The 72,089-nt window shown below is 41.1% G+C and overlaps 2 protein-coding genes across 3 annotated transcripts in view; both read right to left on the minus strand.

Annotated features, from left to right (window-relative positions):
* Window positions 1–609: 609 nt before the first annotated feature.
* LOC117830534 (formin-like protein 1) lies at window positions 610–48,905 on the minus strand. The gene is made up of 25 exons (XM_034708684.1): window positions 48,054–48,905; window positions 27,528–27,611; window positions 26,046–26,129; window positions 25,819–25,892; window positions 25,506–25,589; window positions 25,213–25,356; window positions 23,609–23,717; window positions 22,057–22,133; window positions 21,876–21,969; window positions 14,164–14,238; window positions 12,959–13,126; window positions 12,775–12,876; window positions 12,259–12,502; window positions 10,814–11,011; window positions 10,613–10,737; window positions 10,141–10,343; window positions 9,834–10,068; window positions 7,212–7,280; window positions 7,046–7,126; window positions 6,841–6,970; window positions 6,434–6,597; window positions 6,248–6,349; window positions 6,018–6,113; window positions 3,369–3,483; window positions 610–1,244 (listed from the first exon to the last, which is right to left on the minus strand). The coding sequence occupies exons 1-25, from the start codon at window positions 48,210–48,212 to the stop codon at window positions 1,144–1,146; spliced, it is 3,117 nt and encodes a 1,038-aa protein (XP_034564575.1). The 5' UTR covers window positions 48,213–48,905; the 3' UTR covers window positions 610–1,143.
* An 11,046-nt stretch (window positions 48,906–59,951) lies between these two features.
* Window positions 59,952–72,089, minus strand: part of ccr10 (chemokine (C-C motif) receptor 10) — a 48,381-nt gene continuing 36,243 nt past the window's right edge. For both annotated transcript variants that reach the window (XM_034707536.1, XM_034707537.1), the window contains one exon: window positions 59,952–61,407. In XM_034707536.1, coding sequence (XP_034563427.1) covers window positions 60,272–61,407 — 1,136 coding nt within the window. In that variant the 3' untranslated portion in view covers window positions 59,952–60,271. The remainder of the gene's footprint in view (window positions 61,408–72,089) is intronic.

Here is a 72,089-nt window from a genome sequence, read left to right on the forward strand (position 1 = left end):
TTGGTACGTACGATACGACAGCCTTCTCTTTTTAACTTCCCTTTTTTCTTCTTCTGTTGAGATTGCCTTCACGACTCTGCTTCCTTCTCTTCAACTTCTGGGTCAAAGCCTGGTACACAAACTGTGGAGCATGCTCTGAGGGCCTAGTCCAGGTAAAATCTGAATGAGGTGTGGACATGCACGAGGAAATAAATCCACAACAGCATTATCTAGGTGAATTAGAAGACTTTGAGAATTTCTTCTTCTTCTTTGTCGTGTTTTATGGCGGTTGGCTTCCAGCTTAATGGTTTATTACTGCCACCTTTGGGAAGTTCAATTTCAGTCATACTAATATATTTAAAAGTATTTTTGAAGCCCAGTTGTCATCAGACTAACATCATGTAAACATATCTACTAATAAGAACTGCTTCATGTGGTTAATATGGACTCAAAACTGATTTAACATGCAAAGAGAATTATTTGAAACATGAGTAACTATTTAAATCTAGTGATTAATCCCTCGTTTCAGATTCTAAAACTATCTAACGTACTCTTTCCCTTTCAGGAAACTGTACCGGACACCTTAAAGTGAATATCTGGAGGTTGTTGCAGCAGAAAGACGCTCAGTCGTGACGGTATAAAATGGTTTATTAGTTGAAATGCAGAAGCACAGTAGAGTTCCTCTTTCTCACAGCTCAGTATTAAAAATAATTTAAATATATTACAAATCTCTCCGAGCTGAATTTGAGATCTACTTCAGGAGGACAGGAAGATGGACAGTTTGATTAATATTCTACTTCAAATAAAACCAATTAAAAAATCATGTCTGGAGCTTTTTTTAAGAAAACTATCAAAATGATTCATGAGCGCTCCGTCCGTCAAAGTTTCCTCAGAGTCACTTTGAGACGAGCCGCTCGAACGAAGGCTCGGCTTCCTTCAAGTGTCTTAATGAGCTCGTGTGACATCCAGCGTCAGTCACATGAAGATAAACTCTCTTATATTTGATTCTTTCAATCACAGAAAATCTCTACAATCATCAGGACGATCCTCTCTGAGTGTTTGACGTCGTCTCTCGGGAGCATGCATCGTCTCGTCTGCAGTAACATGCACGCGAGGGTGAGCCGGGCGCCACAGTGAGTGTGATGTGGAGGTTTTGTGTTTTCTTCACAGGGAGATGTCTGAGGACACGTGCAGCTGCTGTCCTGGTTTCCACTTGGTGCTGTGGCGGCTGCCGTCCGTCCGTCTGTACGGCTGGTTTCTTAAATCTGAGGAAGAACACGAGACAAGATGCGTGATTTTAAAATCCAAAATGTTCTCCTCTTTGTCTTCCCTGAATCGCCTTTCCTTCACCTTGATGGGAAACGTCACAGGATGAAGGAAAGGTGTGAGGAAGAGGACAAAGTGTTTCAAAAATCAGGCAGCACTTACGCTAGGTGAGTGTCCTGTGAAAACTACAATCTAGCAAGCTGGACTACAAATTTAAAAAATTTTAAACCAACAATAATCTGGATTTGGAGGTTATAAAAACAGCTTAAATTAGAGGTTATATCTGGTCTGTCCAGAGCAGAGGGGGATTTATTTCCTGCAACATCACCTCCTAACTTGAAGTTTCTAAGACGTAAACATTGTAAAGCTGTAAGAAGTTCACACAGAGAAGAACAGCTGATTAAAGTGTCGTCAGCAGAGTGTGTTAGTGTTCGAGCAGAGAGGGATTTAAAGGCGTCACCTCCTCGCTGAAGACCGAGTCACAGAAGAGGCGAGAGGAGCGTTTGGCAGAGCGAGCCGTGAAGGGCACGGACTTTAGAGCTGAAGAGACGGAAAGAGAGGAGGGACAAACAAGAGAAAGAGAGGAAACAGAAGATCAGCTTTCAAAAAGAGAGACAGATTAACAGGATGGAGTGATGAGAAAAACAGACAGGAGATTAACTGAGGGATGAAAAGAAGGAAGGAGTAAACAGGACATGAAAATATGACGTCATCTGAAAGGAGCACAAAGCTGAAGAGTTAGTGTTTAAGTTACTTCAAGATCAACTTTGATTCCCTGCAGAGGAAAAGTTTCAACATGAAGATTGGATCAGGATGAATTTAGACATCATAGAAGTATTTTTTTTAATCTGAAAGGCTCACTGTTGCCCCTTGTGGCCACACGTGGTAAAACACAGTCTCTACGACAGGCTCTGGTGGGTGTTTTTCACAGAGTGGCCACAGGGGGCAGTAATGAGGCGTGAAAAGGGTTTCATATTACCAAACTATATACTGTTCATTAGTTTTCTTCACATTTTGAGTGGCAATAAGTCAAACAAATTATTTTATTAATTATTAAACATGTTTTACTCGACTTTAAAAATAATTTTCTGTCTCTTAAAATATAATTTTAATTAATTTTAATTAATTTATTTTTTATTTTTCTGCCTTTAAGAAGACCTTTGTAGCTTTTAATTTTGAAAAGTTCTCCAAAAACAAATATTACTTTTGTATTACGTGATAAAGATATAATTCAAATCTCTTTATTAAAAGTATTAATATATTTTTAAATAATTGTATTCCTTTATTTCTTTTAGGGGAATTTCATGTCTTTTAAAATATGTTTTATTTCTTTATCTTGACTTTTGTGATTTTATGAACTGCCTGTTTTATTTTGCTGCCCATGTGAAGCAATTTGCAACTTGCTTTTTTCCTACAAATAAAATAATAATAATAATAATTATAATTAAGTGCATTAATTGTATCTGAAACGCATTTTTGTTGACCTTACAGGTGACTCAGATGTGGCCGAGCAGCCTCATTTACATGTGAGCATTAACATGTTTAAAAGCCAGGAGTATCAGCTGTGTGCACTTTTAGATATGTGCTTTTAAAAATTGTAATTAACCTTTAAATATTCAGATTAAGAAGGAATAAAACTACGACGGTGACCGTTTCAAATAGAAGTGTATGACGATGATAAGTGAGCTAACTATTAGAGTCTATCTCATCTTCCTCAAGTGCCTATGCTAAGCTAAGCTAACCCTTATCTTCTTGTTCTTTAGGTTCTTTATTTCTGCAAAATCAAGATTAAATTAAAAGGAACCTTTGAGAAGTTTGCACAATCATACAGTTCTTAAACTCTGTGTATTTTCCACATTTGGTCTGATTATTTGTCTCCTTTTTAATCAAAGTTCCTCAACAGTAGAAGCACTGCTTTTCACAAGCTTCTTACTTGAAGGTCATAATTTTTTGCACGAAAAAACTTCAGATAGACTTCCTGTGAAATTAAATCTTCCTGCAAAGTCTCATCTCAAATTCACAAACTGATCTTCCCTCTCTCTTAAGAACAGGCGTTTCTCTGAATACTCTGTCCTTTAGTTTGTAACAGGAGCTCAAACGGAGGATCTGTGTCCTAGGTGTACCTGTGATGATGTCCTCGATGGCTCCGTCCTTCCCCTCCCTCACCAGAGGAGTCACCTGCCTCTTCTTCAGCTCTGCGATCAGATCCATGGGAGGCGGTTTGGACGTCACACACACCTGAAACATCGAACACATCTTAATCTCCATAATAATCTGACCCCAAACTTCAACAGAACACCTCGTTCCTCCCCGCCTCGTTCCTGATCCCCCCGTTTGTGTTTCATGTGATTAACGGTCCGGTCACTTTTATTTATTCGCCCCGGAGTTACGGCTCGCTGATTTGCCTCAAAGTGTTTTACAACCTGCCCGGCAAACGACAAACTACCCGTCGCTCCTCGGGGTAATAATAGCTCTGAGCGGGGTTAGAAATACGAGCAGTCAGAGTATCAGACGAGCTGTAAACAAACCTGCAGCTCAGGCAGTGTGATTTGTTACACCCTCACTCAGTCTGCGTGTGGATTGATCCTCCTGGAAGTCTGGGTTTTGAGCTTCCCGTGTTTGTGATGCGTTCAAACATGTTTTTCATGGCGTGTACGCAGGAGAGTAGCGACTCTTGGCTCTCCCACGTACACACGTTTCATTCCTGTGTTTGTGTGACACAGCTCCCTGCCCTCGTCTGATGAATGTTTCTCATGATATGAACGGGTTCATGGTTGGTAATGAGCGTACATAGGATCATACCTCCAGCTCAACGCAGGAAAGACCAGAGAGCTGTCGGTGGATTTCAGAAGACGCAAGCTCCCTCCTCCCACACCAGTGAACATCCAGGGAACAGACAGTGAGATTGTGAAATCTTACAAGTACCTGGGTGTTCACCTGAACAATAAACTGGACTGGTCAGACAACTCTACCACACTCTACAAGAAGGGACAAAGCAGACTCTTTCTGCTCAGGAGACTCAGGTCTGTTAGTGTGGAGGGGGGCTCTTCTGAAGTCCTTCTTTGACTCTGTGGTGGCATCAGCCGTCTTCTCTGGAGTGGTCTGCTGGGGAAGCAGCATCTCTGCTGCTGACAGGAAGAAGCTGAACAGACTGGTGAAGAAGACCAGCTCTGTCCTGGGCTGCCCACTGGACCCTGTGGAGGTGGTGGCTGACAGGAGGATGATAGCACACCCCCCCCTCCAGGAGACCATAACAACACTAAGGAGCTCGTTCAGTGACAGACTTCTTCACCCGCCGTGTCTCAAGGAGAGATACTGCAGGTCTTTTCTTCCTGCAGTGGTCAGACTCTATAACCAATAATATATATATATATATACATGTGTGTGTGATTTTAAGATATGCTTATTTTTTAACCTCTTCAATTTTAATTTTAATTGCTAATAACTTTTTAATAATTGTTACTTTATAGGCTCTTGTTTGCTTTATATATTTCTTTTGCACTGTCTGCTCTGTTACTGTGACACTTGAATTTCCCCGTTGTGGGACGAGTAAATGACTCTCTTATCTCTTACATGTTCAGTATGAATGTTTTCTTTTTGAAGCTCTGCCAGGAGGGGAAATAAAGACTTCTACTCTTGTCACATGACGCACACAGGAGCATCTTTCATCCTTCAGAGACGGCTGTAATTTGTTTATAAAAAAAGTATTTTGTGCTTTTAAATGCACGACTTATACGTTATCTTGACGTTTAATGCAGTGAATCTTTCAGTTAGTCTTTAAAGGTGACATATTCTGCTCTTTTTCATCAACATATATTGGTCTAAGAGGTCCCATTATCCATCCTTCAAACATGTCTTTAAAGTTTATTGCTCATAAAAACACTTTGAAATCAGATTCTGGTCTGCCTGTAAACCCCTCTTCTTCAGCCCTGCTCAGAACAGGCTGTTTTCTGTGTCTGTGCCTTTAAATGAGAATGAGCTCTCTGACCACGCCCCCTCAGGAAGTGGGTGTCCCCTCGGCTGTCCAGCACGTTGATCTAATGTTTACATGTTGGCTGAATATACACGGCTGCTCACAGACCCGCGTTACTTCAACCCTCTGAATCTGATCCAGAATCTGATCCTGATGGAGAGGCGCCTGCAGCAGGACCTTTCTGAACCATTTGTCACAGATTTAGTGTTTCTTGTTGTTTTATTTGTCAGTATGTCGACGTGTGTCTTGGTACACAGCTACTAACATGTAGCTATGTAGCTATGCTAACTAGCGCTAGCACTTTTCCATGATAAATAAAAATCATCCACTAGATCTTCAAATCTGCAGACGTGGGGAGTCAAACCGACCTTTGTGTTTATTAAGACAGCCTACAACTAGCATCCCTCCTAAGCACACGTGTGCAGGGAATGAAAAACGGAGGAGGGGTTGAGTTGTATTTTATACAGTCTATGGGCTGAACAAGCTCCGAGCTCTGACTTCCTGTTACAGACCGGATGGCGTTGTGACGTATGAAAAACACTGAAAACTGAAACGGCTGGTTTCAGCACACATTTACAGAAAGGTGGAGAAATCAGAACAGGGGCAGAATGGATTCTTTTACTTTTCAGGGGGTTTGTAGACAGGGACACAGATTTCAGGGAGAGAACCATTAAAAAGTTGATTTTGCATGATATGTCACCTTTAAAAACACAACTTTTACATTATCTTGACGTTTGATGCAGTGAATCTTTCATTAAGTCTTTATAAACCTGCAGGAACTTGACTCTTATGTTGTTACCTTGCTCCCCATGACGTCATGTTTCTGTGGCGTCGACGGAGCTTCGATGTTCACGCTGCTGTGTTTCCTCCTCTGCTCGTTCTCCTGCTCCGCTTGCTGTCAAACAAAGAACAGTTTCAACATCTGAAGGTCAGGAGCTTCCTGAGTGGGCTGTAAGTTTACTGTAAAAGGTTCTTTATCAGAATAAGTGAATTAGTCATCAGGAGTCAATAAAGAGAGTTTTATCTGACCTTGTACGCTTTGATGAAGCGGACGAACACGGGGAAGAACACAGAGGGAGGAGTGGTTTTGGAGTTCTCTCCACAGTACTCCACCGCAGAGTCGTACACGTCCTGAAGACAGAGAGAGACGTTCAGTAAAGTCAGGGTTTGAATAAATGAATCCATCAGGTGATGAAAGTTTGATTCACGTCCAACCTGAGCTGTTTTCCCGTCAGCTATGAGCGAGCGGAGCAGCTCCGTCTTGCTGCTGAGGAACGTCTGCAGAACCGGATTCTCCTTCTCTACGGAGAACTCTCTGCTGGTCCCCTCCAGACCTCGCTCCAGAGAGCGCACGTCCTGCAGGATGCTGTCCAGAGAGACTGCAGACCATGACAAGAGAGAGAGGGAGAACTTCAGGATTCATCAGCTCTTAAATCCTGACTGAAGACTCTCCTGATCACAGCGGCCTTTTATTAAACTGTTGATCTGAGAGTTTCACTAAATCACTCCGTGACAGAGTTTCTCAGGATGTTTGTGAATGTTGGCACAGATAGAATCAGTTCCTCTTTAGGAGTAAATACAACATGTTTTAGAGAGTCCAGAGGAAACAGAGTCATGCTCACCCAGAGCCGCCTTGTCCAGGAAGTGCAGCTCGGTGTAGAAGGTCCGGAGCTCGGGGTATTTCTCCTGAATGATGCTAACGATGTAATGAAGCAGCGTCTGTCTGCGGTCTGTTGATTTGGTGTCCAGAAGCTGAGGAGAGGACAAGTTTTTAATGACTTCTTCTTCTGCTGTTTGTGTTTGATGTAACGTCTCTCTCTTACTCACCAGATCTAAACTCTGCAGACGGAAACCGTACACCGCTCCTCGTTTGCTGCTGTTCATGTAGTTTCCAAACGCTAAGATGATCTTCAGAGTCACAAACATCACAGTTAGAATCCAGAAGTGAACACTGATCTGTATCCGTATCAAAGTGAGCAGCTTTAGGACCTACCTCAAGGATTTTCTTCAGCTTGCTGGAGGATTTGATCGACATTGAAGCGGCGATGAGAGCGTCGAGTTGCTGCAGGAGAGAGGAGGACATGTTGATGAAGATGAACTCTCCATTCAGCCTCGTGTGTTTAAATACAGAGAGCAATATTCAGATAATTACAGCGTGCACACACTTTTTATTCCTGCCACAGGTGTGTTTTAACTTTTGCAGACTAAATTCTCAAAGTTTATCCCTCTGGAAAAAAAAAGTTGTTAAATTGTCCAAAAATCTAAAAAGAACTCTGCTTAAAATTCAGAGGAACATGTTATAAATGTCTGCAAGGTACCCGAACAATCACATAGTGAAGTTTGCAGATGACACGGCTGTGGTTGGACTGATCTCCAACAACAACGAGTCTTTGTTCAGGCAGGAAGTGAAAGATCTTGAGGACTGGTGCAACTTTTACAATCTCAGCATCAATGTGGGAAACACTAAGCAGGGTTCCCACTCTTTTCCAGAGATCATTTTCCAGGACATTTCAAGGACATTTTCAGTGATGATCAAGCTGGTATGACAGTCTAAATTGAGTTCCTTAATTTAGTTCCTAAATAGTCTAATATGTTCCTCTCAGTGGAAGTCTACATTGAAGACATGCAGTCTATGGCTATCCATGAAATCATCTCTTACATGCTTAAAAATTATGGCAAATTGATTACAGAATAATGCAACCACAGATGTACAGCACTTCACTTTATTAGTGCAACCAAGTAACAATGATGGGCAACTCTCATCTCAGCTTTCTCTTTTCTCAAAAAATATTAAATGAGCTAAATAAAAAACAAAAGAGCCAGCAAAGGACTCTGGAAGCTGCCTTACTGAAATAAATCAATACTAATAATAATCAGAGGATCAGTGCTTAAATTGACCTAAATAGAACTGAACGACAAAAATGGCCACAAATGTTGAATGGGGATGTGTTTTTTTAACCTTGTTAGATCACACACAGTCATGTTGGAATAATTTTCCAGGACATTTTACTTTTTCTCCCATTTTCCAGGACTGGAAAACTGGTCAACTGTTCTCCAGGTTTTCCAGTTTTTCGAGGACACATGGGAACCCTGACTAAGGAGATGGTGGTGGATTTTAGGAAGAGAGGCCGCACCCCTCATCACCCCCTCTACATCGGAGGTGCAGCTGTGGAGATGGTGTCCACCTTCAAATACCTGGGCCTGCACATCTCCAATGACCTCACGTGGTCCACCAACACAGCCAGCACCAGAAAGAAGGCCCACCAACGCCTGTACTTTCTGAGGAGGCTGAAGCAGCCTGGGCTCAGGTCCTGCTGTCCTGACATCTTTTCACCAGTGTGTGGTGGAGAGCACGCTGACAGCATCCATCACTGCCTGGTATGGGAACTGCTCTGTGGCTGACAGGAAGGCGCTGCAGCGAGTGGTCAAATCTGCTCCAAAACTACAAACAGCAGCCTCCCTTCCCTGGAGGACATATATATGTCAGCAGGTGCAGAGGCAAGGCGTCGCACATCATGGAGGACCCTACCAATCCAGCACACGGACTGTGCACCCTCATCCCCTCAGGCAGAAGGCTGCACAGCCTCAAAGCCAGAACAACAAGACTAAGGTGTAGCTTCTTTCCAGAAGCTGAGAGACTTGTGAACTCTCTTTAATAATAATAATAGTAATAATAATAATACATTTTATTTTGGGCGCCTTTCAGATCACCCAAGGTCACCTTACAGATCATAAAAGCATACATCATAAAAACAAACAAACAAACAAACAAAAAGTAATAAATAATAACTAAAAACTAGTGAGGTGCAGAGAGTCCAGTTTAGAGTGAATAGGCCAGTTTGAACAGGTGAGTTTTGAGTTGGGATTTGAATGATGTGATGGAGTCCGACTGTCTTATGTGTGGGGGGATGGAGTTCCAGAGTCTGGGTGCTGAGCAGCTGAAGGCTCGGGCACCCATAGTAATGAGGCGTGATGGTGGAATTGTTAATAGTCCAGCAGAGGTTGAGCGGAGGGAGCGGGAGGGAGTGTATTCATGAAGGAGGTCGCGGAGGTAAGTGGGGGCCAGGTTATGAAGAGCTTTGTAGGTGAGGAGAAGGTTTTTGTAATGGATGCGGTATGGGAATGGGTATCTTTAGGTCTGTTCTCTGCACTTTACCTCTGTGACTGCATGCACACATTACTGCACTTTCTGCTGGTTTTAAACTACGTTTGTATATTTACTTCCTGTAGGCTTGAGGTGATGTATTTATTTCTTTATTTGTAGAGTCTACTTTTAGCTTGTTATCTATTCTGTATGCTGCTGGATCTGAGTAATGTGTTTCATTCATTCATGTTTTTAAATGTGACTGAATGACAGTAAAGTGAACCTTGAACTTTGAACCTTGTGATGAAGCAAAAATAATAGAACATGTACTGAAGCGTGTTGCGTTCACATGAGAAAACTAAATCTGCTGTTTATCTGAATCCTCCCAGCCTTCTGATGATTCTCTGTCAGGACTCAGAGCCCTGAAGTCTCTCCTGTGGTCTCTGAGTGACCGTGTTCCCTCTCTCGTCTCCTCTCTATAATCAAAGCTCTAATTAAAACCCCTCCGCCCCCCCTCGGGTGTGAACTCACCGGCTGTATCGTCTGCACGCTCTCGGGGAAGTTGCCCATGAATGTGAGCGTGCTGATTCGCTGCGTGAGGCGAGGGATCTTGCTGAAGCGCACCATGAAGCGGTCCTCCTCGCTGAGCTCGTCCAGGGGCCTGCCCTCACACTCGTAGTTGTGGATGAGCTTCATCTCGTACTCCGTGGGGATGAATCGCTCCAGGAGCTCCAGGAAGTCCAGACTCAGAGCTCTCTGGTTGTACCTGTGAGGACGACAGAAGACGTCACTCTTCTTCTTCTTCTTCTTCTTCATTTAGAGGAAGTTTGATACGTACGTCTCTATCGCGCAGCAGATGTCAGACGCAGCCATCCCCTCCTTGCGCAGAGTGATAGCCAGGTTCTTGGCTCTGTTGGGTTCCATTAGAGACACTCTGCTGGGGGACTTGTGGGTCCGTTTCATCTTCAGGGTCCCCAGCTCTACAGGAGAGGACTGAGCTTTGGTCTTGAACTGCTCCTCGAACGCCACCATGTTCAGCTCCTGGGACGAGTCAGAGAGGCAGGGAATAAAGACTGTGACATGTGATGGAATAATAACATCAGTGGTCTTATTACAATATGTCCATGAAAAAGTTGATTGTAAGAGTTTATTTTTAGTCTTGTCTCACCCTGTCAGGATTCTATTCCCCATGACTTCCTGCTAACATCATCCCTAACTTATTTTCCTTCCTCGGCTTTTAACTCCATGTGAGCGTCCTCTTTCTCATCAAACAGCAGAAACACGGGGACGGGAATAAGCAGAAGTCAAACCTCTAAGACGTGTTCGTCGTCCAGCTCGTTGAAGATGGTTCCTGCCACCTGGTTGGATTTCAGCGCCTGCCAGTTCAGCAGCGGCATGCGGTATTTGGTCTGAATCGGCTTCTTCTTTTTACAACCTGGAGAACAAAACAAGTTCCTGAATCAAACTCTCTGAAACTGCCTCAATATTTCCTGTTTAAGTGTTGGACTCACCTGAACTCCCCTCAGTCAGCAGAGGGGGCGGAGCCGCAGGAGGAGGGGGAGGAGCTCGAGGTGAGGCTGGAGGAGGTGGAGGCGGAGGAGGAGGTGGAGGAGGAGCTTGAACGGCCTCTGGCTGCAGGGGAGCATCAGTGAGGTCGGGCTGAGGGGGTGAGGAGGCCGTCTGCTGGTCTTTACCTGAGTCTGTTTCTTCTGCAGGTGAGGAGACAAAGACAAAGAGGAAACACAGACGTCATGATGGTCACATCTTTACCTCTAAATCCTGCTGCCTCGGAGAGAACTCAGAACACTCTCTCTGTCTGATCTGAGGAGTTCTCTCTCTTTGTTTCTGACCTGAGATCAGTTTTTAAAAAGCTTCACTAGAGAAAGAACTGTTTCCTTTCTCCCTCATTATTTTTGTCGCTGTCGTCGATCAGAACAATATCTTCTGTGCTGTGAAGCGATCCTCACAGTCTCTCCTCTGGGGTCTCCTCCTCCTCTCTGAAGGGACACTTTGGGAGTTTCAGAGGAACAGCTGAATGGAGGCTTTTTATTTCACATTTAGCTCAGAACATCAGTGCATTTAAAACCAAAACGACTCGTTCTTAACTTTAAATAAAGCTGCAAAGAAGAGAGAACAGATAATTACTGCTTCCAGGAGTTAAATGAGACTGAGTCTTTCTCAATGTGGATGAAGAATCTTCTAATTAAGGTCTCTGCTCAGCTTAGAGTGGATTCTTTTGAGTGTTATTGGTCAAATTCAGGACGCTGGCTCTCCTTTGGGACGGGTTTATCTGGAAATCGTCTGTAAAGCGGCGTTGTCTCATCAATCAAAGTCAGACAATCTCTGCCTGCAGGATCGATCCTCAGCTGAGATGATAACATCAACATCAGGATCTGTAACGTTACTTTGAATAGTCCAGAGAGAGAAAAGCCGTGCAGCTTGAGTAACACATGCAGCATCTTGTGTTTCCCTGAATGCTTCAGGTCATCCGTGTAGTATAAGGACAGTAAGTAACATTTTAATACATGGTAAAATCCTGAGATGTCTGATTTAATCTTCTGTTTTTGCAGCAAAATCTTGAGGTGAACAAACACTAGATTTATAAATATTTTGCATGAAGTAGAAGTATCCAACCTGACTGCAGTTGCTGCCTTTCCTTCTAAAATCCTGTGTTTAGGGTTAGGGTTAATGTTTCAGAGTCGTACTGAGTGTTTCTGCCTCATTAGAAACAAACAGGAGGTGCTGAGGGAGTATCTTCTGGTAAAATCAGCAAATTAGTTTAAGAGTTAACACAATTAATCCTGCAGTGTTCCTCTCTTGTGTTATCAGCTGCAGCAGTTTTAGCTCCTTTAAAAAAAAATTGATTTGCAAGACACAAGACAAACACAAAAACATAGAAAGGCAACTACAAAAGTGACAAGCACAGTTTTATGAACAGTCAGTTCATGATTCTGACCTTTCTGTGTCTGGCTCTGGTTCACAGGGACCACCTGAATCTCCAGGTGTCCAGAGGTGGAGCGCTCCATACGGACCAGCCCCTGATCCACCAGAGCCTGGACTTTGACCTCCAGCTCCTTCAGGGCCTGGACGGACCGGTCCTGGTCCCTCTCCTTCTCTCTCTCCCTCTCTCTCTCCAGCTCTTTCTCTCGTTCTCTCTGCTGCAGCTGAGTCACCTGAGAGCACGATTCACGTAGACCCTCCTGCAACAGACCAAGGACAATTCAGAAGTGTGTGTGTGTGTGTGTGTGTGTGTGTGTGTGTGTGTGTGTACGAGCAAGGATATCATGCTTAGTGCATTATAGATACAGATGATGATTGATTGATTGATTGATTGATTGATTGATTGATTGGTTGGTTGATTGATTGATTGATTGGTTGGTTGATTGATTGATTGATTGATTGATTGATTGGTTGATTGATTGATTGATTGATTGATTGATTGATTGATTGATTGATTGATTGGTTCTGATACCTTCAGCAGCTCCACCTCTTTGGTCGTCTGAATCAGCTTCTTCTCCAGGTCGCAGCTTTTCTCCATCGCCTCCCTCTCACTCTCCTGCAGCCTGCTGGTCAGCTGTCACACACACACACTGCTCAGTGAGGACATCATATCTGCACACTGCATGCCTCTGAATGTGTGTGTGCAGTGTGTGTACCTGTGTGTTGTGCTCTTGCAGCTCCTCCATGTGCTCCAGCAGAGCGTTCTTGGTCTCTGCGTCCTCCAGCAGAGCGCCCACGTCGAACACGTTGTCCAGGTACGCCTGAATCTCCACCAGCAGCCTGTCGCTCTTCAGCTTCTGTTCTTTTGCTTTAAACATTACACTCTGTGTGTCAGATGAATTGGTAACCTGTGTGTTTGCTGTGTTCACAGCAGCTTTCAGTGCTTAAAGAATATTATATTTGACCCAGTATGAGACTCATCATGGCGAAAAATACAACATCTGTTTGTGTAGGAAAAAAGTTCATTAAATGTGAACATTTTCAGAATGTACTTTTTTTGCACTAAAACAAAGGGAAAAATGTTGAGTTTTTGTTATTTATAGGTTATTATATTATGATTGTACTGGTCCGGCCCACTTAAGATCAAATTGGGCTGAATGTGGCCCCTGAACTGAAAGAGTTTGACACCCCTGGTCTAATATGTTCCTCTCAGTGGAAGTCTACATTGAAAGACGTGCAGTCTATGGCTATCCATGAAATCATCTCTTACATGCTTAAAAATGATGGCAAATTAATTATAGAACAATGCAACCACAGATGTACAGCACTTCACTTTATTAGTGCAACCAAGTAACAATGATGGGCAACTCTCATCTCAGCTTTCTCTTCTCTCAAAAAATATTAAATGAGCTAAGAAAAAAACTAAAGAGCCAGCAAAGGACTCTGGAAGCTGACTCACTGAAATAAATAAATAATAATCATAATCAGAGGATCAGTGCATTAATGACCTAAATAGAACTGAGTGACAAAAATGGCCACAAATGTTGAATGGGGATGTGTTTTTTTAACCTTGTTAGATCGCAGACAGTCATGTTGGAATAATTTCCCAGGACATTTTAGTTTTTCTCCCATTTTCCAGGCGTTTTCCAGTCCTGGAAAACTGGTCAACTGTTTTCCATGTTTTCCATGTTTTCCAGGACGCGTGGGAACCCTGACGAAAATACTCGTCATATTCGTTTTCTAGGTTTCATAAAGGAAACTATAATTCGAGTGGACAGTCTGCAGCTCACACAGAGAGTTAGGTTTGTTATTTAAGCAGCTGCAAAGCAGGATGCAGGATCAGTAGACTTCTTCCTAACTTCCCACCCTCAGATTATCCTTCATCCTGAACAGTAAGAGTTTCACAGAGTCAGAGCGGTACCATGAAGTCGATGTTGTTGTCCTCGTTGCAGAAATACTCCATGAGCTTCTCAAAGCGGGTTTTCTCTGCACACACCTGAAAGACAACAAACAGGATGAAGAGTTATCGTCAGAGAGAGGACACGCGTGATGTCATCTGTTCTCCTCTTGATTGAGCTCTGTGATGGACTGATGATGCGTTTAATCTGTGTGTGTGTGATGATAGACCTGCTCTGTATTTACACACAGGGGGGCAGTGTGCACACACACAGATAAACATCATATCCATCTATCTATCTATACACACACACATCTTTCTTTAGTAGCACTAATTAAACAGCTGATTGTTGGAGGGTTTGTTTGCTTGGTGTTTGGGAAGCTGTGTTTGTGAGTTCAGCTTCAAACAGAAGCATTATTAATAATAATAAGGCCGGAGCTTTCTGTGCATTGTGCAGGATAATTGCTGCGTGACGCACGCCGCTTTGTTCTCTTCATTCTGCAGCTTTAACGCCACAGAAACAAAGCTGCAGCATGTGCTTTGTTTGTTATTAGTTAAAAACGTGGGTCAGTAACACCCCTGTTCTCCCTTTTTTTTTAACCCTCTATTAGAGGGAGTCTGTCCACATCTGCCTCCCCCCTCTTTGCCCACTCATGTCCTCTAAATAATGCAGAACGCCAACCTGACAGCCCGCACAACCCAAAACAAAGCCCACGTTCTGCTCCTGAGCGACACACGAGCAGCTCCTGGCTCTGCGCCCGCCTGCCTCTACGATACGAGGAATCTATCGCTCCCTCCATCTCTCCCTTCCTCCCTCTCTCTGTTTCTCGCCCACACACACACACACACACACACACAGCAATGACGTTGCTGCAGGGCCAAAACAAATGCCACTCACGGTGAAACCTGAGTCACTGCTGTGGAAACTGATGCCACGCTAATCAGCAGACGAGATGATGCTGCCAGAGGACTTAGTACCTGCAAAGTGACAGGTTTTTAATTCATCACCTGGTTTTCTTTCTTTTCTACTAAAAGAGGAGTCTGACAATAATCTGACGTTTCTATTAGAGTCAAAAAATACACAAATAGACCAAAACAAGCAGCCGACTTCAGAATAACTGGGCCTTTCTTAATAAGAGACTTCATGTTTCTGGCCTTGGGGGCAGATAGAGACGCATTTAAAGTCCGTTAGCAGGAACACAAACTGTGATATATCCTCAGAAGTCAGTTTCCACAAAGAAGAACATTCATGCTGGCTGATAATAAAGGTCTGATACTAGCCTTATGACATGAAGCTCTACTACCTGGATGTAAACAAGCACAGGTGGTAGACGTGGTTTGTCAGTATGTTGATCTAGTAAATGGAGATAAAGTTGTATGTAGGCTGTGTCTGGTTAAACTGACATATAACCACTCCACCAGAGACATGAGGAACCAGCACAGGCATGAGGACGCTAACCTGCAAGGAGGTGCTAGCTCTGCTAATGGTAGCAGACTCTGTGATCCTACGTTTAGCTGTGTTACATAAATTGTGCTCATGTTGACTGTCCTCTGAGTGTTTCTTTACCTTTAGACTAGTCAGATAGTTTGAATTTGTTGGGCAGCTGAAGAGAGACAGCGAGTGAGGGAGACATGCAGCAAATGGTCAAGGCCGGGAGTTGAACCCACGACCTGTGCAATGAGGACACCACTTAGACCGCTAGGCCACCGGCGCTCCTACATTTCAGTTCAAACTGGGAAATAAGCGTCTTTCAAACATCCCTCGTCATTTTGTAGTTTGTCCAGCAGAGGGAGCTCTGACTCTATCATTTGCTGTACTCCCAGCACTGTCTGCAGCTTGAAATAACAAGAGATAAATAAGATAAATAAGATAAACATAAATATTCAAAAGTAAAGTTAACATTTTTAACAAAGCAGCTTCTACCTTGTACCTTTGCAGAATCAAATCAGAGATAAATCAGAAGGTTTGTTTTTATTTCAGCTCAAAAATTCACAACGTAGACGAATAAATCTGTATTATGTGATTTTTTTTCTCCCTGCAAAATCAAGATAAAAAAATCTGTTTGTTTATTTTCTATATTTCATTTTTATTTATTTAATTTAGTCTAATTATTTTTATTTTATTTAAATTGATTCATTCATTTATTTGTCTTTTACTCATTTATGTTTTTATTTTAGCACTTACTTATCTTTCTATTGTTCTGTTCTGTTGATATAATATAATATAATGTTCATGCTTTTATAAGTAATTGATTCTTATTGGTTTTGATGTAAAATTACACTTTTAAAATCAAAGAATAATTGAACCTAAGTTATAAATGAGACCTGAATATCCACTACCAGTCAAAAGTTTGGAAACACCTTCTCCTTCAAGGGTTTGTATTTATTTTAATTATTGTAAACACTGTAGATTAATACTGAAGACATCTAAACTATGAAAGAACATATATGGAATTATTTAATTTTTTAAAAAGTGTTAAACAAAGCAGAATCTGTTTTATATTTTAGATTCTGTAAAGTAGCCCCCTTTTTCCTTCATGACAGCTTTGCACACTCTAGGTATTCTCTCAGTCTGCTTCATGAAGTGGTCTCCTGGAATGGTTTCTCTCAGTCTGCTTCATGAAGTGGTCTCCTGGAATGGTTTCTCTCAGTCTGCTTCATGAAGTGGTCTCCTGGAATGGTTTCTCTCAGTCTGCTTCATGAAGTGGTCTCCTGGAAGGGTATTCTCTCAGTCTGCTTCATGAAGTGGTCTCCTGGAATGGTTTCTCTCAGTCTGCTTCATGAAGTGGTCTCCTGGAATGGTTTCTCTCAGTCTGCTTCATGAAGTGGTCTCCTGGAATGGTTTCTCTCAGTCTGCTTCATGAAGTGGTCTCCTGGAATGGTTTCTCTCAGTCTGCTTCATGAAGTGGTCTCCTGGAATGGTTTCTCTCAGTCTGCTTCATGAAGTGGTCTCCTGGAATGGTATTCTCTCAGTCTGCTTCATGAAGTGGTCTCCTGGAATGGTTTCTCTCAGTCTGCTTCATGAAGTGGTCTCCTGGAATGGTTTCTCTCAGTCTGCTTCATGAAGTGGTCTCCTGGAATGGTTTCTCTCAGTCTGCTTCATGAAGTGGTCTCCTGGAATGGTTTCTCTCAGTCTGCTTCATGAAGTGGTCTCCTGGAATGGTTTCTCTCAGTCTGCTTCATGAAGTGGTCTCCTGGAATGGTTTTTAATGAACATGAGCCTTGTCAAGAGTTCATTTGTAGAATGACTTTCCTTCTTAATGTGTTTGAGACCATCAGTTGTGTTGTTCAGAGGTAGGGTTAGTACACAATGGATAGCTCTATTTGACTCCTGTTGTAATCCAGATTATGGCAAAACCAGATTATTTCATAGTTTTGATGTCTTCAGTATTAATCTACAATGTTGGAAATAATTAAAATACATAAAAATGAATGAGAAGGTGTGTCCAAACTTTTGACTGGTAGTGTAAATCTGGAATGTATGAAACATAAAAGACACTTTAGAAAATAAATAAATAAATAAATCTGGATCAAATATAGCAGATTTATTTAGCCTGGTCTTCTTTATTTCCCCACATTTTATTTTTATTTTAACAAGGATGTAATAAGCATCCTGAGAATAAAAGTGTAAAAGTTACAGAAGTAAAAACTAAAATAAATTAACTTTAACACAATAAAACTAAATGAACTCCCTCCCTGATCTAAAAGCAGACGCTGCAGAGTTCATCAGTAAAACTAAACAATCCACACATTTTAAAGCCCTCTGATTAAACTCACACCCTACAATTCAAACAGCCAATAACAAATGAAGTTATCCAACGTGAGAGACTCTTAAAGCCGCCGTTCGATCTGGTTACACGCTCGTTTTAAGTGTTTCTGAAATTGGGTTGTAAATTTAAGCGGCTGATAATGATCGGACGTCACGAGGTGTTGAATCCAAAAAACAAGGCTTATAAAAACGCTGCTGCTGCAGAGCTTGTTGCAGGGCAGGTTTCCAACATCCCTGACTTCACCTAAAAATAGACCCCTCCTGGTTCAGGTTCACGCTGCTCCTCGTGTGCAGCGCTGCATCCACTCCAGGAGATCTGTTAGCAACAGTTGCTGCTTTCTGAGTTGAAGATGAGAGACGGGCCAAGGAGAGGTCAGAGGCGACCCGACAAGTGTTTGACATTCTTAACGCCTCTGCAGTCAGGTTCGTCTGGCAGAGGGACAACTGGACCCAGCAGCTGGCACTGGGGGGGCAGGAGGGTCTGGGGTTCCCCCTAACCTGGTTTTCAGCACATTAAAGGGCCTCTGGTATGAGGGTGCTGTTACTAATGCTGTGTCTATGTTGAGCAGATGACGGGTTTAAAATAATGCCTGCATGGGAGCTGAGTCATCCCTGCTGATGCTCGTTGAACACCAAAGGTATCCTCAGAAGTTCACAGCAACATAAAGTGGAGAAGATGAACTTCAGGAAGAGGTTTCCTCTGTTGGATCTTAAAGGTGACATATCATGCAAAATTGACTTTTTAATGGTTCTTTACCTGAAATATGTTTCCCTGGCATGTCTACAAACCCCCCGAGAATGAAAAAAATCCATTCTGCCCCTGTTTTGATTTCTACACCTTTCTGTAAATGTGTGTGAAACGAGCCGTTTCAGACTTCCGTGTTTTTGTTACGTAACAACAATATCCGGTCTGTCACGGAGTCAGAGCTTGGAGCTTGTTCAGCCCATAGACTGTATAAAATAATACTGAATCCCCCCTCCGTTTTTCATTCCCTGCACACATGTGCGCTAACAAGGAGCTTAGGAGGGAGGCATGCTAGTTGTAGGCTGTCTTAATAAACACAGAGGTCGGTTTGACTCCCCACGTCTGCAGATTTGAAGATCTAGTGGATGATTTTTATTTATCATAGATAAGTGCTAGCGCTAGTTAGCATAGCTACATGTCGTAGCTGTAGCTGTGTACCAAGACACACGTCGACATACTGACAAATAAAACAACAAGAAACAGAATCTGGAAGGTCCCGCTGCCTTTCTGGCAGATGTCGGTTTTACTCCCCACGTCTGCAGATTTGAAGATCTAGTGGATGATTTTTATTTATCATGGATAAGTGCTAGCGCTAGTTAGCATAGCCACATAGCTACATGTTCGTAGCTGTGTACCAAGACACACGTCTACATACTGATAAATAAAACAACAAGAAACACTAAATCTGTGACCAATCCTTCAGAAAGGTCCTGCTACAGGCGCCCCTCCGTCAGGATCAGATTCAGAGGGTTGAAGTGACGTGATCTCTGAGCAGCCGTGTATATTCAGCCAACATGTAAACATTAGATCAACGTGCTGGAGAGCCGAGGCACATCCACTTCCTGAGGGGGCGTGGTCAGAGGGAAAACAGACTGTTCTGAGGAGGGCTGAAGAAGAGGACTTTTCAGGCAGACCAAAATCTGATTTCAAAGTGTTTTTTTGAACATAAACTTTAAAGACATGTTTTGGGGACCTCTTAGACCAATATATATTGATGAAAAAAGCGTGATATGTCCCCTTTAAGGTTTAAATGATGTAAACATCTGAAGCAGGGAGATTTAAAGACCAGATCAGATCAAGGTTTTAACCCGTATATTATGTTAAGGGTCAATTTGACCCTTTTCAGTTTTTGTGTTGACCAAAGTACTGCTTATCCTTTCTTTGTCTTCATGAAATGTTGTGACTGCTCCTCATCTATGGTCATGAACTGGTGTGTAAAATCTGGACACTTTGATGTGTAGTGAAATGTCTGAGCCATAGACTGTATAAAATATGGACGTAGTATCCGTGATGTCACCCATCTGTTCCTGAGAGCTGTTTTGAAGCAAATCGACGGCAGCAGCCATATTGGTAATGCGGAACTCAACTAGGCAGAGTGTGACGTAGTGTGAGTCTCTTAGCCAATGGCTGTGTGTTCCCGACCAGGAGTCACGTCAGTCATGTCCTTATTTGGGCAAAACTCATAATCTTAATATCTTCTTAACCGTCATGTTAGAAAAAAATTCACCCCCCGTACAGTGTGTGTCATTAGAGAGATTAGCTTTGTAGGGCCAAGCCGTTTTTTGAACCAGGCTGTAAACATGTTTATTAATGCTGCAAAGATCGTCTTTTTCCCATTCATGTCTATGTGTGTTTCTGCAGCCAGCCTCAAGAGGATTTTCGATGTATTGCAGTTTATATCACTTCTGCATTGGCTTCATCGTTTGAGACCGGAGTTTGCCGCTTGGTCTGAGCAGAGTTTGTATACAAAGATGATGTTAAGGGTCATTTTGACCCTGATGCTTTAATGTGGGTCATTAGCTGTTCAGATCAAATATACATGTCGGTTTGATGTACTTTTTTTGAGTGCCTTTGAGTAGCCATTCAGACCCAGAGACCCAGGTGTGTGTAGAGGAGGAACTTTCTCTCCCTTGTCCTTTTCACTGTTCTCGTGTCATCTCTTTGACAAACACACCAAACATGAGCTCCAGAAGGATTACAGCTGAAGAAGCTTCATCACAGATTTTGAACTGGGATAGTGATACAGAGGAAGAGATTTCAGAGACAGAGGATCTTTCAGAGACTGAGGACAATGTTATTGTAAAGCTTATAGTTAAGCTGGATCAGGCTTGGACCAGCTTTTGTCATGCTGCTATAGGCCTAGACTGCCGGGGGAACTGGCACACTGACACACTGGGATCCTAGCTCACCTTCTTCCCCCCAACCCCCTCATCACTTACTTTAACTCTGCCTGTCCCATTAAAGTTACTAACCATAGGCCTTTCTGGAGTCCCTGAGCTCTATTGTCTCGTAGATTCCTCTGAGCTGCCGTAGACGTCCTCCTGCTGCGGACGATCTGGACTCCAGCTGATACGGACGTGCTGGACTCCAGCGGCAACAGCTTCTACGACTCGTCTCATCACTATCACCTCTCTCTCTTACTCCCCTCTATCTGTCTTTCCAGACCCAACTCAGTCGAGGCATGATGGCTGTCTAACATGAGTCTGGTCCTGCTGGAGGTTTCTGCCTGTTAAAAGGAAGTTTTTCCTCTCCACTGTAACTAGCTAAATACTGCGATGTGCAATGCTCATGGTGGATTAAGGTGGGGTCAGACTGAGTCTTACCCTGTCTTGGTGTTGGGTCTCTGTTCATAATTTGACATAGTGTGGTCTAGACCTCCTATGTTTGTAAAAGCGTCTTGAGATAACGTTTGTTGTGATTTGGCGCTATACAAATAAAGATTGATTGATTGATTGATTATTGATGATCCAGATTGTCAATTTCCCTACGATGAGGAGGATTCAGAGGACGAGTCTGCCGTTGTCTCTCCATTAGATGAAAACCAAGGAATGCAGCGATCATCATCATCAAAATGTGTTTTCACTGAGAAAGCAACATTTGTTTCATACTGCCCCAAAGAAAAACAAGAATGTTCTTGTAATGAGCACAATGCACAAAGATGCATCTCTGAGCACAAGAGAAGACATGAAGCCACTAAAAAAACATGAACTAAATAGTTCTTTAGTATAGTGTTGGAATTAAAAATGTATTGCATGTCTCTTTTCTAAATGTTTATATAATATAAATTAGAGTTGTTTTTGGTTTAACCTGTTTTTTTTTTTACTTTTTTGAGTGGATTTTCACAGTACGGGTCAAAATGACCCGCAACATAATGAATGTAATTGTTTTTCAACATAATACAAGGTTTAAAGGTGTGGATGTGTTGGTGTGAAGTCTACAGACCTCTTTGAAGTTGTCGAAGGCGGAGAGGATGATGTCATGGCCTCCTCTCACCAAACACACGGCCGCCAGCAGCTCCAGGACCAGCGCCTTCGTCCTGACAAACACAGGGTTCAGTTAAACTCTGTTAGAGTTCTGACAGTTCACTCGTTCACAGACGTGTTAGAGGTTTAAAGAATCACACCGTGGGTTCCTGTTGTTCAGGCTGAGCGTGATCTCGTTCACGCAGCACGGATGTTTCATCACCAGGTTGAACCCAGACTGGAAACAGACACACAGTTACATTAAAGCATTTAACACAGAGTATCAACAAAGAAAGATGCTTCTGTTCTACCTCATGTTACTTGTGTTGTGAGTTAAGTATAAAGATATGTTCTAAATATGTTGAGTGTTTGTGAATATACTTGGTTTTAATGAGGTAGTGAGGGGAATCTTTCTTTATAGATACTGGATCACAAGATAACTCAACATTCAGACGGAATTTAAACTTTCAGAATAAAATCAGACTTTGTGTCTCCAGTTCTGACCTAGATATCAACATTTCTGCTTCATTTATTTAATTTAGAAATTTAAAAAAGGCAATATTTGGAATCTGGGACACGAAGAAATCTGACTTATTATTTATTACTTCATATAATTACTTCTAAATCCAACTATGATCTACAAATAAAGGTTTCTGCTTCATTTAACTGACTTTAAATTTATGTATTAAAAAGTCTTTGAGTGTAAACTTTAGGATTTGATTAAGAATAAAAAAAAAAATCTAAATCAAGGGCGGTATTTTTACTTTCAGAATAAAATCAGACTTTTATTTTGGAAAACTCGCCTTGATATTCATTTTTTAAACTCCATTTCTGACTGAGAAATTAAAGTTTGTGCTTCCTTTTATTTATAATTTTTAAAAGACAACATTTGGAATCTGGGATACAGAAGAAAGAGAGAAAGAAATCTGATATTTATTTTATAAAATTGCTTTAAAATAACTTTCTAATTTAAATTTGACCTAAAGATTGTTTTATATATATATATACTAATAATAATAATAATAATAATAATAATGCATTTTATTCAAAAAGGCGCCTTACTTAGCCCTCAAGGTCACCGTACAGGGCAGAGTTTAAAAAACAATATCAAAATTAAGCTGATAAAATCAACAAGGCATGATACAGTGCAATAATAAACACAACATATATATATCAATTATAGTATTATGTTAAGACTTCTGGACCTGGGCTATTTAATAATTTAATTTGATTTAATTTAATATTTATTTTAAGCAAGATTTCCTACTTTGTTGTCATATTTTTAACTAAAAGTCTTCCTCAGAAGTGTTGGTTTTTGCTTTAATTATCTGATTTCAACCTAAAAAGTTGAAAAAATTTGAATATGTGTGATTTTTACAGCAAAAGTGAGAGTTCTAACTTGCTTTTGGTATTACTGTCATAATATTTAATTAAAAACTCCCATGCAGAAAAATAATGAAATGATGCTGTCTTTAAAATGTGCCTGATTTTGACCTTTGATCTTGAATTCAGAGGTCAAAAATAAGTTTCTGTATCTCATAAAGTCATTTTCAGTCAGTGTGTCATATGTAACAAAGTCTCTTTTACTTTGATGCTTCATTCTTTCATTCTTGGCTTCAACAGGCTTCCATACGTGTCTGTCAGAGCGGATGTGTAAACAAAGGTCATGACCACACAGATCCAGAGGACAGGTATGTATGTGTGTTTAAATACCTGGTAGTTCATGATGGCACGTAAACACATGATGCAGAGGTGAACGTCGTCAGTCTGGCTCACGGGACGAGAGTTCCTCAGAGCTTTCCTGTTTTGGAGAGAGTTGAATCTGCCAGGTGAGAAACACGGGGGTTACGGATCGGTTTCCCTAAAACTAGTCACAGTACATGTTTGAAGAATCAGAGATATGTGAACCTTTTATTAGTGAAGGATGTTTAATGAGAAACTCTGAGCAGCTTCATAAATCAATCATCATGACACACGACTGAAGCTGAGGATTAATTGGTACGTTAAAGCGAGTGACGCAGACAAACTGGCTCCTCCCACCTCTCTGCTCAGGAGTTAAAGTGTGTTGATGTTTTTCATGCCAACATTTTTTACATTCATATGCACACGCACACACACACACACACACACACACACACACACATATAGAGTCTGAACAAGAGGCGACAAACTATGACAGGAACTCAGTGGCTTCATATCACAAAGATCAGCTGTCTAGGAATGTGTGTAGGTGTGTTTGTGTGTGTGTGTGTGTGTGTGTGTGTATGTGTGTGTGTGTGTGTGTGTGTGTGTGTGTGTGTGTGTGACCCACACTGCACTAATTTACTACACTCAAATGACACAACCGATAAATAACACAAAAGGAACTCTAAGTAAAAAGAAATTTGAAAAATTAAATATTATAGAACTAAATTAGATAAAATAAAAAAGATGAAATAAATAAAAAAAATGTTAAGTTTAAATCAAATTACTTTAATGATCGAAATAAAGACATCAAATCAAATCAAATGAAGATACTCTAATTTTAATTCTAATATATTATAAGTATATTACATATACATTAATAACAATATTTTAAGTATTGTATATGTATATTTTTTTCAAGTTTAATTGCTGTTATAACCTTTATATTTTTCATCATTTATGCACTTTATAATTATAAATTATTTTCTTGATATTCTACTATTTATAACATTTTTCATAATTATTTTTTTAATAGTTTGTATTAATTTTCTAAATTATAATAATATCATTTTTATGATAATATTTAATTTCTTGTATATTTTTAATTTATTTAAATTTTAAAATCTTTATTGTTTCTATAAACCTTACGTCTTAATAATTTTAACTTTTTATCTAATATTTATATATTTATAATAAAACTTTAATTATTTATATTAAGTTTTATCGTTCTATTATATTGTCTTCTGATTTATTACCTTCATTCCCTGCATAGTATATAAAATGTATAATAAATACTAATTGTTAAATAAAATTAAATATTTACTATTTTATTCATTATTTAGAATTATATAGTCTTTTTTATAACTGTTTTTACTCCTGCTCAAAATAATGTTTATGCCCTTTTTTATTATATATTTTTTATTTTTTGTAATTTCATACATTATTATTTTTAAAAACAAAATGTTTGTTTGTAGTTTTTAATAAAGTTTTATTCTGATTCTGTACATACTGATCTAAATACTGATCTAAGTTCATTATGCCTCTCTCAGGTTTTTGGATACTCTTAAGTATCAGCGTGTCAAACAGAGGGTCTGTATGTTCTGTCACTCCTCCTCCGCCCGCTCCGTCTCTACCTGACTGTGAAGGCCTTGCTGGCCTTGGAGGCGCTGTGAGTCGGGGAGTTGCTGGCACTCCTGCTCAGATCTTCGGCCGACCTCTCCAAACTTTTGATTTTGTCCGCGGGCAGCGTGCCGTTGTCCAGATAGTCCACGTCGTACCTGTGAGTCACACAGTTTACCGTCACACAAAGTAGCCCGTGGTGGCATTCAGGAGACAGAGACAGGCAGGGTGAAGGAGATAAGGAGACGTAGTTAAGCTGCGTCTGTTCCAGGAATGAGAGATGATGTTGTTTCAGGCTGATACGTACGAGACGGCACTGTGGGCGAAGGACAGATAATCCACCAGAACATCTAAACCCTGGTTCTCTTCATTCAGGAACTCCTGAGCCCAGCTGGAGGACCAAAACAGATCAAGATCTTAAATCTCCAACATGATCTGCTATCGGTTCAAAAGTTTCAAAAGCATGCATGCAGGATTAAATCTCCAACATGATCTGCTATCGGTTCAAAAGTTTCAAAAGCATGCATGCAGGATTTGTCTTAACCGCACTGCTTCATATCAAACTCTGTGCAGAAGTTTGAACTCCATGAAGCCCTTTCTCCCTGCAACGCCAGACTCACCCGATATAATTGGTCCTCAGGGAGATCTCCAGCTCTCTGAGGACCTGAGTGGACTCCTGGACTCGTCTCTTGAACTGAAAGGACACACGCAGAGATGTTAGAAGGTGAGGAAGAAGTTAATTATTCACAGGAGGTAAAGCTGCTGCATGTTTTTTAAAATATGTCTCTCACTTCACAGAAACTGATCTCTGACCTGAGGTGTGGGTGGGGACTGTTTTTGGTCTTACCTTTCGACTGACCCCTCCGTGATCCAGATAACTCTTCAGCTTCTCCAGATACGCTGACGGGGGGTTCTTCACTTGAAAGCGCTCCTGAAGATGCAGACACACACACACACACACACACACACACAGATCTCTAATTATATTTGATTGCTGTGCTGCAGTGAGGAGGAGGGGGGCTCAGAGGGCACAGGGTTTCACACAGACTCTTTGATTACTCAGCGTCTCTCATGCAAATGAACCTGATCTTAACAAGTTTTAAGAAATTATTCCTCTGCAGCACTTAAACACAGTCCGACTGTACCGGTCTCCCTCCTCTCATCCAGCTGAATCATCTACCCTGAGAGTTTTTGACAAGGTTGGAACTGCATTTGTGTTAATAGTATAAAAACAACATGAAAAAATATATACGTATGTTCACAGACAATGGTTTTAGATGTGATTTTGAGCCCATGCAGTGACTTCCACTACAGAGTCATGTCTGTTTTTAATGCAGTGACTTCCACTACAGAGTCATGTCTGTTTTTAATGCAGTGACTTCCACTACAGAGTCATGTCTGTTTTTAATGCAGTGACTTCCACTACAGAGTCATGTCTGTTTATAATGCAGTGACTTCCACTACAGAGTCATGTCTGTTTTTAATGCAGTGACTTCCACTACAGAGTCATGTCTGTGTTTAATGCAGTGACTTCCACTACAGAGTCATGTCTGTGTTTAATGTAGTGACTTCCACTACAGAGTCATGTCTGTTTTTAATGTAGTGACTTCCACTACAGAGTCATGTCTGTTTTTAATGTAGTGACTTCCACTACAGAGTCATGTCTGTTTCTAATGCAGTGACTTCCACTACAGAGTCATGTCTGTTTATAATGCAGTGACTTCCACTACAGAGTCATGTCTGTTTCTAATGCAGTGACTTCCACTACAGAGTCATGTCTGTTTATAATGCAGTGACTTCCACTACAGAGTCATGTCTGTGTTTAATGCAGTGACTTCCACTACAGAGTCATGTCTGTTTATAATGCAGTGACTTCCACTACAGAGTCTGTTTATAATGCAGTGACTTCCACTACAGAGTCTGTTTATAATGCAGTGACTTCCACTACAGAGTCATGTCTGTTTATAATGCAGTGACTTCCACTACAGAGTCATGTCTGTTTATAATGCAGTGACTTCCACTACAGAGTCTGTCTGTTTTTAAAACTCAAATTGAAAATGAGCATCTGTTTTTCACAAGTCAATAATAAGTTCCAGTTTTAACATATAAAAAGAAGCAGACTGAAGTCCAGGTGTCCTCTGTCCCTCTCTCATCATGACTCAGTTTGTTATGGACCCACCTGCGGTTACTACGGTGACGTGAATATTTAATGAGCTCCCTCGTGTGAGCACGTCTGCTGGTGTTGACTGAGGCTGTGCCATGGATTTGCTTGTGTTTGCATGGTGACACTGCAGACCGGGCAGTGTGTGTGTGTAGAGAGGGGACTCACCTGGTCACAGATGAGGTCCCACTTCTTCTCGTTGTCGTACTGACTGAGGATCTTCACCTTGTCTGGAGGGAGATTCATCGTGTTCTGGAAACGGGACAAGGGAACCTGATCACTACACATCATCACATACATGACACACCGTTCTCAAGTGTACCTAAATATTTGTTAGGATGCATTCTGTCCTAGAAACATCATGACAGCATACACGTGTCCTTCCTCTAAAGCACAATGACGCCTTCTTCTATAATGCGTTACTGTCCTCTCTGAGTCACAGAGTCCAGTCAGCCTCCAGTCATTATCAGCTGAATGCTGGTATCCATTGTCACAACTCAATAACAAGCATGTTGCTAAAGCTGCACTATGGTCTCACTCATCACCTTCTCGTAAATGTAACAGGGTCAGATGTACCTTTACCTCATGCTGTCTCATTACAGCTACATATAATCAAACTGGGTGCACTTTAGATTTGAGTGGAAGGACCTCCAGACTCCAGAAAGTAGAATTTGTGAGTCCTAATTTCTTTCTGCTCTCTTTAAAGCTCCAGTAAGGAACTTTCAGGTTGTGTTGACTCTGGCGCCCCCTGTGGACAAAGTTATAATGCTTGTTTCTTTGCTGTTTTTTCATGTTTTTACCAAAACAAACATCCTGTTTTAATTTAACAGTCAAAAGGTGCATTTCGACCAAGAGTTCCAGGGTCTTTTAGCCCCCAGAACTACTTTACCCTGAACTAAAGGGTTCCTGTGCCCCCATTTGGCATTTTTCCACCGCAGGAACTTTACCATGGAACTTTACCCCTGAACTACGTGCGTTTTGACCAGAGAACCCAGGGTCTAAATTTAGTTCAGGGGTAGATAATCTCCCCCCTGAAAAGCCCCTGCTTGGGAGGTAGTACTTTTCAAAGTTCCTGGGGCTTTCGGTTGAACGTTTGGTGTTTGTGGCGTTTACACAGTTGTTGAAACACAGAGGGAGTTCCTGGGAATGCATGCTAGCTTAGTTTTTTATTAAAATTTCAAAATATTATTTAATATAATTTTTTCCTCCATACGTCACTGGCCTGATTTGCACAATCTACCCGGGACTTCAGCCCGTGGTCGAAACGCAGACAATAATGGGGGCAAAGGAACCTTTTAGTTCAGGGTAAAGTAGTTCTGGGCGCTAAAAGACCCCGGAACTCTTGGTCGAAATGCACCTATTGTTGTCTGTGTTTTCGACCGCGGGCTGAAGTCCCTGGTAAATTGTGCAAATCAGGCCAGTGACCTATGGAGGAAAAAAAACAAAAAGCAGGGGCTTTTTAGGGGGGGAAATTATCTACCCCTGAACTAAATTTAGACCCTGGGTCCACAGCTCGAAACACACGTATTTCCAGGGTAAAGTTCGAAAAATGCCTTATGTCTTCCCTGAGTTCCCTGAGTTATTTTTGACTTTTTGGATTTAGTTCTTCAGACATTTCAGTAGTTTTCTTTGTACCTTTTTGTTCTTTTGTTTATTAAAACCTTTCTATCATAAATTCTGCACTTTGGTCCTCCTTTATCTTTCCCTCAGAAAGACAGAAAGACCGTTTCCTGCAGGTGACTGACACCTACACCTTGACGGAGAATTCGGACATCAAAAATAAACATGTAGAAAAAGTTAATCTTGATTCAGATGGTCTTGGTTGCTTTTGTAGCTCATAAAGAGACATCAGTGTTAATTTCAGTCTGTTTCATATCTGGAGAAAAATTACTTATAGGAGCTTTAATTGGATTTTTTTTGTTGTTGTTTTTTAAAGTTATATTTTTGGCCTTTTTGCCTTTATTTGATACGACAGCTGAAGAGAGACAGGAAATATGAAGAGTAGAGAGAGGGGGAAGACATGCAGGAAATGGTCGACCGGCCGCAAATCGAACCGGTGACCCCTGCGACCCCTGCAATGAGGACTGTAGCCTCTGTATGTGGGGCACTTAGACCGCTAGGCCACCAGCGGCCCTTTAATTGGAGTTTTTACCTGTTTGTGTCACATACTTGATTCTGATTGGTCAATACCCGTAATGTCTGCTCCAAATGACACAGAACAAACATCCAGCTGTGCAATAAGCTCAGATTTTGAACCCCTCAGTAGGACCGATGCTCTGTGTGCTTTAAAGCTGACTTACGTTGATTACGCTCATGAGCAAACTGACTGATGCGATCAAAGAAGAGTTTGTTTGTCAGATAACAAACTGCAAAAAAGTTTCACCCTCTTCGCAAAGTTTCTGAGAACTCCTGATAAAACATCCTCCCCACGCAGACGTCCACAAACTGCAACATCAGCCGTGGTGATTCAAACACGCAAACACACACACACTGGGCTACTCGACATGAGACACACACACTCTGCTCCCTTTGCTTAAATGTTGCATGTGCTCTCCGTAGCTGCTCGTTCTTTTTTGTCCTCCTCCCTCACTTAACGGTAACATTCAGCAACTTTAAGGTTCACGAGGGGGTCGGTGAGTGTGTGTGGAGTCATCAGGCGTGACTCAGTCTGCAGAGGAAAGTCCAGCAGACTTACTCAGCTGCAAGGCCTCAGAAATAAGCTCCAGCTGAACACGAAGCCAGATTCTTTAAGGGGTTGAAGCGGCGGCGCTGACAGCTGCTACTCAAGCAGGTAAAACAACTGCTCCTCATCTAAGGTGGAGCCAAGTTCACATAGCTGCAGGTTTTTCCTTCCCCTGATTCTGATTTGATTGGTGGAAACACACTGGTTGCTGATGTTTTGCAAGCGTTGATCGATCTTACAATGCAAGGAATACATCAGCAAACTCACCGCCTGCAGTTTCTTGAGATACAAACACACTCATTGTATCTTTTTTGCATTTGAAGCCGAGCCTGTCTGCACTAAAAAACACATGGAGGCTTCTGTGTAAACACGATGTGAGCTGTGCAGAAAAACAAGGCCACAGCAGACTCAGCCGGCGCAGCAGTAAATCAATGCTGATGTGAGGCTGGATGTGAATCTGATAAATCAGGCTGATGAATGGAGCCGGTGGGTCAATACGTGCCGGCTTTACATGGTCCGCTGGGTCACTGTACAAACATTTCAGACTGACAAAGGAAACAACACAAAGTTCAAGATGAATTCTGAAGAACTGAGTGGTTATAATCACAAAAAGGAGAAACATTGTTAGAAAGAGAGAAAGCTAATTCAGCGAAAGTCTTGAAATGTAAAATAATCTGCCTCAAACAACCCAGCAGCTGTTAGAGGATCATCATGATGTATTAAAAGATGGACAACGTTACAGCTCCACAAAGATGAAGTCACAATGTTAGTGGCTGCAGTATAAGTCATAAAGCCCGCCTCCATGTTAACAGATGGGTCAAAATATAAAATTAAAGCTACAGTGTGCAACTTTTAGCAACATTTATCAGAATAGACTTCATAGAAATGTAATCTAGTATTCATAAGTGTGTTTAAATGAGTGTTTAATCACCTGAATATAAAGATAGTTTTGTTTTGGGTAATTTAGAATCTACACAGGAGCGGGTCCCCGTCCACAGAGGCGGCCATCTTGGAAAACTGCATATGTGGCTTGAGCTAGAAACTGCCATTGCTTTTGTATTTTAAAGATATTTTTTGGGCTTTTTTGCCTTGTTAGGTCGGACAGAGGAAGAGAGACAGGAAATGTGGGGAGCAGAGAGCAGTAAAGAGTCAAAGTGAGTGACTTTAGTGTCTGTTTCTGGAGCACACGCCTTCACTTCAAAGGCAAAGTGACGCTCTGAGGCAAATATGCATTTCAAAAAGAGTCTGAAAGCTGAACAAGGCATTCTTTTAACTGCAGGTGTAGTGAAACACAGGAAGCCACGCCCAAAGCATACCCTGCTGCATGTCCTTTAAACTCTAGACTGGAAGCCCGCCTCCTCCATGTTAACAGATGGGTCAAACTATAAAATTAAAGCTACAGTGGGCAACTTTTAGCGACATTTATCAGAACAGACTTCATAGAAATGTAATCTAGTATTCATATGTACGCTTCAATAAGTGTTTAATCACCTGAATATAAAGATAGTTTTGTTTTGGGTAATTTAGAATCTACACAGGAGCGGGTCCCCGTCCACAGAGGCGGCCATCTTGGAAAACTGCATATGTGGCTTGAGCTAGAAACTGCCATTGCTTTTGTATTTTTAAAGATATTTTTGGGCCGTTTTTGCCTTGTTAGGTCGGACAGAAGAAGAGAGACAGGAAATGCGGGGAGCAGAGAGCAGTAAAGAGTCAAGGTGAGGGACTTTAGCATCTGTTTCTGGAGCACACGCCTTCACTTCAAAGGCAAAGTGACGCTCTGAGGTAAATATGCATTTCAAAAAGAGTCTGAAAGCTGAACAAGGCATTCTTATAACTGCAGGTGTAGTGAGACACAGGAAGCCACGCCCAAAGCATACCCTGCTGCATGTCCTTTAAACTCTAGACTGGAAACCCGCCTCCTCCATGTTAACAGATGGGTCAAACTATAAAATTAAAGCTACAGTGTGCAACTTTTAGCGACATTTATCAGAACAGACTTTTTAGAAGTTGAATCTAGTATTCATAAGTGTGTTTAAATGAGTGTTTAATCACCTGAATATAAAGATAGTTTTGTTTTGGGTAATTTAGAATCTACACAGGAGTGGGTCCCCGTCCACAGAGGCGGCCATCTTGGAAAACTGCATATGTGGCTTGAGCTAGAAACTGCCATAGTTTTGGGTTTGTAAAGATATTTTTTGGGGCTTTTTTGCCTTGTTAGGTCGGACAGAAGAAGAGAGACAGGAAATGTGGGGAGCGGAGAGCAGTAAATAGTCAAGGTGAGGGACTTTAGTGTCTGTTTCTGGAGCACACGCCTTCACTTCAAAGGCAAAGTGACGCTCTGAGGCAAATATGCATTTCAAAAAGAGTCTGAAAGCTGAACAAGGCATTCTTTTAACTGCAGGTGTAGTGAAACACAGGAAGCCACGCCCCCAAAGCATACCCTGCTGCATGTCCTTTAAACTCTAGACTGGAAGCCCGCCTCCTCCATGTTAACAGATGGGTCAAACTATAAAATTAAAGCTACAGTGGGCAACTTTTAGCGACATTTATCAGAACAGACTTCATAGAAATGTAATCTAGAATTCATAAGTGTGTTTAAATGAGTGTTTAATCACCTGAATATAAAGATAGTTTTGTTTTGGGTAATTTAGAATCTACACAGGAGTGGGTCCCCGTCCACAGAGGCGGCCATCTTGGAAAAAATGCACATGTAGCTGTAGTTAAAAACTGCCATTGCTTTTGTATTTTTAAAGATGTTTTTGGGGCTTTTTTGCCTTGTTAGGTCGGACAGAAGAAGAGAGATAGGAAATGTGGGGAGCAGAGAGCAGCAAAGAGTCAAGGTGAGTGACTTTAGTGTCTGTTTCTGGAGCACACGCCTTAACTTCAAAGGCAAAGTGACGCTCTGGGGCAAATATGCATTTCAAGAGACAAAAAGAGTCTGAAAGCTGAAGAAGATATTCTTTTAACTGCAGGTGTAGTGAATCACAAGAAGCAACACCCCCAAAGCATACCCTGCTGCATGTCCTTTAAACTCTAGACTGGAAGCCCGCCTCCTCCATGTTAACAGATGGGTCAAACTATAAAATTAAAGCTACAGTGGGCAACTTTTAGCAACATTTATCAGAACAGACTTCATAGAAATGTAATCTAGTATTCATAAGTGTGTTTAAATGAGTGTTTAATCACCTGAATATAAAGTTAGTTTTGTTTTGGGTAATTTAGAATCTACACAGGAGTGGGTCCCCGTCCACAGAGGCGGCCATCTTGGAAAACTGCATATGTGGCTTGAGCTAGAAACTGCCATTGCTTTTGTATTTTAAAGATGTTTTTGGGGCTTTTTTGCCTTGTTAGGTCGGACAGAAGAAGAGAGACAGGAAATGTGGGGAGCGGAGAGCAGTAAAGAGTCAAAGTGAGTGACTTTAGTGTCTGTTTCTGGAGCACACGCCTTCACTTCAAAGGCAAAGTGACGCTCTGAGGCAAATATGCATTTCAAGAGACAAAAAGAGTCTGAAAGCTGAACAAGGAATTCTTTTAACTGCATGTGTAAAGATTAGTCAATCACAGGAAGCCACGCCCCCAAAGCATACCCTGCTGAATGTCCTTTAAACTCTAGACTGGATGATAGTTAAAAAAACAAAAATCATACTGGGTTGAAAAAGGCTTGAAACTAGAGATTCAGATCATAAACTCATCAGGAAAATGTTTACTGAGGTCAGAAAACAACTTACAAGAAGAAGTACGCTTCATTTATTTTTTTAAAGCAGGCTCCTGTTTGTAACAAGTCGAAACGCCCCCTAGTGGCCATTAAAATAATGCACATTTAAGGCATCTGGCTGACCCCAAAAAAATGTGTCATGAGCGTATCATCACTTTGAGACTTTTAAAGTTTAATATGAACACTCAGAGGGTTCAAGTTAGTCTCATGCATTAATGTCTATTTTGCACATTTAAGCTGGACGCTACTCAAATCTGCAGCAGGTCGTCGTTTTGCAGAAGAAAACCCTGTTTGTATCACCTGGAGGAGTCTACATCTCTTCAGGTGACCACTTCACTAACAGGTCTATTGTAAAGACAGATGGAGCCGCCCTGCTGCGTCCGAGTTCTCTGTGTGACAGTGATGTAAAATACAAGCTGTGAAGGAACACGAGCGGCTCGTTTCACTTTGAAATGAGTTGAGTTTTCTCTCCGGCTGGTGGTGTGAGGTCCTTCTCGGTTCATTTGGTGCACACTATGACATGTTAAGTGTGAAAGCATGTGGCCGTTTTTGTCACACTCAAATTGGCTCTCTCTCTCCATGACAACCTGCACTATAATTGCTGCAGTATCTCCAAGACTTGGAAGTCTCTCTGCTTTTAACTGTGCTGATTTAAACGGCGTTAAAGAGTAAGAAGAGCGACCTTCACAGCTGCCATTAAAACCTGCACTAAGTGTTCACGAAGGAACAAAAATCTGAGATTAATTTCTACGTCGCAGCAGAGCTTTGAAGCATCTGTACTCCGTGTTTAACAGCGTGTTGAGTTTCAGAATCTGAGGCAGCAGGAAGAGAAAGGCGGTGTGTTGTATTCAGCAGACAGAAGTGGGTCATTGTTGTGTCGCTGAATGATGCATGCTGATGCATTCCTGAGTTTATAAAAGTGCTGACGGTCCCGAAAGGCAGGATCGATGGAATCATCGTGTTCACAGAAACAAGCTGCGTTTGCAGCAGAGGCTGAATAATCACACTTTAATCTGCTCTCCTCCTCTCTGCAACGCTTCTCCTCCTGTGTCTGCTCTACATGTCGCCTGATTCCACTGTGTCACATGTCATCGTGATAATAAACATGTCAGTCAGTGTAAGGATCAATGCATTCATCTGTCAGGACACAGCTTGGATTAATACTATAGTGCTTTCCCTGTTTGTGGTCGCGGTGGGCCGCTGGAGCCTATACCAGCTGTCACTGAGTGAGAGGCGGGGTCCACCCTGCACAGGTCACCAGCCTAAAACAGGGCTGACATGTAGAGACAACCAACCATCCATGCACACTCTCACACTTAGAGGTTTAGAGTGATGAATTAACCCGGCGAGCATGTTTTTAGACTCAGGAGAACATGCAAACTGGATCCAGGAACTGTCCTGCTGCAAGACCGTGCAGCCTGAAAGCCAAATCAGTCAATAAATTCAACCTCATCTTCTTTGTGGGGTTTTATTAACTCAAAATTTAACACATTATTGAGCTTCTTTGTGGTTTTTGGCACAAACGGCAGACCAAGATGTCTCGGATCAAGCTCTTTCAGGGAGTGGTATTCTGAATGGTGGCTGCTAAATGACAAGGCCCGATTTAAGGAGTCAAGAAGCCAATGGGTGAAGCTCAGTCCATCGTTCATACAGTCTATGGTCAAGACATGAGGTGCTTTTCAACCAGAAGATCAGGGGTGATTATGCAAATCAGGTCAGTGACGTATGGAGAGGCAATAAAAGTGATTGCACTACACCGCAAGACCAGTAGAGGGCAGTAAGGCAGAGATGAAGTCCATACAACAAAGATGACACCACAGAAGGAGACAGACAGGCCGGCATTGTCATGTGCGACACCACAGTTAGGCTGCTAGCATGAAGGAGATTACTATTGTGCTATTTTTGATCAAGCTTTATGGCATTAAAATGGATTCACTGAATCAACACTTGGAAGGAGACAAGCGTGAGTGGCAAAGCTCCTTCAACACAGCTTTAAAATTGCTTTAAATCGAGCGTTTCATGTCAGAGATTGACCGGTGTTTCGGTTTAAAAAGCGACCCTGTTAACTGGAGACTCTCAGCCGGATGCATCCCTCATAAACGTCTTTAGACGATCATTAAATATCTGATGAGGATTTTTGAAATCTTAATAAAAACTAAACTAGTTTGCATTCCCAGGAACTCCCTCTGTGTTTCAACAGCTGTGTAAACTCCACAAACACTGACACGTTCAGCTGAAGGTCTCCAGTTTACAGGGTCACTCTTCAGACTGGAACACGAGAGCTGACAGAGACGCATTCACACCATCAGGCTCAGAGAAGACCGATGTTCAGGAGTCATTAAACCAAGTGAATCACAGGTGTGTGTGATGTTATTGTGGATGGAGGGGGAATAAAAACACTGTGGGAACGTTCAGCATTGAAGGCCCCGCCCACGGATAGAAAAGTACTACTCCCCCAAGCAGGGGGTTTTCAGGGGGAGATTAACTACCCAGGAACTAAAGTTAGACCCTTATTCCTGCTGTCGAAATGTGCATAGGTCCTCAAAAAGTCCTGGGGAAAGTTCCTGCAGTTGAAAAGCACATGGAGTTTGGTGGTGTAATGAAATTGTCAAGAATGAAATATTGCTGCAGAGGATGATGAGATTGGTTTTGGGTGTGCGACTTGAGTCTGAAAACAGGGGATTTTTTACTCGTGCTTATCTCCTCTGTTGATTCATTCATTCGTTTTTTACATGATTTTAACCGCAGGAGCAAAATTTTCACTTTTTTTCTGCTTTTGGAGCACAATTTCAAATTTGAGGAAAATTATTTTTTTCGACCACTCCAGGTCAACTTTTTTGTAAATTTATTTTTTGTCAATTTTTTTCTGTCAAATTTTTTTTGTCAAAATTTTTTTTTCAAAATTTTATTTTTCAAAAAAAAAATTGTCAAATGTTATTTTTCATATTCATTTTTTTCAAAATTTTTTGCAACATTTTTTTTTTCAAATTTTTTTTTTGTCAAAATTTTTTCAAATTTTTTTTTTCAAAGATTTTTTTCTGCAAAATTTTTTTTTCAAAATTTTTTTGTTTCAATTTTTAAAAAAAAAACATTCACAGTCATTGTTTTTTCCAGCTGTGAATCACTTGATTTCTCTTTCTTTCATTAGTTTTTATTCGTTCTATCTTTTTTGTATGTGTGTGTACTTTTCAAAAGAAGAAGCTGTGATTCTCTTGATTTAGCAGCTTGTAACAGTAGTCTTCTCTAAGCCAACCGTGAATGCGTCTCTCCTCCTGGTGTTCCGGTTTTAAAAGTGACCCTGTAAACTGGAGACCTTCAGCTGAACGTGTCAGTGTTTGTGGAGTTTACACAGCTGTTGAAACACAGAGGGAGTTCCTGGGAATGCAAACTAGTTTAGTTTTTATTAAGATTTCAAAATATCCTCATCAGATATTTAATGATCGTCTAAAGACGTTTATGAGGGATGCATCCGGCTGAGAGTCTCCAGTTAACAGGGTCGCTGTTTAAACCAAAACACCGTCCGATCTCTGCCACGGCTTTTTGAGTTCAAAAGGATTTTAAAGCCTTGTTGAAACGTCTTTGCTACTCGCGCTTATCTCCTCTCACGTGTTGATTCATTCATTGCTTTTTACATGATTTTAACTGCAGGTGCAAAATTTTCACTCTTTTTCTGCTTTTCAGGTCAACTTTTTTGTCAAATTTTTTTTGTCAAAATTTTTTCTGTCAAATTTTTTCTGTCAAATTATTTTTGTCACATTTTTTCTGTCAAATTTTTTTTTTCAAAAAGATTTTTTTCAAATTTTTTTTTGTCAAATGTTATTTTTCCAATTCTTTTTTTTCAAAGTTTTTTTTTTTCAAAAGTTTTTTTCTGTGATTTAGAATCACAGATGTTTGTGATGTTATTGTGGACTGAGGTTAATCTACCAATCAGACACGTTCAGCATTGCAGGCCCTGACCCCCTGAAAGTCCCAGGACCTTTGAAAAGTACTACCCCCCTAGTAGGAGCTTTTTAGTGGGGAGATTATCTACCCCTGAACTAAATTTAGACCCTGGGTCCACCGGTTGAAACGCATGTAGTTCAGGGGTAAAGTTACTCCTTCACAGGTACTGATGTAAGAGCACATCGATGTTCACTCCAAAGCCAACAGACGTTATCTTGTGTTCTTGTGATCCTGCTGCTTCACAAACGAAGACATTTAATAGAACAAAGAAACTTAAATCAACTTCTTAACCTCCTCACAATCGAGTAAACACACTCTCCCTTTTTTGTTTTCTCCCTCTTTTGTCTTCGTCTCCGTCTGTAAATACACAACACAAATCCACAGATGTACATTTACAATTCCACCCACTGCCGCATTCCCAGCTGGGAAATATGCAAAGTGTTATGTAAAACCCTGAAGAGAGAAAGAGTGCTCCAAGTAAAATTTGGATTTGACTGAATCCTTTCACTGGCATAAATCACAGTCAAGTCGTTTGTTCTGCTCACATTTCTGTCACTTTTATATTGATCCTTTCAGACACACAGCAGGCGTCATTACGTGAATAAAACATCAATAAAAGCTGCTCACAAAGAAACCTGGAGGATTATAGTGCACACAAATACTCATGCAAATGTGCACACACACACACCCTGCAGACCCAGCACCTCTGAGGGACTTTCTCTTTGAGCCTCTGCAGAATGAGACCAGTGTCAGTCTGCAGCATCCCTCACTTCTTCACTCCCAGGCAGCAGCGAGCCGACTGGTTTGTATGCAGACAGAGTTTCTTCTCCACTTAACACGGAAGATTTGCTCTGCAGACTCAGCAGAAGAAGGGGGACTGGAGGAGGAGGAGGTGATGGAGGAGGAGGAGGAGGGGGCGTGATTGTTGGGGGAGATGATCTATATTTGGGGGGGGGGTGCAAAAGTGATGGAGCAAGAATCCCAGTGTTCACACCCAGGGAGCGTGCTCAGCACAGGGTGGGAGGAGAGATGATTTAAGATTCAGTTAATCTGCTGCAGAACAGTGACTGTGTTTTTCTTTTCTGCACATGCACCTGCAAACAAAAACCTCAAATTCACTGCAGCTCCACACGTGCTGGAGCTAAAGAAGCTGCAGCAGTTGGCACACGAGGCAAACTGTTGGCAGTGGTCATCCCACGACCCCAACACATCCTACACACACACACACACACACACACACACACACAAGAATCATTCTACAACAACTCAGAGTCCACTTTGAGCAGTGAGATGAAACATCATGTGTTAACATTTAAAGCTCCAATAAGGAGGTCAGAGATAAACATGTCCAATAATCATCCTCTTTGAATCTCACTTATTCCACTAATCAATGACCCTCCAGAATCAGACATGTTGACATTCTGGTGTAGATATTGTTTGCACATTTAGTTTGGCAGTTCATAAAAACATTGAGCATGTGAATGTTTTGGAAAGGTCACAACTTCAGCTATAAAATGTTGGAAGTAAAGAGCCGAAATGAATACCAGGAACAGTTCAAAGATAAAGGAAGTTTAAAATCTATAAGTGATGCTCTGTTTGTGATTGTAATTCAAACTTCTATTGCTTCCCTGTTTGTCTGAGGGAGATATCTGTGGTTCTGACCAGGGATGGGACAGGATTTTCGAATATTTAAAGACATACTTTGAATATTTTCTCATTTTAAAGTACGATTTTTCAACCTTTTCACTGGTGACTGGTTGTAATAAGGTATTCCCCCCAGACGGTGGCTACAGAGCGTCTTAAAGCTGAATGCTAACTGCATTAAAAAGCAAAAGAAGAAGAAAACATGAGCGACAGTTGCTGCGATTTTCTCTGTTTCTGAATCTCACACTACTACACACGTATTTTCAGAGACTGAGCATGGCTGTAAAATGTAAACACACACGCCACATTGCATCACAGAAACACCTACATAAAGATCAAGACAGACGCTGTCAGTGCCCGCTACTATCAGCACCTCGTCCTGCTGCTGGTTAATGAGACTGCCACACAAACGGGCCGTTAATGGGACAGGTGTGTGTGTGATGATTGGAATAATCGCCAAATAGATGCCAATGATAATCGAATAGTAATCTGGCTTGAAATGCCCATCCCTAGTTCTGAGTCATTAGATTCAAGCACAAAACATCTGAACTGGAGTTGATAGCAGTGCTAGGGACAAAAGCCTGGGACATGTCTGCGTTCAATCGACTCAACATTTTACATCATCACTCCCTAATAAGAACGTTTTTATCATCTGAGGCTCAAATGCCGGTCACATATTCTGTCTCCGGTTAATGCAGACTGCTCCAGTGCTCTACTACCTAGATGTAAACAAGCACAGGTGACAGATGTGGTCTGGTAGCGCGGCATGGTTTAGATAAGTTAGATAAAGTTGTATGTAGGCTGTGTCTGGTTAAACGGACATATAACCACTCCACCAGAGACATGAGGAACCAGCACAGTCAAGTCAAGTCAAGTCAACATTATTTATACAGCACATTTAAAACAACCAGTGTTGTCCAAAGTGCTTTACAAGATAAAAAGTAAAAATTACATGAAGACAACAATAAACAACATATCAGGATATTAATGTCCTCTTCATGAGGAGAAGGCCAAAGAGAAGAGATGTGTCTTCAACAAAGATTTAAAACATTCAACAGTGGGGGCCGATCTTAATTGGAGTGGTAAGCCATTCCAGAGCTTTGGGGTCCGCTGCTGCAAAGGCTCGGTCCCCCCCCGGGTTTTAAGGCCACTTTTAGGCACATCCAGGTGCAGCTGGTTTGTTGACCTCAGTGCTCGGGTCGGGTTGTGAGCATGAAGAAGATCAGCCAAGTAGGATGGTGCCAATCCATTCAGGGGCCTTGTATGTTAAAAGTGTGACTTTAAAATCAATCCTGTGACGGACTGGGAGCCAGTGGAGAGCACGCAGCACAGGTGTGATGTGCTCCCTCTTGTTCCTGCCAGTCAGGAGGCGAGCTGCCGCATTTTGTACAAGCTGCAGGCGCTGAATAGACGCCATGTCTAAGCCGACATACAAAGAATTACAATAATCAAGCCAAGCCGTAATAAAGGCATGGACCACTCTCTCTAGATCCTTAGGAGGGAGATAGGCCTTCACCTTCGCTATGAGTCTCAGCTGGAAGAAGCTGGACTGAACCACAGAAGAGATTTGTTTCCTAAATTTGAAGGCACTGTCAAAATGAACTCCAAGGCTCTTTACAGAGGAGTGAGTATTTGCTGCGAGAGGGCCGAGGGTGCTCCCATCGAACTGTTGGGGCTGTCCAAATACAATGACCGCAGTCTTTTCCTCGTTAAGGTGCAGAAAATTTAGGCTCAGCCATAACTTTACATCTTTCAAACAGTTGAACAAGGACTGCAGGGATCCATTCCTCTTTAAGCTGAACGGCATATAAATTTGCACATCATCAGCATAACAATGAAATGAGACGCCATGTTTCTGGAAAATAGATCCCAGGGGCAGCATATACAATGAGAACAGGATAGGGCCCAAAACAGACCCCTGAGGAACACCACAAGTAAGAGGGGCTGAAGGCTAGCTCTGCTAGTGGTAGCAACAATCAGGCATAGTTTACCTGCAGACTCTGTGATCCTAAGATAAGTATATTGAGACTTATCTTTAGACAAGTAGGGGAGTCAGAATTTGAATGTCTGTTGATACAACTAAGTTGCTTCTAAAAGTCTCTAATACAAGCAATAATCAGTTTTATCTGATTGGTGTTCTTGTATGAAAGAGATACTCTGAATTTAGTAGGATTGGATCATTACCAGGAAGGAAAAGACAGGTATCTGTAGCCTCCATCTCTAACCTGAACACTTAAGTTATGCAACAATTGTTTCAGCAAGCGCACAAAGACAGCTTCTTGTGTTCTAGGTTTCAAGTGGAGGAACCTGCACCCTGCTTCTCTGGCCTCCACTCTACCCAACACCTTCAAGAGGAACTGAATCAGACTGCAGGCAAGAACCTTTTACCAAACATGAGTTCTTGATGTCCAAAGACTGAACCCAGGAGAGTGAAGTTCTGTTTCAGGAGCAGGTAAACATCCACGGTGTCTGAGCGAGACGTTTAACTAACATAAACCTGTTTAACATTCAGGGATCCACGCTGTGTGCATGTAATGTATTCCAGCTCCTGAGGACAAATTGATGCAAATAAATGCATATTACTGATCAAATGACTCAACAGATCTTTAAAGAAGAGCCTGCGTATGATGTCTAACTTATTAATGAACACTAGAGGCCTCCTGGCTTTGAAGTTGCAGCTGAAAGGATCCCAAAGGAGGTTTTTTTAATCAGTTAAACCTGAGTTTTTAAGGTGAACTGGTCTGAACGTAATCATGGAGTTTAATCTTCATCGTCTAAAAACTAAACTTGATTTTGTGAAGTGTGCAAATCTATCTATCCACCAGGTTCCACAGGCATTAGCTGAAGTGGATCACGGACGTCCTTTAGATGGAGAAGCTCATCAGCAGAGGTAATAATAGTTCCAGGAGAGTTTATGCTCACACACATCGATTGAACTGCCTCAGAGGAAGGAAAGACATTTATCAGAGCTCTCATTGATTACCGTTCACCTTGAGGAGAGAGAGAAGGAGGTTTCTGTTTCTGTGATAATCCTCCGGCCTGTTTGTTTACCTTTTAATGCTATCATATCCTCGCCAACATGACATCACAAACGATCCTCCTCACCTCGGAGACTCGGGTGATAACGATCAGACAAAGAATGCCGTTCATGCTGTGAGCGGTCCGTCCACATATTGAGCATGTCTGCGCTGTCAGACTCGGATCAGTCATCACACAGGCATGACATCAGTTTGTCAGCGCGTGCTGTTGTTAACAAGAGAGAAATAACAGCTCAGTGAGCGAGGTAATGAAGAGACATGGAGTGACTGTCGAGGAATGCAGGCCGTACGACAGCGTGAGGGGAGAACTAGGAAACTTAAAAATATGTCTGAGATGTTTTTAACTACGTGACTTTCCAATTCACAAAGCACAATCACAAGCACAGGGTCGACTGCACCCCAAACTGTGCTGCAGGACAAAAGTGTCTCTGTGTGCTGGTGCAGTTTGTGCATATTTAAATGATCCATTCTGCTTTAATTTCAGGCAAAAATAGCTTTTTCTATGTGAATGAGCCTCATTGGAAAAAAACATCTGATTCTGTAGCAGCAGCACTAACAGCCACACACAAGTTCAAGTGTCATTTTCCCCTCTGCTGAGAGCTGGTGGCAGTTTATAAGATGTTACACTCAAACAATGACAACAACTCATCCTCAGAAGTCTGATCAACATATATTGGTCTAAGAGGTCCCCAAAACATGTCTTTAAAGTTTATTGCTCATAAAAACTCTTTGAAATCAGATTCTGGTCTGCCTGTAAACGGCCCTGCTCAGAACAGGCTGTTTTCTGTGCCTGTGCCTTTAAATGAGAATGAGCTCTCTGACCACGCCCCCTCAGGAAGTGGGTGTGGCCTCGGCTGTCCAGCACGTTGATCTAATGTTTACATGTTAGCTGAATATACACGGCTGCTCACAGACCCGCGTTACTTCAACCCTCTGAATCTGATCCAGAATCTGATCCTGACGGAGAGGCGCCTGCAGCAGGACCTTTCTGAACCATTGGTCACAGATTTAGTGTTTCTTGTTGTTTTATTTGTCAGCATGTCGACGTGTGTCTTGGTACACAGCTACGAACATGTAGCTATGTGGCTATGCTAACTAGCGCTAGCACTTTTCCATGATAAATAAAAATCATCCACTAGATCTTCAAATCTGCAGACGTGGGGAGTCAAACCGACCTTTGTGTTTATTAAGACAGCCTACAACTAGCATGCCTCCCTCCTAAGCTCCTTGTTAGCACACATGTGTGCAGGGAATGAAAAACGGAGGAGGGGTTGAGTTGTATTTTATACAGTCTATGGGCTGAACAAGCTCCGAGCTCTGACTTCCTGTTACAGACCGGATGGCGTTGTGACGTATGAAAAACACTGAAGTCTGAAACGGCTGGTTTCAGCACACATTTACAGAAAGGTGGAGAAATCAGAACAGGGGCAGAATGGATCCTTTTCATTTTCAGGGGGTTTGTAGACAGGGACACATATTTCAGGGAGAGAACCATTAAAAAGTCCATTTTGCATGATATGTCACCTTTAAAAACACAATTTTCCAGCGTTTTTAACGGTGCCTGTTGTTACATGATATACCACCAGACAGTGGCAGTAGCGCTACTGAAAGATGTTTGCTAACTGCATTAATTACAAGCTGCAACCTCCAGTCTTTAAATATGAAGACAATAGGGATGGGCATTACAAGCCAAAACACTATGCGATAATCATTGGCATCTTTTCGATGATTATTGGAATAGATTTAATAACAAAAGAAGAAGAAAACATGAGCGATAGTTTCTGAAAATACAGGTGAGATGCAGAAACGGAGAGAATTGCAGAGACTGAGCATGGCTGGGAATAGACCTGCCAGGGCATCAGCAGCAGCATCTCGCCCAGGTGCTGGATAACACAAACAGAGCGTTTTTATCCTCTATAACAGGGGAATCCAAAGTGTGGGTCAGGACCCCCTGGGGGGTCGAGAGAAACAAATGGGGGGTCATGAGATGTCTTCCAGAATGTTTTTTTTCCCTTTCATTATCTAAAAATATTACATTTAACCCAGTACAGTAAAAAATATTGACAGAAATAGTAGCTAAGCTTAAAATAAAACCTTGAAAATAGTAAATGTGCTGAGTTTTCTGCCTTTCTTTGTTTCCAGATGACTCCTAAGTTTAGGGTTAGTGAACAGGTAATTATCTAAAGCATCAGCAGCAGCAGGTTAATTCATAACAGCACAGGAAACACAGACACATGCTCATATAGGTAGGGTCATTTTCTGCAGAGCAGCTAAACAGCACACACTGTGAAGTGAGGGTGAGGGGGGCATTAGCGAATAATCCCTGAATAGATGCCAGTGACTATCGAATATCTAGTTAATATTACTTGAACTTTATAGCTATGATTATAATCAGGGGTTAAGCCTGAGGCTGTCAAAGGCTCAGCCCGGCTAACTCTCTCATGTTGAGAAAGTCTGGACTGTTACGAAGGCACGATAAGAGCGCTTTGTAACTGGATGAGCCGTTCTTACTGGCTTACTCCAGTGAGAAGGTTTTGTTGTAAACCATAAACCATGGAAATAGTGCCCCCCTACCCAACCCACCTCTCCAGTCCACTTCATAATGTACAGTATGTGTAAACAGATTGGAGAGTGGAGATGCTGAAGGTTCATCTGCACAGTGAGACACGAAACAAGAGCAAACTGCACAAAGCTGCAAAACTAATAATGCACAAGCCTTAGTGAATTCACCCCTTCATTGATCTGTGTTTATATATGTGATATTTTCTGTGTTGCTCTTATGTTGCACTGAAATTTTGCAGCTATGTGGCTCCTTCTCTTTTGATCCAGTTACCGTCAATCAGTGCTCGAAAAATGTCACTTCACTTAGCAGAAAAATCAGACTATGTCGCTGATACAAAGTCCAGACCTCAGCCCTCAAATGTGCAATTAGCCTGGTGAGACAAATCTTTACGTGCTTCGTTTGGCTGCAACCTTTAGAGGCTGTCGTTATGATGCTGAGGCAAGAAAAAGGCGAGGAAGTCGACGTAGAGATGAGATCAGGGTGAAAGGTTGTAAAGAGACAGTGAGGTGTTTACTTCCTGTTTGTGGCTGGACAAGGAGTTCTTGAAGTTATAAGATAAGATAAGATAAGATAGTTCTTTATTCGTCCCACATTCTGGGGAAATTTAAGTGTCACAGCAGCACAAAGTAGACAGTGCAAAAGAGTATAAAGCAAAGAAGAGCCTATAAAATATCAATTATTAAAAAGTTATTAGCAATTAAAATTAAAGAGGTAAAAATAAGCATATCTTACAACATATATATTTATATATTATTGGTTATAAAGTCTGACCAGTGTGTCGACACCTTTAAGGCTATGCACTTATTTTGAGCACAACTTAACGAAGACATTTTGGCGCCTAATGAATCAGCGACTAAAAGACTGACTCTGAAACCCCTGAGGTTTTAGCTTGCAGTAAAAAGAGACTGATGTTAAAACTAGGGATGGGCAATGATTTTCAAATATTCAAATATTCGTTCACTTATTAAAAATCGAAGAGTTACTTTGAATATTTTCTCTGTATAAAAGTACCATTTTTCATTGTTTTCACCAGTGCCTGGTTGTAATACAGTATTCCCACCAGACGGTGGCTATAGAGCGTCTTCAGGCTGTATGCTGAGCGTATTAGCAAACAGAAGAAGAAGAATGCTGACTGCATTAAATAGAAAAAGAAGAAGAAAACATGAGCGACGGTCGCGGCGATTTTCTCCATTTCTGAATCTCACAGTGCTACATTCGTATTTCCAGAGACTGAGCATGGCTGTAAAATGTAAACACACACGCCACGCTGCGTCACAGAAACACAGATATAAAGGTCAAGACAGACGCTGTCAGTGCTCGATACTAGCAGCACCTCATCCTGCTGCTGGTTAACAAGACTGACACACAAACGGTCTGTTAATGGGACAGGTGTGTGTGTGATTATTGGAAAAATCACCGAATAGATGCCAATGATAATAGAATAGTATTTTGGCTTGAAATGCACATCCCTAGTTACAACTGACATCTCTGCATGAGCTACCAAAGCAAATGTGACCATGAGTCCATAGAATGACCGTTCCTGTACAGGTCGGCGTCAGACGAAGAGGTCAGGGGGCGCCAAAGTCCATGCACGATAAAAGTTTCTCACAGGAGCTTTAAATCGTGAGACGTGTGGCTCATCTCAGAGGATGTTTGAGTTCATCTTAAAGGCGCTGGATGAAGGTCGAGGTCATGACTCTCTGCAGGTGAGGCCACAACAAACTGGGGAAACTTGTTCTTTAACTCTCTTCAGTTAAACAAAGAAAAAGCTGAAATGATTGTTTTTGGAGGAAGAAAGGTTAAAGGTTACTGCTCAGCTCCAATCTGCAACGATGAAATGTTCAAACCAAGCCAGAAACCTTGGTGTAATCTTAGACTCAGACCTTAATTTCAGCAGCCACATTAAGACAATCACAAAGTCCGCCTAGTATCACCTTAAGAATATATCAAGGATTAAAGGACTCATGTCTCAGCAGGATGCAGAAAAACTCCTCCATGCATTTATCTTCAGCAGACTAGACTACTGTAACGGGGTCTTTACAGGACTCCTTAAAGAGTCCATCAGACGCCTGCAGCTCATACAGAATGCTGCTGCTCGAGTCCTAACAAGGACCAACAAAGTAGACCACATCACTCCAGTTCTAAGATCTCTACACTGGCTTCCTGTCTGTCAGAGAATAGACTTTAAAATCCTGCTGATGGTTTATAAAGACCTGAATGGTTTAGGTTGATCTGCTGCTACTGTATGAACCACCTGGACCTCTGAGGTCATCAGGTACTGGTCTGCTTTCAGTCCCAAGAGTCAGAAGGAAACATGGTGAAGCAGGGTTTAGTCATTATGCTCCACATATCTGGAACACACTCCCTGAAAGCTGCAGGTCCGCTCCAACTCTCACCTCTTTTAAATCAAAGACTAAGACCTTTTTATTTCCCACTGCCTTCCTATCTTAGATTATTTTAACTCACTTTAAATTAAAATTTTAATGTAATTTTTAATAGATTTCTAATTTTCCTTTTCTTGTCTGTTTTATTATATTTGTCATTTTAATTGTGCTCTTTTATGCCTGTCTGAATGTCTCCAATGCTTTTAATATTTTCATGTAAAGCACATTGAGTTGCCCTCGTGTATGAAATGCACTATACAAATAAAGCTACCTTGCCTTGCCTTTAAGTGCTCTGTGAAGTTTGTAGGTTAAAACATAAAGAGTTCAACTCCTGGATGTATATTTGACCTTCTCTTTGAGGTAATCAAATGATTATTTGTGAGGAAAGTATCACAAAGTAGGAAGTGTTTGTAAATGTAAACTATAGTTGCACCTTTAATTAAATTGTAAACAGATCTGCCTCCCCTCATCACCCCCTCCCTCCCTCCTCCCTCCCTCTGGACCATGCAGTGAGCCTAATGCTGCAGTAAGCTCCAGCATAAAGGCCCTCTTATGTATCTTTCCACAGAGGCATTGTGTACCTGGCACAGCGATAAGCTTGTCCTGAGGTCGTGCACATTTCCTACATATTCTACATTCTTTGTTTCCCTCTGCTGTTTGCCGTGTGCTCGTTTCTATTGTGTGAAAGTTGACGTGACCTGCTGCGCCGAGTGACGGCGACTCACCAGCACGGCGCTGAAGCGCTGCTCCAGTTCTTCCTCAGGTGGCATGGGGAGCTTCAGCCCAGCTGTCTGTCTCTGGGAGCCGGTGGAGGCTGGAGGGGTGGACGTCGCCTTGCCCTCCTTCCCCTGAGGGACCTCCATGCTTCCTGCTGCGTTACCCATGACTATAAATCCGATTGATCCAGAATAAACACAAAAACTACTCTGCTCCTCAAAAACAGATCAACAAGCTCAATAATTAACAAAGTGATTTGTGTCTAGTTGTTGAAAGTTGAGTCTGAGTCTCTGTGAGGGACTGGCCTGTGACCTTTCAGTATTATCCACAGTCTGTTGATTCATGCTGAAGAAGAAGAAGAACTCCTCAAACGAGGAGAAAGCAGCAGGATGGAATCCAGCCCTGCCTCTGAACGAGCTCCTGATGCATTATGAAACCCTAGAAAGAGGGAAGGGGATATCCTGAGAGTGACAGACAGAGTGACAGCTGAGCCAGTGAAAGAGAAAAGGGGGAGGAGAGAGAGAGGGAGAGAGCCTGTAGCTGTACGCACAAGACGAGGCTAAGATAAAGAGAAAAACTCACAAACAAAAGGATTAACAAATAAAAGGAATCACTTCTGTATTTTCCTCCAAGACTAAACTCTGGAGGAAACTACTCCAGAAGCTGCAGCACCCTCTGCTACACAGAGTTTTCTGGGCTTGCAGGTGGTTTTTGGAGGTCCTCCATCTGCTGCAGGATGCTGCGAGTCTCTGAGACTTTGATCTCCACGTCCAGAGAGGAAAAAGAGGAAAAGAGGAAGAGGCAGGATCCAGCAGGCAGCCACTCCGTCTGTCCGAAACAGGGACAGAGAGAGGCAGAAGGCAGCACAGGCAGGAGCTGTAACAGCAGAGAGCACAGAGATCTGAGAGTCCTGGGTCCTAAAGCCTCCACGTTCATGGAAACACTCAGCTGCTGGTTAAAGCTCCTGGGAGCATTTTTATGATGTCTGCTTCAGTGTCACGTCTAATTATTGTTTTTTGCAGCGTGTTGGGTTTTCTGCTGGAGGTGACATTCTTCACGATGCACGAGTTGTTGTTCTGACACATTCTCAGGGTTGTTTTCCTCATACTTAGAGATATGAATGACGCTGCTCACATGGTGTTTTCCTCCAGTCTGAACAGTTTAAAGCAGCTTCTTTAAAACAAAAGAATCATCAGTCAGACAACTCAAACAGATGTTCTTTTTTTATCAATGGAGTCTGGTGGTTTTGAAAAGAGCAATTTGTTTGTCTTATTAAAAAGTATCTTGTGTTTTTTAAAAAAAGGTCTGTCTCTGTGGGGTCTTTGATTTAGTGTGATCAAACTGAAGCGATCCTAAAAACTTTGTGTATCCACGTCATTTCTTTAATGTATATTTGGACTTCTCTAACTCGACTTATTGGACAGTGGATCAAATAGAAAACAAACAAAGTGAAATTACGCAGTGACTTCTTCAAGCAGTGATCTCTGTTTTGTTATCTTTGCTGCCCCCTGTGGTGGAAAACTGTAACTGCAGGTATTTTACCCTCATTGATTTGTTTCCTTATCTTTTACTTTCACTTGAGTTTGAAGTATTGTGTATTTATCGATCTTCACTATCATTTTTTGAACATGTTTTATTGATTTGAGAGTATTGATCGTGTTTCGCTTATAATCTGTCAGTTTTGTTGTCTTTGCTGCCCCCTCTGGTGGAAAACTGTAACTGCAGGAGATTTCCCCTCACTTAAAATCGTCCTTTCTGAAAGTTTTGTTTCCTTTTCTTTTGTTTCCTCTTAAGTTTGAAGTATTATATGTAAACTTGTCGATCTTTACTTTCTTCTCTTTTACATGTCCTATTGATTTTACAGTATTGATTTATAATCTGTCTTGTTTTGGTCTTATGTGATTGCTTTAGTCTTTTATTATTGTTATTTTCTGTCCGTCGGTCCCTCTGTGAAGCACTTGAGGCTGCATTCTTGTATGTAAAGGTGCTATAGTAATAAAGTTGAGTTGAGCAGGGCCTGAAGTAATAGTGCAAAACTTTAATAATGGATTTAATGTGGATTATGGACATGGTTTGAGGTTTTTCCAAAGAAAGTCTGCTTGCAAAAAACCAAAGGCTTCTGCAAATACAAGAGCTTTAACTAACGAGAGAAGACATTGTCCTCCTGACTCATTCTACACAATTACTTGTGTGTTATCGTTAGCATCTGTCACGTCAAAAGGTTAAGTCTGGCTCCCTTTTTAAATGTTTAACAAAAATCTTCTGATCAAACCCTGAAGACAGAAATAATCTGATGCAGCAAGAGTTAATAAAAATACAGCAGAGAGGAGGGACTCGCTCAGTGCTTTTGCTTTTGTGTCTGGCTCGTTCTCATGCCTCAATTTTTTTAAATCCAACTTAAAATCCCCCATTACATCCTTTCCTTTCCTGACTCAACCATCATCAGAGCCCTCATATATGCTCTCGTTTCTGTGCTTTATTGATGTTTTGCAATGTTCCAATCAAAGTCTAGATGGATCGATAATCCAACACACCAAATACGGACCGCTTGGACTCGCTGTGGTGCTAAAGACATTAATATAGATATGGTGACGTTGCTTTATACCAGGGGTGTCCAAAGTACGGCCCGGGGGGCAATCGCGGCACAATGTCCATTTATTTTTGGCCCCAAGCTTCCATCTTAAAACGTGTTATTTATAGCACAGATATTAATCACCTTCTGAATCATCTGTACATTTACAGTTTCTTTCAAGCACAAACAAAACTAAAGTCAATCCAGAAATGTCTCAAACAGCTTCATCTGGACTACCTGTCCAAAGCCAAAGCTCTGGGAATTCTGCAAGACGGGAATAAAGAAGAAACACAAGAACTCTTAAAGTTGACAGGTTTTCAAATGAATGTTTTTACCATGATGTGGAAATGTCAATAAAAGTTTAGAAGTCACAAAAGAGGACACAAGACAAGATCAAAATTATGAAATTGTGCAGAAAAGGGAAAAACTTGGTGCTTAAAAAATGTTTGGAATGCAGGACAATAATTATCTTGTTCTAAAATGTTGTCTGCTGGTCAGAAAAGTGTTAAAAACAACATGAAAAAGAAGTGTGATGAAATCCAGATCGTGATCCTGCCATATGAAAAATAATGAGACAATATTTTTCCCACATTGCCCGACCATTTTCCTCCAGAAGAAGATAAAGTTTGCTAATGTTTACATGGCTTGTGGAGAACTGAGGACTTCCTAGTTACTGATTTATTGAGAGAAAATGTAAAATAATTGTTATTAAATAGATATTTCATATATAACTTTTCCCCGGCCGGGCGGGTGCCTTTCTGTGTGGAGTTTGCATGTTCTCCCCGGGCATGCGTGGGTTCTCTCCGGGTTCTCCGGCTTCCTCCCACAATCCAAAAACATGCTCAGGTTGATTGATCACTCTAAATTGCCCGTAGGTGTGAGTGTGTGCGTGAATGGTTGTCTGTCTCTCTGTGTTAGCCCTGTGATAGGTTGGCGACCTGTCCAGGGTGTACCCTGCCTTCCGCCCGAAGCCAGCTGGGATAGGCTTCAGCCCCCCGTGACCCCCAAGGGGATAAGCGGTCAAGATAATGGATGGATGGATATATAACTTTTAGGATTCCTAAGTCTCAGTGGGATCCACTGGCCCTGAGGTGTTCTGACATCAAAATGTGGTCCTCTTTGAAAAAAGTTTGGACACCCCTGCTTTATACGATTGTCTTACAAATAGTATCATGACATGAACTTGCATCGTACTCTTCTTCTGCAAAAGACATTTATTCCACTGATATTCTTTTGCAGAAGAAGAACACTGAAGCATCTGCTGCCTTCGTGTGTCGCCTTTCTGCACTCATTTGCAGGAAGGTGCACATTTATCTCCTTCAGCAACATGAGACTCATCTTCTGAAAGTTTCTGTGTTATTGAATGTTTTTCTCTTCATGTTGTGCACTTAAACAGCAACCTAATACGACAGCCTGGACATGGAACTTATCTTTAAGAAGCTTATAATGTCCAGTTTTTGTTGGCCTGCTGTGAACGAGGCCTTTTGTGTTTACAGACTGTACTGACTGTGCTGGACTTATTTCATGTAATCATTGTGAAATATCAGTCCAAACATCTTAAATATGTTGAAGTCTGAGGGATGAAATGCCTCGAGTAAAGATAGAAACGTCACGGATAACATTAAGATGCGTTTAAGGACTTATAATAAGAGGTAGAGCTTTGACAAACAGAACTTACAGTTACATGTTGGCAGCTTACAGATCAAAGCCTCATTGAAAACACGTTTCGTCACCGCAAACACTCCTAACACCCCGGCGTCTTAACAAACCCCAGCAGCAGTGTGACTACTAAAGAGGATCGCAGCCTTAATCACAATCATAAGTTTGTGTCCCGGCGATTACGTAACTGTGAGTAAAAGAAGCTGACCGCGGCGTCGCAGGAAGGCGAAGGCGGACGTTAATAAGTGATGAATGTCACGCCGATATCCGTGAGTCTGGCCACACCTGGTCTGCTGCTCTCTTAATGAGGAGTGACACATTCAGGAGGGGGAACTCAGTCAGTGGGTTTACAGGGAGTCAGGATTCAGAGAACTTATAAGAGAGCTGTCGGAGGGAGGTTTTAAAAGAGGAGACAAAGTTTGACTCTTCAAACTGTGTTTACGATGAGTCATCTATATCAGGTGTTGAGTTATTATAACATGAACACACTGATCAGACCCCTGACAGGTAAACTGAATGATACTTGGCGTTTGTGTTGGGGCAATAACAGCCCAATTACACCGGTCCGTCCCAACAGCACTGGATCTGATAGGTTTCTATCCTAGTCAGTGTGTTAACTTCCACTGGATCTGCTCCGTTGCGTTCCAGCTGCGTCTCTGATCCAGCAGGTCGGAGCCCTCTGGATCAAATACACAAGACTTCTATTTTTCCCACATGCCAGACATTGTTTAAGAATTTGAATGTCTGTTGATACAACTAAGTTGCTTCTAAAAGTCTCTAATACAAGCAATAATCAGTTTTATCTGATTGGTGCTCTTGTATGAAAGAGATACTCTGAATTTAGTAGGATTGGATCATCACCAGGAAGGAAAAGACAGGTATCTGTAGCCTCCATCTCTAACCTGAACTCTTAAGTTATGGAACAATTGTTTCAGCAAGCGCACAAAGACAGCTTCTTAAAGCAGAGTTTTCTAGGTTTCAAGTGGAGGAACCTGCACCCTGCTTCTCTGGCCTCCACTCTACCCAACACCTTGAATGGCAAAATACCAGCAGATCCGTGTCCGGTCCGTCTCCAATCCGTCACAGCACCGGATCTGATAGGTTTCTATTCTAGTCAATGTGTTAACTTCCACTGGATCCACTCCGTTGCGTTCCAACTGTGTCTCTGATCCAGCAGGTGGGAGCCCTCTGGATCAGATACAAAAGACTTCTATTTTTTGCCAGATGCCGGACATTGTTTACCTGCAGACTCTGTGACCCTAAGATAAGTATATTGAGTCTTATCTTTTGACAAGTAGGGGAGTCAGAATTTGAATGTCTGTTGATACAACTAGGAGATAAGTTGCTTCTAAAAGTCTCTAATACAAGCAATAATCAGTTTTATCTGATTGGTGTTCTTGTATGAAAGAGATACTCTGAATTTAGTAGGATTGGATCATTATTAGGAAGGAAAAGACAGGTATCTGTAGCCTTCATCTCTAACCTGAACGCTTAAGTTATGCAACAATTGTTTCAGCAAGCGCACAAAGACAGCTTCTTAAAGCAGAGTTTTCTAGGTTTCAAGTGGAGGAACCTGCACCCTGCTTCTCTGGCCTCTACTCTACCCAACACCTTTAACGGCAAAATTCCACCAGATCCGTGTCGGGTCCATCTCCGATCCATCACAGCACCGGACCTGATAGGTTTCTATCCTAGTCAATGTGATAACTTCCACTGGATCCACTTGTCGCGTTCCGGCAGGTCGGAGCCCTCCGGATCAGATACACAAGACTTCTATTTTTTGCCAGATGCCGGGCATTGTTTACCTGCAGACTCTGTGACCCTAAGATAAGTATATTGAGTCTTATCTTTAGACAAGTAGGGGAGTCAGAATTTGAATGTCTGTTGATACAACTAGGAAATAAGTTGCTTCTAAAAGTCTCTAATACAAGCAATAATCAGTTTTATCTGATTGGTGTTCTTGTGTGAAAGAGATACTCTGAATTTAGTAGGATTGGATCATTACTAGGAAGGAAAAGACAGGTATCTGTAGCCTCCATCTCTAACCTGAACGCTTAAGTTATGGAACAATTGTTTCAGCAAGCGCACAAAGACAGCTTCTTAAAGCAGAGTTTTCTAGGTTTCAAGAGGAGGAACCTGCACCCTGCTTCTCTGGCCTCCACTCTACCCAACACCTTTAACGGCAAAATACCACCAGATCTTTGTCCCGTCCGCCTCAGGTTTCTATTCTAGTCAATGTGTTAACTTCCACTGGATCCACTCCATTGCGATCCGGCAGGTCGGAGCGCTCCGGATCAGATACGCAAGACTTCTATGTTCACCAGATGCCGGAGCACGACGCATCAATCTCAACAGAGCAGATGGAGCGGGACAGGAAGTCAGGTTTCACCAAAACAAAATGAAAACATCCGGTTAATTTTCAGAATAAAACACTCTGTGTTATCACCAGATCGTATTTCACTTAACTACAACAACAAACCAAAGTCATGATGAGCGGAGCCAGGCCTGGAGTCAACAGGTCAGAGGTTTTCAGAGGACCAGAAAGACAACATGGATGAGGAGAGGAGAGGAGGAGGAGAATCCTTGATTCTGGATTGTGACGTACCAGACAGGGATCTGGTGGAAGTCCGATATAAGGAGGAAGAGGATTCATCAATAACTCAGCAAAAAAACATTCTAATCAGGTTGAATCGTTCTATCTAAACAACTCGGCCTGTAGAGCAGTTTCATCCATTCATGTACTGTTTGTATTGTTTATGTGAGGATCATGCAGATGTGATTTCTGATGTCTCTCTACTGCAACTGATCCAAAAGCATTCGTATCAAACTTAAGATTTGAGATCTTTGGTGTAAAACTGGACTGTATAGCTGTGTCTGGCATATTCATGTCCAAGGAGCCTCTACACCAGGCTGCCATCTAGTGGTTAAAGCAGCACATTACATCCTGCTTTCCCGCCACAGCCAGTCATCACCTTCCTCTCTCTCTCTTCACCTCCCTCTATCCCTCTCTCCAACACGGTCTCAGCAGATGTGTGTCTAACATGAGTCTGGTCCTGCTGGAGGTTTCTGCCTGTTAAAGGAAGTTTGTCCTTGCCACTGTAACTTGCTAAATGCTGCAAAGTGCTCTGCTCATGGTGGATTAAGATGAGATCAGACTGAGTCCTGTCTGTAAGATGGGACTGGATCTGATCCTGTCTTGATGTTGGGTCTTTGTTAATAATAGAACATAGGGTACGGTCTAGACCTGCTCTGTTTGGAAAGAGTCTGGGGTGAATGTTTGTTGTTGATTGAGGACTGAAGGCTGGTGATGCTAGCTCTGCTAACCTTAGCCACACTTGGCAGCTTGTAAATTTGACATGACATAATTGACTGTTGAAAGAGAGCAGAATGAGAGTTTAAGATTACAAAAGCTGCTTAGTCATGTACAGGGCGAAATCAGCTAAGTACCTCTTTGTCCACAGGGGGCGCCAAAATCAACACAAACAAAAAAATGCTCACAGGAGCTTTAAAAACTCAGACAATAATCAGAATGCAAATTTTAGGAAGGAATACAACAAAAAAATACTTTCTTGAAACATTGTGGAATTATATTTTGTATCTAATGGATAATACAGTTGGAAGTTTGTGTCTGCAGATATCAGATTTAATGCTTTAAAATGCATCAAAGGTTCGTTTAAAGTCAAGTTCTTTCAAGACTCACTTTAAAAAATAATATCTGCATACATGAATGTTTTTTATGAATAAAACTATGGAGCCAAAACAATGACTTTAATTTTTGTATTGAAGATAAAATTTGGCATTGAAAACACACTATGAAACTGAAAAAAGAAACGTTGGCAATGAAACACTTGTCATGTCACTTCGGTCTTTTTTGCCCGACAGGCGTCTGCAGTGGTCACATGACTGAAAACTATGCAAATGTCAATCCCGCCCTCATAGCCCCTCCCCTCAAACTTTCCCCCCCCACACCAAAAAGTTGAAACTGAAAAACCAATCATTGAAAAAAACTGCATTCAAAAAGAGAAAAACGTAAACTGTCAAAAGTGACATCAAAGAAATATAATATGATTGTCATTCAAAAACATATTAGAATGCAAAAATGTCTAAAAATTAAATAACATCACATTTGATGTTTGTGATTTTAACTTCAGTGAAACGTTTTCAATGTCAATACCTGTTTTGATGCCGTTACAAGTTTTTACAATACAAGTGTTTTCAATGCCAAATTTGATTTTCAATACCAAACATTAAAGCTGGGGTTGGTAGTCTCGGAAAACCAGCATGAATTTGAATGTAGCTTTTCCTCATGACTCCGTCTAACCCCTCCCCTCCTCCCTCAGAGCTCCTCCAAAACGACGCCCCCCCGCTCACATGAACGAGCGCCGCTGATTCTCGACCATATGATGGTGACTGATTCAAAACCGGTCCTCACCAAAACATTCTCATAGTGAAAGTTAAAAACACAAACAAACATGGCTGCTGTTAGCACTCACAACTATCATGCTAGCATTATCCAGTTGTACCGGTGACACGATATCAGGAGAAAAGTTATAACACATATATAACACTGTAACAGCTCTACTGTTTGTTAAACCTGTTCAGTGTAGATGTTCTTAATTCCTACAGTGTTGACGGTCAGTGAAGGCATCAGGAGAGGTGTAGAGTGTGTGAGCTGGAGAGAGGAGAGACAAGAGGAGAAGTTCTTCATTCATTCAAACATTGATTGTTGTTTTGTTGGTTGGCGTGGTAACGGCCGACAGTGACCGGTTATTATTATTATTATTATTATTATTATTATTTTTTTTTTTATCTTTTTCTCCTTCTTCTTTTTTTCTTTTTTCTCTTGTCTGCATATATATTTCTGGTTTGTGTCATGTTTGTCACAAACTGTCAAATATTAATGCAATTTATTCTTGCAGCAAAAGAAAAGAAAGAAAACCTTTTTCTTCTGTGCTTGTGACTGTGTGCATGCCACCATCACCATCCCTCTTAGAACTCTGGCCTATCTTTTATTGGCAGCTAATATCATGTTCTGTAAAAGAGGGCGTGCACACCTAGGTGGGCCAAAAAATTAAAAATTAAAAAATAAGAGAAAGTGAAAGAAAGATTACATAAGGATATACAAAGGGACAGGGAGAGAGAAGGAGAGAGAGACCTAACACACTTAGATGGAGAGGGGTGACCAGTTATTAAAGATCAACGTGTTCACCAATCGGCTCGTCATCACTACAGCGTCCGGACGGACGGACGCTACAATAAATATATATTTTCTGTAGGACTTACTGAACGTCATTAATTATTCTGCTTGTTGGTGAGAGCTTTTTAGACTCTGATCCGGACTACAGTCCTGAGCAAAGCACCTCATCAGGTCAGAGGGGACAGGCCCGAGGACGAGCGAGAGGGGCAGTCAGTAGAGTCAGGGGAAGCAGAGGCAGGAGACGGGGACTCAGAGGAGTGCACGCCGGGGAAATGTACGCTCTGCAGGAGGAGGGCAGAACGGGAGGACGGGATTTGATTGGTTTAAAATTTGAGGAGCCAAAAAACGGTGATTGGTTGGTGTTTTCCCAGGTTTACTCCGGCTGTAGATAGCAGCTTTTTTTCACTCTTTTTTAGGAACACATTATGTATTGATTACCATCAGGACATAAAGATCATTTTAACCAGTATGACAAAAAGTGGATCTAAATCTGATTACCAACCCCAGCTTTAAAGTCATAATTTTGGCTCCATATAAACCTAACTAAAATAAAGACAGTCTGAAGCAGAGATCAATAAAACATCCTGCAGGAACATGTTTGACTCTTGAACTCTTGTACAACCCGGACACGAGTGCCCAGCTGACACATGAGGCCAAACAAAGAGGAAGTAAATCTGCTGAGTCCCCAAACCAAGTCTGAAACGCAGCTCTCAATCAAAAGACTTAAAGATTACAGCAGAAAGTCTCCTCTACCTCCGACACACTGAGAGCGTTTAAGAGGATTTCAGTTCCTCGAAACAAAAATACGCCTCAGCTGGCTCTGAGGTTGTGGTTTCACAAATCTGGGTCTCTGACCGGCTGCCTGTCTGTCACCTGACGACTGAAAAACAACTCTGGACCAAATAAACAAAGTGTGACCAAAACCTCAGTGTTCAAAACTCATGACTTTATTGCATCACAAGCAAAAAACATTAAATACACATCTGGTGCAACATGAAGATGAGAACACTTACATTAATGAAATACAGTACCAACATATTTATATGGGTGTGAGCAGAGATCACCCTCACACTTCTGCACCTGCATGCAGATTTATCTCCTCATGGTGGATCCAGTGGAGCTGAACCTTTGTGGTTTTTCGTGTGCCACTTATGCTGAGATAGAAGAAGAGCATCACGACCCATCGGCGCCAAAAATCAATCATGGATTGTGTAACAATGAACGACAGTCAATGCCAAATCTGGGACATCTCACAACCTCGCCACAGAAAGTCCAGCTTGTTTCAAATGGCGTTGACCAATGAGAGCACAAGGAAACATTTGTCGAGCTCTGGAAACAACATCCCGGCCTTTAAGTGTCTTTGACGGACGACCACGACGGACTGGAGAGGATCTTTCCATGTGACGTCTAGTCCGGCTCGTCTTCCTTCCAACGTCACTACGCCAGCCGGGATTATTGGGCGTGTTCCACTGTGTAGTCTGTGATAAATTCATGTATCTGTGACGGTCTAATCTGACACAGTGACCATCATAACAGACGAAAAGATTGACGTCAGACCTCGGCATTAAAGAAATATCACTATACGAGAAAAATCATCGACTTATTTAGAAAAACGCACTTCACATATCATTTAATGCAAAGCTAACGATGACAACTATGTTATCAAGCATTGGCTGTTAACTTAAAGGTGACATATCATGCAAAATGTTCTTTTTAATGGTTCTCTCCCTGAAATCTGTGTCCCTGTCTACAAACCCCCTGAAAGTAAAAGAATCCACTCTGCCCCTGATTCTGATTTCTCCACCTTTCTGTAAATGTGTGCTGAAACCAGCCGTTTCAGTTTTCAGTGTTTTTCATACGTCACAACGCCATCCGGTCTGTAACAGGAAGTCAGAGCTCGGAGCTTGTTCAGCCCATAGACTGTATAAAATACAACTCAACCCCTCCTCCGTTTTTCATTCCCTGCACACATGTGGGCTAACAAGGAGCTTAGGAGGGAGGCATGCTAGTTGTAGGCTGTCTTAATAAACACAAAGGTCGGTTTGACTCCCCACGTCTGCAGATTTGAAGATCTAGTGGATGATTTTTAGTTTTCATGGAAAAGTACTAGCGCTAGTTAGCATGTGTCTAGTACCAAGACACACGTCTACATACTGACAAATAAAACAACAAGAAACACTAAATCTGTGACCAATGGTTCAGAAAGGTCCTGCTGCAGGCGCCTCTCCGTCAGGATCAGATTCTGGATCAGATTCAGAGGGTTGAAGTAACGCGGGTCTGTGAGCAGCCGTGTATATTCAGCCAACATGTAAACATTAGATCAACGTGCTGGAAAGCCGAGGCCACACCCACTTCCTGAGGGGGCGTGGTCAGAGAGCTCATTCTCATTTAAAGGCACAGACACAGAAAACAGCCTGTTCTGAGCAGGGCTGAAGAAGAGGGGTTTACAGGCAGACCAAAATCTGATTTCAAAGTGTTTTTATGAGCATAAACTTTAAAGACATGTTTTGGGGACCTCTTAGACCAATATATGTTGATGAAATAGAGCATAATATGTCACCTTTAAAGTAGCTGATGTGTTTCCAAACATGTTGTTTTCCTCCGGTTCTAAACCTTCTTTGTCTTTTCAATTGATTAAAACCTGAAATTCATCGGCACTAATAACGTTTGAGCTGCCAAACCTGAGCATGCCAGCCGTCAGAGACACAGTGTCCACACTACTTGCGATCTTCTTGCAACATGATGTTTACTAAACAGAAGAATGAGTAATTCAAAGTTTCTAGTTGTTATTAAAAAAGTTATTTGTATCCTGAAAAGTGAAACTTGGTTGGAGGCCCCGGGTCGTTACTGGAGCAACTGCGTTCGGGGGAAATTGGCGAACAAGCCGTGAGAGCGGGCGATGAAGGAGACATGGAGCAGGAGCTGAACGTCTGCTGCACCATCTGGAGCCCACAGTGACGGCCCCAGTCGTGGAGCAGCCTCACCACGTCTTTACGGAAGCGAACGCCAACCAGGGCGTACAGGATGGGGTTGAGGCAGCAGCGGGTGTACGCCAACGTGCAGGTGATGTACTCCAGCAGGAGACCGCAGAACTGAACCGCCATCTTCTGCGTGAGCACCACGGTGTACGGCAGCTGGAACACGAGGAACACCAGCACCAGAGCCACCATCAGCTTCAGCGTACGCTGACGACGCCACTGTTTCCCCCGCCGCTGAGTGTGCCCCTCCCACAGCACCTGAGCGATCAAAGAGTAGCATGTGACCATGACGCAGAAGGAGAAGCAGAAGATGGCGATGATGGCGCCGTTTGTCGCCTTTTTCACGTCCCCGCTCTTTATCATGCCGCAGTACACTTCGCTCCCTGATTCCAACACTCCAGAGTAAAGGATCTCAGGCAGGCTGAGGAGCACGGCAACAACCCACACACCTACAGCAGCCACTTTCCCTCCCGTTAAGATCTTAGTGCGCAGCCGCAGCATCTCCTGAGCCCACGCCACCACCATGTAGCGGTCCACGCTGATGCAGGCCAGCAACAGGAGGCCGCTGTAGGTGTTGATGGCGTAGCATGCACGCATGGCCTTGCAGAGGAAAGAGGGGAAGATCCAACCCCGAGTGTAGACGGCTTGCAGAGGGAGCGTGAGCAGCAGGAGGAGGTCAGCCAGCGCCAGGTGTAACAGGAAGACATCGGTCATGGAGCGAAGGTGAAGGCGGCGGTAGAGAGCGAAGGTGGCGATGACCAGGCCGTTTCCCATGACGCCGAGCAGGAAGACGAGGCAGAAAACACACGTCTGGAAGGTTCCGATGATGAACTCCTGATCCTCATCGGCCGCACACCAATCATTCGGGTCATAGTCAGAGGTGTTCATTAAGTTCCCGTAAGAATAGTTGAAATAGTCGTCATAGTAATCAACATCGTCAGGGATGTAATCCATCTCTGCGTGGGGAAAACAAAGACTGAGGTGAGAACACAAGAAGGAGAAATAATGATGTTATTGTTATTACATTTTTTTTACATTTTTATCTGTATGTCTTATTCTTATGCCTTGTACAAAGAGAGCACAGTTTACCAAAGTCAAATTCCTTGTGTGTTCGAGCATACCTGGCCAATAAAGCTGATTCTGATTCTGATTCTGAAACAAAAACAACTGACTGGGAGTTTTCTATGATTTTAAAACCTTCATTTGTAACTCACTTCACTATTTTTTTTAACTTTGTTTTTTAGCCAACAGCACAAAACCACAATGCAACCATAAGACTCAGCGGCAGATCTCACCCACAAATATTTCATAATTTTTTTCAGTTCATAGACCAAAAGAAAAAATGAAAAATAAAAAAAGAATTTAAAAATAAATAAATACATTTAAAAAAATATTAATTAAAGGCCCTGTGAGGAGTTTTGAACTGGCTGAGAAACAGACTGAAAATGATACCGATGCCTCTTTATGACCTTCAATAGCAAACAAGACCATCAGCAGCAACACTGACACCTTCTCTGTTGTAGTTTTTAATGCCTGAAACCGCCCTGAGGGGGGTAGGTGTCAGACCAGATGATGGACATCTCGCTTCAGAAACAGACTTTATTTGACTGTTTTCATGGAAAAGAATCACATTGTGTGATAAGGTTGACTGTTAAAAGACAACAGGATGAGGCTTTTGTTGAAAACACTATTTTTGCATGTTAAGGACAAAAAATAAGAGGTATCACTTTGTCCACAAGGGGGCGCCAGAATCGGTACAAAACAAAAGTTCCTCACTGCAGCTTTAAATTAAAAATAATATATAAAAAATGTATACTGTGTATATGTAAAATAATAATAAGAAGATTTGTATTTAATCTTTGTCTCTGTGTTTAACAGTGTTGAAAACCAATACAGCCCTCTCTCTTTATTTAATGTATTTTTTAATTTATTTTCAGAATCAGCTTTATTGGTCAGGTATGCTTGAACACAAGGCATAAGAATAAGACATACAAATAAAAATAAATATATAATAACAATAACATCAGCTATAAATACAAAAGAACAACAAATAGGCTTTACTAATATGTACAGGCTAAAATAATATGATAAAGTGCAGTGGTGAGAAGCAGAGGTAGTTTTTACATTAAAAAAAAATAGAAGTTAAATAATAAAATAAATAGAAATATGGAATTCTGCTTGGAAAATTGTTGCATTGTGTATTTACAGAGAGTATTGATCCAACAGGTATGACACTGTTATGTTTTAGTGTTCAATATGTGTACATGTATATGTGTGCATAAATATGCATGTGTGTAAATAGGTATGTGTATATTTTTGTTCACACTGTTTTTTAATGATTTTTAATTTAATTTAATTTTTTTATGTTTATTTTGGTGTTTTCTTCCATTTTGTCATTATTTCTGTGTTTTGAGTGTTTGTAAAATCTAAAAAATTTCAAATCAGAAAAAGAAGAATATTTTTTAGAATAATAGAAAAAGTAATAATAAATAAAATAGATAAAATACATTTTAAAGAAAAATAAATTAATAAATAATCTTCACTTTTTAAGACAACTTTTTAAAACCGTGTTGATTTCATAAAACCAGGGATGTTACAAAGTGACTAACTTCCTCATCATTTAAACTAAATGGTTATTAGATATTAATTTGTGTTGGATATTTAATTCCTTTAATCTTTATTTTACTGGGAATAGTCCGCCACCATCTGGCAGAAGTACCACATTACAATCAGGCATAGGAAAAACAATGAACATTTAATTTTAAGGTGATGTAATATTTGACTTTTTGGTTTTAAATAAAAGGGATAATCAACTCTTCCTTAGTCCTGACTTCAAGCATCTCTGAGAGGTTTTGTTGGTGCTTCCTTTCAGCAGGCTGTCACCTCCCCTGCATCAAGTTTGTCAGATCCTCACCAACACAAAGCCGTACTCTGAGTTTGAGATGACTTAACACCGAATAATAGAATATTCTCATAAAACTCAAATGATTCTGTGAGTTAAAGGTGACATATCATGCAAAATTGACATTTTAATGGTTCTCTCCCTGAAATATGTGTCCTTGTCTACAAACCCCCGGAGATTGAAAAGAATCCATTCTGCCCCTGTTCTGATTTCTCCACCTTTCTGTAAATGTGTGCTGAAACCAGCCGTTTCAGATTTCAGTGTTTTTGTTACATAACAACAATATCCGGTCTGTCACGGAGTCAGAGCTCGGAGCTTGTTCAGCCCATAGACTGTATAAAATACAACTCAACCCCTCCTCTGTTTTTCATTCCCTGCACACATGTGTGCTAACAAGGAGCTTAGGAGGGAGGCATGCTAGTTGTAGGCTGTCTTAATAAACACAAAGGTCGCTTTGACTCCCCACGTCTGCAGATTTGAAGATCTAGTGGAGGATTTTTATTTGTCATGGATAAGTGCTAGCGCTAATTAGCATAGCTACATGTTCATAGCTGTAGCTGTAGCTGTGTACCAAGACACACCTCGACATACTGACAAATAAAACAACAAGAAACACTAAATCTGTGACCAATGGTTCAGAAAGGTCCTGCTGCCTTTCTGGCAAAGGTCAGTTTGACTCCCCACGTCTGCAGATTTGAAGATCTAGTGGATGATTTTTATTTATCATGGATAAGTGCTAGCACTAGTCAGCATAGCCACATAGCTACATGTTCGTAGCTGTGTACCAAGACACACGTCGACATACTGATAAATAAAACAACAAGAAACACTAAATCTGTGACCAATGGTTCAGAAAGGTCCTGCTGCAGGCGCCTCTCAGTCAGGATCAGATTCTGGATCAGATTCAGAGGGTTGAAGTAATGTGATCTCTGAGCAGCCGTGTATATTCAGCCAACATGTAAACATTAGATCAACGTGCTGGACAGCCGAGGCACATCCACTTCCTGAGGGGGCGTGGTCAGAGAGAAAACAGAGTGTTCTGAGGAGTTCAGAAGAAGAGGGTTTTCAGGCAGGCCAAAATCTGATTTCAAAGTGTTTTTATGAGCATAAACTTTAAAGACATGTTTTGGGGACCTCTTAGACCAATATATGTTGATGAAAAAAGCGTGATTATGTCACCTTTAAGAAAACTTAAAGCAACATGTGAAAGTTGTCAGATTGTTTTTTAAAACTTCTCGTGCATCCACAGCTACACCTTTTCTCATCCATCTGTAACTTACATGAATGAATCAACCTGTGAGTGTGACAGCAGCCGGCCTTACGCCTTAATATCTTTAAAGACATGCAGAGTTACTACAGCTCTCCATGTCACGATATCTGGAAACACCAACTCCTCTGCTCTCAGACTGAAAGTGAGAGACCTGCAGCTTCAGTTCCTCACTTTTAGTAAGCAGCTGTGATATTTGAGTCATTCTGATGCAGGTTGCGTGACACTGGCATCAGGTCGTTGGCACAGGGGAAATCGTGGGCAGCTTCAAGGTTAACAGATCAGTCAGTGTCGCGTGCTAACGGTCTTTATAGGCAGTTTCCACAACCACCATTTATCACTCCTTCTCTCACTGTGTGACACACTGATACAGCTCGGTCTGTAGAAGTGAGACCTCCCTGTGTTTATACTGTGTGCATCTTTAACTCTTCATAAAGGTAAGAGGAACGTCTCATCATAGATGCTGCCTTCCTGTGCGTGTAGGTTGTTGCTGCATGTTATTTTCTTTTAAACTTTCATTTGGAAACAGTGAAATGTGACATTAAAGGAGGCTGGAAGTTTAAACACTTCAGGTGCAATCATATATGTGGCTGTAAACTTTATAGCTGGCGTCCTGGGTGTGATGAATATAAGTGAAATTACACGCCTTAACTCACATTTCCCTTCAAAAATATTGCAAAAACTATAAGATAAGAAAAGAAGAACACATTTTGTTTGATTACTTGAGCGGCTGAACAAAGAAAGAAAAGTTTCCTTTGCAGAGAATATGAGTTTGAGTTATTGAAAGGATTGTTGTCAAACTTCTATATCGACGGGCATCTTTGTGTGCACAAGGCTGATATTTGATCGGTGCATTTCAGTAGACAAGGGGTTCCTAAAGTGCGGGTCAGGACCATTTAGACACAAATGGGGGGTCGGGAGACACAAATGGGGGGGCATGAGATGTCTTCCAGAATGTTTTTTTTTTTCAAGTTATCTAAAATGAGCACATTTAACCCAGTACAGTAAAAAATATGGACACAAATAGTAGCTAAACGTCAAATAAAACCTTGAAAATATAAAGTGTAATGAGTTTTCTGCCTTCCTTTGTTTCCAGATGTCTCCTAAGTTTAGAGTTAGTGAACAGGTAATTATCTAAAGCATCAGCAGCAGCAGGTTCATTCATAACGGCACAGGAGACACAGACACATGCTCATATAGGTAGGGTCATTTTCTGCAGACCAGCTAAATGAAGCCACATTAAATCCCTTAGAGGGACAGTGGGGGTCGCGGGTCTCTGGCACTTATATTTTGGGGGCTGTGGGCTGAGAAGGTGGGGAACCCCTGATACAGACCATGTAACGACGGTTGAAAGCCTAATGAGCAGAGCGCAGTCTGCAGGCGTAGATAAAGGATTGCCACTCACTTCTTCTCTCACTGACTCATCAGCCTCACAACTTGGCTTCTAGATATTTGTGGAGTCTGAAATGCAAATAGGTGATTCCATGTATACAACATCTACCCACACTATCCTGAAATGAAAACGCTTCATCGCAATATCCCTGAAACTGTCAGTTAAAGTGGGTCTCAGGGTTAAAACTACATCTCCTAATATTAAAACACTTTTCTTTTTTACTTTATACAAAACCTGATAGAAATACTATCTTTGTTTCTACAACATAAAATGTCAAATTATTGATATTTCTACCTACCTTTGGAGCATAATTCTGATCTCTTAGGTTTAAAATGTAGTGGTTATATTTGGACTATCAGATGACTATCAATTAACTGCAGAATTTCAACAGCTAATCAAGATTAATCATCATTTATTTGATTTATTTTGGGTTATTTATATATGAATTTATGTATTTTTAAATCTGAGAATTATTTGTATATACCCTTCTTTTAAGATAAGATAAGATATTACTTCATTGATCCCCCGGGGGGGATATTCAGTTGTTACAGCAACCCAGACATAAGTACAATCAAGAAGAAGTTTCAATAAGTAAAATAAAATAAAATAAGTAAAAATAAAAATAGATAAATAAAGCTAGAATACAATGTTACAATTTATTGTTTATTTTGTTTATGTCATGTTTATTTATTTATTCTTATATGAATATTATTATTATCTTTTTCTTTCTATTTTATATTTCTATATAATTAACATTCTGATTTTGTATGAGTGCAGGGTCACAAACATTTTAAACAAAGTGTGTCAAAAAAGTTTGAAATTGTAAGAAATGTTCATCATGTATAAATAATATTGACACAATAAATGATATATATAAAAAAAGATTAATCGTATTTGTTTGAAGTTACATTATTTTGCATTTCAAAACAGCTTTAATAAAATAAAAAAATACTTTATGATCTAATCTTTTAGATTTATTATTCTAATAAATACTGACTGCTGCACCAGGGCGGTCTGAAACCACCACGATTTCTTTAAAGTGTATTGTATCTAGTTCACTGTATTATTACTTTTCTATTTTTCTATTTATTATCATTATTATTATAATTATTATGACTCACCTTCTCATTCATTATTTTCAACATTGTAGATTAATACTGAAGACATCAAAACTATGAAATAATCTGGTTTTGCCATAATCTGGATTACAACGGTAGTTAAATAGAGCGACCCATTGTGTACTAACCCTACCTCTGAACAACACAACTGATGGTCTCAAACACATTAAGAAGGCAAGTCATTCTACACATGAACTCTTGATGAGGCTCATGTTCATTAGAAACCATTCCAGGAGACCACTTCATGAAGCAGACTGAGAGAAACCATTCCAGGAGACCACTTCATGAAGCAGACTGAGAGAATACCAAGAGTGTGCAAAGCTGTCATGCAGGAAAAAGGGGGCTACTTTACAGAATCTAAAATATAAAACATATTCTGCTTTGTTTAACACTTTTTGAAAAATTTAATAATTCCATATATGTTCTTTCTTAGTTCTGATGTCTTTGGTATTAATCTACAGTGTTTACAATAATTAGAATAAATAAAAACCCTTGAAGGAGAAGGTGTTTCCAAACTTTTGACTTGTTGTGTACTTTATTATTTATATATATATTTTTTTTTCCACTTTTTCCACATACAAATTGCAAAAGTCTGAGACATCATTATCCATGCCTCAAGCTAACATACAAAAAAAAATAATAATGTATAAATGAAAACCAAAGGATATACAAAACACAAGTAAAATAAAATAAAATACCAAAACAATAACATAAAAATTTGATTTAAATAGTAATAATACTACAACAATACAACAATACAACTTGGAGGATGTCAAGTGTATTATTTATCTTTTTAATGAAAAAGTATTTTTTTTTTTTGTATATACCTTTAAATTAAAAATTGTATTTATCTATTTCTTCTGTTTTATTATTATTTTTCTCTTTATTTGTACTCTATTTTTCCTCCCTTATTCTTGCACTGCTACGTCTGTGTTGCTGCAACAAATTAATCCCCCCCCCCACAATCAATATATTATCTTTTCTTATATTATCATGAGTGCAAATTTGAAATGTCCTCTCAGTGTCAAAACGCACTTTTTGTTATTTAAAATGTTGAATTACTCGCTGTGGTCCAGTTAACGCCGAGTTAACACTTCGTTTGCTCACCCTGTGTGTGTGAAACTGTTGATCTCAGCAACTGTCAGTTAAATGACTGGTCACAACATGCCAACCTGAGGATGCACCATAAATTAAATAGTGCTCTGCTGGATTTTGTGATGCACTTACCCGCTGACATCAGTCTGATTCATTTGGCACTAAGTGCATACTACTTGCGACTTGTCAGCTGAGAGTTGTGGGAGTTTTATTTTACAGTAAAGTGTGCGGTTCAAAAGTGTGGTTATTTTCCATCACAGGGGCAGCAGAATTAAAACTATGGAGAGCTGTAAGGGAATAAAAAAAAGCACAAATTTAATAATTTACATCTCAATTTAAGAATTTAATCACATCGTGTTTAACCTGTTAACGCTTACAGCCTTTATTAATATTACTATTATTAATTAAACAATATCTGGTGGCGAGGTAAAGCCCTTGGAAGTCACTACTCCCTTCTTTTACAATTAAGAATTTATATTTCAGTTATTTCTGCACTTCACTCTGAGATTACGGTGAGCTGTAATCTGCAGTCTCAGATTCAGCTGTTGAGTCTTGTGTAACCCGGGTAGAACGGGTCGCCCTGTGAACGTTTTTGTTGCCCAACTGAGCCATGACATATTTCAATACAGCTGTTTGAACTTGACTCGTGTTTGTGTTTATTAATTTCCCACCAAGCTCCAGAGGCGGACCTCTAGCCCTATCATTGAGCCATATGACACAAATTTTGATCCTAAACTAACTGCATAAGTGTTACACTTGTTTCAAGGCCAAGTTTAAATTATAGACATGCATAGTAATAGATATCCTTCTAAATATGCATATCTGAGTGTGCCTTGATTTACATATGTTAGATAGGCGAGCTGAAGAAAGATGTTAAAGTGTCAGGGAGGAAGGTGTGTGTCGACCTGCAGCAAAGGGCAAACTAGCGACCGCTGCAAGAAGGACTCCAGCCTCTGCATGAGATGGGTTCACCGGTCTCCTGTTACACTACATGAAGCTTTCTGAAGAACTATCAGCTCATTATAAGCATTCTCATTTGAGTTATTTGAAAGTGCGCACCTAAAATAAACTTTTATTAACGCTGCAATCGAGAGGCAGGAAACAGTTTCTGCTCTAAGAAGCTGTGATGAATGTTTCTTTTATTCTTGTAGGTAATGAATCGCTGCTCCACTGATATGTAACTTTAATTCTCGCTGGCTGACATTCAAATGACTTATTTAGGACTTTCCGCTCTAACATGTTTGAGATCTACAATGAAGCATCCTCTCCTCTCTGCATCCTCCACTCACCACTGACCTCCAGAAAAATATTTTGCAATATCAGAAAACTCAGATCATTTTCAGACGCCGTGTGACGCACTCACTGTCAGGGATTTGGCATGCACAAACTCATGAGCACTTTGAGATCATGCATCACATGTCTTCACCACCACAGACTCATTTCTGCTTTTACTCTGGTGGTTGGGGTAAACAGTAACATTTGCTTTCCTGTTTTCTTTTGGGCAGTGAGGTTGCTTTGCTTCACACAGCAGAAACGTGACAGAGAAAACAGTTGAGGGGAAAATCTTCAGATTTGTGAAACAAATTGAATAAGCTTTGTTTCAAAGTGCAAATCAAAGTTACCTGACATATAATGTAATAGAATAATTATCAGATGTTTTAAAAGACGTGTAAAGAAGACGAAGGTGAAGGTGACCTCATTATGGTATGAATAAAAGTGAATCATGAATATGAGTCAAATGCAGGCGCTTATTTGCGGCGACTTGTAACCACACTGCATGACGCTTTAGCAGCTTTAAGTTACTGTAAGACAAATTAAAATTATCAATAACTACCTGTTTTACTCTGTCATTTAATGACTTGAATTTTCTTTATTTATATTTGTTTTTACCCTCTAACATGAGTCTTGATTTTACTTTTTTTTGCCCATTATTATGAACAAAATCCATTAAATAATAATAATTATTAATACTATGATGTTCTTTTAGGCCGCTGTTATGTTATTGTATGAAAATGGAAAAATATGTTGCTTTTATTTGACAATGTGGATTGCATACAATGATATTGTGCAATAAAAATATTCTTAAAAATATATATATATACAGTTGTGCTCACCAGTTTATATACCCTGGCAGAATTTGTGGGTTTTTTTGGACATTTTTCAGAGAATATGAATGATAAGAGAAAAACTTTTTTTTTCACTCATGGTTAGTGGTTGGGTGGAGCAGAATTTTTAACAACTGTGTTTACTCTTTTTATATCATAATGACAACAGAAACTACCCAAGAAACCATAAATTCTGCCATTCTTATGAGCACAACTGTATTATCAATAATTTAATATCATTAAAAGTAGAAAAAAATGCAATAAAGAGTAAAACAAATAAAAATCTAAACTTAAGGTGTTTTAAAATTAATGTTTTTTTTGGATTTGTGAAGTTATACCAAAATATATTTGTTTATTTTAGTCTCTTACTCTGAATAAACAGTTAAATGTTGCTTAGAAATGACATTATTTCCCCTCCTTTATTTATCCACTTACACATTTGTTCTTTCAAATTTTAATCTCTGTTTTAAACTGTCCAGATCTTCCTATTTAACTCAGTTTAATTAATATAGCACATGTCATGCATACAAGCATGCAAACCCATAGTGCTTCACTAAAGAACAGAGAGACAGGAAAAAACAGGGATGGGTAAAATAATAAGAAACATAATCATAAAAAATATTTATAATATAAAAAACCAATACAGTCAATTTAATCAAATAAATAAGGGTAAAAAGCTAAACTCAGTTCAAGTTAAAATGATCAGATAAGACTTCCGGTGAGGGTGCTGAAGCGAATGGCTGCATAAAAAATCCCTCCCAGTCGGTCGGAGTTTATCCCCCAGTTTAATCGAAAAATACTCTGTAAATTTATTACAACTAATTATGGAGGGGGAAAACACAAGAAGGAAGAAGGGAAGGCAATCAACGAAAGCAGAAAAGAACGACGTTGCGACGACCGAAGAGGCCATGACCGAGGAACATGGAGAGCCTAATGGCGGACCCGGGCAAAATACTGAGCTAACGGTAATTGAGGAAGATGGCTTTGCCACTATCCGCGAAGATATAAAGACACTAACAATGGAGATGAAGTCTCAATTCGGTGAATTCGGGAGCAGACTCCGAGATGATTTGAAAAAGGAACTCACCGATTTCAGAGACGAAATTCAACAGAAGCTAGGTGAAGTGGTAACCGACCTTAAAGCTACAACCGAGAGAGTGGGTGAGGCCGAGGGTCGAATTGCCGAAATTGAAGAGTGGTCAGCGGATTGCAACGAGGCACTAAGTCAGTCACTACAAGTACAGGAAAGTCTGCAGCGGAAGCTGACTGACCTGGAGGCACGCTCGAGGCGTAATAATGTCCGCATGTACGGCTTCCCCGAGGGGATCGAAAATAATAACATCCAACAGTTTGTCACCGAGTTTATCAGAAAAGAGTTGGAGCCCCTCGCCGAAATTGAACTCGGAATACAGCGGTGCCACAGAGCTCTCGGGCCGAAACCCCCCCAAGACGCGCAACCCAGGTCAGTGATTGTATACTTTCAGGAGTTTAGGACCAAAGAACTGGTCCTACACTCAGCATGGAAGAAGAAGGAGATTTTCCTCGGCCAACGGAGGATTTATTTCGATCATGACTACCCAGCTGAAACGCTCGCTAAGAGGAAGGCGTACGCGCAGATCAGGAGGATGCTTCGGGATAAAGGAATACGGTTCCAGACGCCACCACCAGCTAAACTGCGTGTCTTCTTTGAGTCCGGGCCAGTGACCTACGAAACCCCAGCTGATGCAGCAGAGGATCTAAGGAAGAGGGGCTACCAGG

This window comes from Notolabrus celidotus, chromosome 18, assembly GCF_009762535.1.
Source record: "Notolabrus celidotus isolate fNotCel1 chromosome 18, fNotCel1.pri, whole genome shotgun sequence".
NCBI classification, from domain to species: Eukaryota; Metazoa; Chordata; class Actinopteri; order Labriformes; family Labridae; genus Notolabrus; species Notolabrus celidotus.

Bases quoted from the DNA above. Each gene is read 5' to 3' on its own strand.
- LOC117830534 (XM_034708684.1), bottom strand. From the start codon at position 48,212: ATGGGTAACGCAGCAGGAAGCATGGAGGTCCCTCAGGGGAAGGAGGGC. The intron at 26,130-27,527 runs GTGAGTCCCCTC...CTGCATCTTCAG, and splicing joins GGGACCTCATCTGTGACCAG to GAGCGCTTTCAAGTGAAGAA. The intron at 3,484-6,017 runs GTAACAACATAA...TCGATGTTTCAG, and splicing joins ATGACGTCATGGGGAGCAAG to GTGTGTGTGACGTCCAAACC.